Source organism: Aquarana catesbeiana, linkage group LG03 (assembly GCF_042186555.1).
Source record: "Aquarana catesbeiana isolate 2022-GZ linkage group LG03, ASM4218655v1, whole genome shotgun sequence".
In the NCBI taxonomy this organism is placed as follows: domain Eukaryota; kingdom Metazoa; phylum Chordata; class Amphibia; order Anura; family Ranidae; genus Aquarana; species Aquarana catesbeiana.
In genome coordinates this window covers 537991193-538063281 of record NC_133326.1, presented here as the reverse complement: position 1 = coordinate 538063281, position 72089 = coordinate 537991193, and the positions used below count along the sequence as shown (strand labels likewise).

Below are 72089 nucleotides of genomic sequence, written 5' to 3'. Positions count from 1 at the left end.
AAATGCTGCTTGTGACCAATAGCAAAGTCTGGTGAACCCCAAACTGTGTGGAGAGAATGGGAGAGTCGTACTGAACTCAGTAACATGCTTATTTTCCCCAGAATCCACAAGTCAATAACAAAAATAGTCAGGTTTAAATCTGTGCTAGGCATTCATGGAATGCGACACATACAGGCAACCACAGTTCAGCTTCAGACACGTTTAAACCCCCACTAGCAGGGTCTTCAAACAACTGCCAAAGAGATCCTGTTGTAAACAGCACTGTCATAAACAGTCTAAGCAGTTTGAGCAATGCACATCTGTGAGTCTGTTTTTTTACCTGAAACTGAACTTTCACTTTACATTTTCAACTCTAATTCATAACTCTTATGCCCTGTACACACGGTCGGATTTTCTGACGGAAAAAGTGTGATCGGATTGTGTGGGCTCCATCGGACTTTTTCAGTCGGAATTTCCGACACACAAAGTTTGAGAGCTTGCTATAACATTTTCTGACAACAAAATCCGATCAGTTAAATTCCGATTGTGTGTACACAAATCCGACACACAAAGTGCCACGCATGCTCAGAATAAATTAAGAGACGAAAGCTATTGGCTACTGCCCCGTTTATAGTCCCGATGTAAGTGTTTTATGTCACCGCGTTCAGAACGATCGGATTTTCCGTCAACTTTGTGCGACCGTGTGTATGCAAGACAAGTTTGATCCAAAATCCGTCGGAAAAAAATCCATGGACTTTGTTGTCGGAATGTCCGATCAGTTTCCGACTGTGTGTACAGGGCATTACTGTAATTGAATTACCAACATAAAAAGTGGTTACCTTAATGCATAAGACAATACCAATCAGTTAGACCCCAAACACACCTAACTTACAATGTCCAGAAGACCAATAGGATACAGAGAAATATGCATATGATCTATATCATATTTGTTATCTAACAAATCGTAATTTCATTCTGCCAAATAACATACTGATTGCAGTGGTGGCTGATGGGCAAACAACAGCGGCTCTGGTGTCCTCTAGAACAGCAGACCCCATCTAGGTGGCGGGCGGCAGGCTGCGGGCAATGGCTCCAGTGTCCTCTCCTCTAGCATGGCGGTTTCCGCAGTGCATCTCCTCCTAGGCGCTAGGCGTCCAAATAGGATCGCCTGATGTTTTCGCCGATCAGGAAATGGGTCTCATGATTTAGGGGAGGAAATTTAGTGTGAAAATAGCAAATATTAATTCGCTATCATCACACAACTGGGTGGGATCGGGGTGCAGAGCCCACCCTTTTTTGAAGCCTATTAGAGCCTCTGGCTCTAATCACATGCTTCAAAAAAACACACACCCCCATTGGAATCCATAGTCCAGCTTGTGGAAGATTATAGAAGAATGAGCGTGGTGGTGAGCATGAGCTGCCTGAAATATTCAGAGGGCTCTGACCAATCCCTAACAGATGGATTGGCAGAGGGCAGGTGGTGCTGGGATCAGTAGCCCTCTGGTCTGGTATAGATTTTAAGGGGAACCCCAGTCCAAAATAAAAAAAAGGCGTAGGGTCCACCTCAAAATCCATACCAGACCCTTATCCGAGCATAAAGCCCGGCAGGTCAGGAAAAGAGGGGGGCGAGCGAGCGCACCCCCCTTCCTGGACCATACCAGTCCACATGCCCTCAACATGGGGGGGTGGGTGCTTTGGGGTGGGGGGGCTCTGCACCCTCCCCACCCCAAAGCACTTTGTCATGCTGATGGGGACAAGGGCCTCTTCCCCACAACCCTGGGTGGTGGTAGTGGGGGTCTGCGGGCGGGGGGCTTATCGAAATCTGAAAGCCTTTTAACAAAGGGGCCCCAGATTCCGGCCCCCCACCCTATGTGAATGAGTATGGTGTCCATTGTACCCCAACCCATTCACCTCAAAAAAAGTGTCAAAAAGAAATAAAACCAGCACACAGGTTTTTGACAAAGTGCTTTATTAAAGCAGCTCCAGCGTCTCTTCTCCCTCCAATGTTGTCTTCATCCACCAGTTCTTCTTGCTGCGCTGATGTCTTCTTCCTCTTCTGGTTCTTCCTCTGGTCCTTCTTCTTTCTGCTGTCTTCTTCCTCTGCCTGTTCTTCCTCTGGTTCTTCTCCCAATGCTAAATCACGCTGTAAATGTTAGCTCCGGCGTGTGCCATTACATCCGGCGACGTCATCCGGAGACCTCGCCCCATTGTGACGTCACCGCCCCATCATGCCCCAAGCGTTTTAAAAACATCCTTAACAACGGACAACAGATAAGCTGACTGACAGCTAAAATGTAAATAAAACAATTGGCGGCAAAATAATTGAAAAAAATCAGCGTACCCCCCAAAATCCATACCAGATTCTTATCCGAGCATGCAGAAGCACAAGCAAATGCCCCCCCTCCTGAACCATACCAGACTACATGTCCTCAACATGGGGGGTGCTTTGCGCACCAAAGGCCTCTTCCCCACAACCCTGGCCCGGTAGTTGTGGGGGTGCGGGATTACTTAACAGAATCTGGAAGCCCCCTTTAACAAGGGGGTCCCCAGATCCCACCATGTGAATGAGTGTGGGGTCCCCACAGCATTGTTTTTGTTTTTGCTGTAGGGTTCCCCTTAAAATCCATACCTGAAAGGGCCTGGTATGGATTGGAGGTAACCCCCATGTTTTTTTTTCTCAATTTTTATTGCCAGCAATTGTTTTGTTTATATTCAGCTGTCAGTGGGGTCCCCACTGACAGCTGATGAGTCGTCTGTTGCTGAGGACACAGCAGCCGGCTTGCCGGCACGCTCATTAACAACCAGCTATACGTTGGTTTGTTAAGGAAGCCGGCAGCCCGCTGGCTAAAAAAAAAAAAAAAAAAAAAAAGCTGGAAACTGGTGCTTAGCAGGGATTAATAGTATTTAGGAACTTCTAGGAGCTGTCAGCTTTTTTTCTGCTTGCAAATCGCTCCAAAAAAGTAAAAAAAAAAAAAATTTTTTCTGCTGCTACAAGCTGAAGCTTCAAAAATGCTTCTAGCCTACAATACTGTGCATGGACATATAAGAAAACACTAGCTGCAAGGAGCTTAAAAATAAGCTGGTGTGCATGGAGCCTGATTATTGCCCCACAAACGGAAACATCTCTGTGCATGGTGAGGCTAAAGCCTCGTACACACGATCGGATTTTCCGCAGACAAAACCTTTTGTCTGAAGGCGTGTGCCTGGATTTTGTCTTGCATACAAATGATACACAATTGTCAGCCAACAAACAGGAATGTAGTGACAAACTAGACGTACTACGAGCCGAAAAAGAGGAAGTTCAATTTCAGGCACCACCCTTTGTGCTCCTTCTGCTAATTTCGTGTCAGTAGAAGTTTGGTGAGTGTTGATTCACGCTTTTCATTTTGCGCTTTTCAGTTAGTTTCTGAACGGCCGTTCGTCAACCAGTCATGTTGCGGAATCGGAGGAGATAACGTGTAATTTATTATTGGCCTTGGCGTTATTGCTTTGACCCAAGTCCAGTCCAGGAACAGGAGGAGGAGGATTTCTTGGACCAAAAATTGGTTGCTTTATTAATTGTGATCAATTATGTCATATGCCTTTATGCAGGAGCTCCAGGAGAATAACCCAGATGATTTTCGTAATTATCTCCGGATTACGGACCCCTGCTTTCACCAACACTTGGCATTGTTGACCCCCTATATTAAGAAGCAAGACACATGTATGAGGCTTTTATTTTATTTTTTGGTTGAATAAAGATTTGATTTGGTATATTTTCTATATTTGTGGATGCATAGAATGCACTTTTTGGTTAAGTTCTATTGGCAGATAGCATGTCTAATTTTATTTGTTTTCTTTTTTTAATGCACAATAAAAAAAATAGTGGAGAATAATACTTGGCTGTGTGTTTTACTTCAAATGACAGTTTGGGAGTAGGCAGTTACATGTTAAAAAATACAATGTAAAATTGACAAGGGACACCAACATACTTGTATCTTTGATCTTGAAAACTATGGGATAATGGTGTTGTGGTAACTTGCATCAAAAAAAAAAAAAAAATAAATAACAAGCATAATAATATTATTCTTCATATCACTAGAAAAAAAAAGCCTTTGAAAATTTGTTTGCAATAACATAAATAAATAATATCAGTATCACCAGCAAAGCAGCTTCATTATTATCCCATTAAAGAAGAAGAGAATTGTGCGCTGCATTTCTTTTTTTTTAACAATCAGGAGTGCTTTATTGAAAAGTATAAAATGCAGTACAAAAGAAAAAAGAAGTAAACAGACCATGTGTATAGAAGTACATACAATTACGGATCATATATTTGACAAATGGTAAACTCCTGCTCACATAATTGTTATCATACTACTTTCAAGGCATCTACACCAATTCGCATAGTATTCTTTATAAACCATGCTAGACAGTCCTATCAGGCACATCAAAAACATTGTCAGCTAATCCATGGTAACCAAACCTTCTCATACTTCCATGGGCATCCCCGACTCGTATACGTCAGTCTATAGAGAGGCAAAGCGTTGTTAATTCTCTTTTCCCAGGAGGATAGGGTCGGAGGGCGAGCGGAGGTCCACCCGGCAAGAATCTCTTTCTTGGCGTAATAGAAGAGGAGCGAAATTAAAATTTTGCTATGATGCGACCTGTGCTCATCCTCATGTATGCCCAGCAAGGCCATCTCAGGTGTTTTAGGAACTGACAAGTCCATTCTAAGATTTAAGTGATCATACACTCCCATCCAGAACTTTATCAAAGCAGGGCAGTCCCAGAACATGTGAAAATACGTACCAATCTGGGTTTGGCATCTAGGGCAATGTGGATCCCTATCAGGGTAAATTTTGGATAACCTCGCCGGAGTGAAATAGACCCTGTGTAAAAATTTTGTTTGTGTCAGTTTATCTCCGGCAGATATTACCAGTTTGGGACCCTGCTCTAGACAAGTCTCCCAGTCCTCTCTATCCAAAGTGGGGATGTCCGATTTCCAAGTATTCCACAACCTGTCCATCTTGGGTATATTCCTAGGCAGCAGCGTGCTATATATGGCAGACAGGGGTTTCACTAGATCATTACTGGACAACAGATCTTCTAACGGGTCTAATTGTAGTAGAGGAGGGACAGGGAATTGTGCCCGAGTCGCATGACGTAATTGAGCGTATCGGAAGAACATCCATCCCGGAAGCCTATACGTTCTTGACATAAGCGCAAAGGACATCAATTCCCCATTGGGCATAATATCCCTTAGGGTTTTGATTCCGAATCTTGCCCATAATTGGGGATCAGGAATTGTTCGGTAATGGGGCAACTGAGGATTTCCCCAAAGAGGCTGGACAGGCGCCCAACGCCCCTCAAGGGAGAAGCTCTTACTAGCCATCTTCAATACCTGTAGTGTTGCTCTAGTCGGAGCAGGAAGCTCCGCATATGCTTTTACCCCCCTATAGACCAAATTTTGCAGATCTTGTAAAGAGCCAAGCTTCGCAGCCTCTACACATACTGCCGCATTAGAACGCCTCCCCTCAAACCACCAGTACGTCGTCACCAGCATCGCCGCCCAATAATAGAGTCTGAAATTGGGGAGAGCAAGCCCCCCCAACTGTGTGGGGAGTTGTAATGTGGACTTGGCTAGACGCGGAACAGCTGCATTCCAGATAAAGGAAATAATTTGTTTATCTATTTCCCAAAAAAAGGATGCCGGGAGCCAGATCGGGCTGTTTCTAAAAAGGTACGTGAACTTGGGTAAGAGCATCATTTTTAAAATGTTTATACGCCCCAGCAGATTCAGAGGTAGTCCAGACCATGCACGGCACCTTTCTTTAAGGAGGTGGAGTAAAGGAAGTATATTTAGGTTATAGTATTGTGCAGCATCCCTGGATACCCGAACCCCGAGGTACTTGAACTCTGTGACTCACTGGAGAGGCGTACCTCCCGTCGCATCAGGGATCCCACTATCAAGGGGGAAAAGGACTGATTTAGACCAATTTATTCGAATCCCCGACGTAGCACCAAATCTATCAAAAATGTCCAAAGCGGCCATCAGAGATGGGCCAGCATCATTCAAGTAAAGTAATGCGTCGTCCGCATACAATGAAATCTTCTCTTCAAGTCTACCAATCTGCATCCCTCTGACCTCCGAGGATTCTTTAACCAAAATCGCCAATGGCTCCAGGGCCAGAGCAAATAAACTAGGTGACAGCGGGCACCCCTGGCGAGTGCCTCTGTGAAGTGGGAAGGGATCCGAGATCCTGTCATTGGTGCGCACCCTAGCCTTCGGTGCTCTATAAAGCAATTTAATCCATTGGCAAAAGCCAGGGCCGAAGCCAAATCTCTTTAGCACTTCCCCAAGATATTCCCACTCCACAGAGTCAAACGCCTTTTCAGCGTCCAGGGAGGCGATCACTCTATCCCCACAGTTATCATGGGCGATGGACAGGTTGAGGAACAGACGCCTGATATTAATATCTGTCCCCTTGCCCGGCATGAAACCGGTCTGGTCAACATGGATCAATGTGGAAATGATTGAGGACAGGCGGGTGGCAAGGATTTTGGCTAGAATTTTTGTATCCACATTAAGTAATGAAATGGGCCGGTAGGACGCACATTCCTGAGGATCTTTACCCTGTTTGTGGATCAAAACTATGACCGCCTCCTCCATGGATTCCGGCAGAGCACCCCTCTCAGCCAGTACAGCAAAGAGGGACGTGAGTTTAGGTGCAAGCAGCTCCATATTCTGAGAGTAGAACTCCGTAGGGAGTCCGTCCACCCCCGGGGTCTTTCCTTTCTGCAAGCCACTTATTGCAATCTGTACCTCCTCCAGGGAGATATCCTTATCCAACATTGCCCTGTGCTCCTCAGATAATGTAGGAAAGGGGATATTATTCAAATACTCCTGCAATGCCAAAGTATTACTACTGGTTCTGGAAGTGTATAGATCACTAAAAAAACGGGAAAATCTAGCATTGATGTCCTCTGGAGAGGTCAGCAACTCCCCACTATCGTCCCGCACTCCCGCTATGTGTGTGGTTCCCATCTGTCCACGAGCCAGCCAGGCCAATAATCTCCCATTTTTGTTGCCATATTCAAATATCCTTTGTGTTGAGTGTAGCATAGATTTCTTAGTTTGTTCTACATTAAATAAAGAAAGTTCCCTTAGAGCTCTCTGCCATGTATGGTAGTTAGGTTCAGTAGGGGATCTTACATATGTAGCTTCAGTCTCCCCCGCCTCTCCCTCCAGCCGCTCCAGGGACCGACCAGCCTCCCTCTGAAGTGAAGATATACGGGATATGTATTCCCCCCTAACCCAGGCCTTGAAAGTATCCCAGAGGATCAGTGAGTCCACAGATTCAGTATGTCGCAGCCAGAAATTGCATATAGCTTCCGGCAGTACCTCCTGAATCCTCTCGTCCAACGCCCAAAATCTGGAAAGACGCCATAGCCTTGGGCCAGCAGGTCTACCCAAGGAGATGACAAGGCTTAGGGGAGCATGGTCTGAGATACCCCGCGCCAAGTGTTTAACCTCCCTCGTCCAACAGAGTGCACCCCCAGATACATATGCCAAGTCAATACGGGATAGGGCTCTGTATGAAGCTGAGTGGCAGGTATATTCTCGGTCCCTAGGATGAAAATGACGCCATGCATCCGTCATCGCAAAAGTACTCGCCCAGTTCTGCAGCTCTGTCGAGATGCGGGCCCCGGGGTTTAATCTATCCACCTCCTGGGAGGGCACCAAGTTAAAGTCCCCAAAAATAAAGACTTCTTGAGTATGGTACCCCATGACATTTTGCATAATGTCGTAGAGAAGTTGAGCCTTCGCAGGAGGGGGGAGGTATAGACCCACCAATACCATTTGTCTAGAGTGTACAGTCATATGAATAATCACGTATCGTCCCTCAACATCCGTCTTGACATCAAGAATCTAAAATGGGAGGGACCTGCGGATCAAAACACTCACCCCCCTAGCATAGCCGGAGTAGGTAGAGTGGTAATGTGCTCCCACCCAGGCCTTTTTTAACCCAAGAATTTTAGAGCCAATCAGGTGCGTCTCTTGTAGAATGCATATGTGAGGTAAGTATTTTTGTATATATTTAAAAACAAGAGACCTCTTAACGGCTGAATTTAATCCCCTGACATTCCACGAAATAATGGAGATGTCAGCCATCTATCAGAGCACCAAGAAGTACAGTTAGTCAGATCCGCAAGCCCCACCCATCCCTCAGCCCCCCGAAACGACAGCATGTCCCGATATCATATATTCCATACAGAAATAACATTAACCACATATCTGCCAGTAAGTTGTACTGTAATGAAGGGCATAATATCCCTCTTGTGTTATGAGCAACTCCTTTTATAGCAAACCTACGAACACATCTAACTCCCTTGTGTCTGCAACGGCAGAAAACTTCCTCCCCTCCCCCACACCCCCTTGAAACTGGTGATGTGTCAATACCCATAAATCCCAACTGTTATAACCGTAGTAGGGGCGTGGACTTAAATGCAATGAGGTTGTCTAGCCAGACAACAGAGATGCTGACAAGACATAAAATATAAACACATATATTTCTCCTGGACTAATGCAGGGGCACATATCTTAGTTACAGTGTGGAGGCCTTGGTCGCACTCTCACCTAACTCAGCCATTAGCAAAAATCTCATGTGATGTAAAGAATCATGTCTCCTGGACTGTTGCAGGGGTATATATCTTAGTTACAGTACCTAGGTACTAGGCATTCTCTCTCTTAACTCAGTTTTTAACAAAAACAGCGCACGTTACGAATAGCATTTCTCCTGGATTGATTTCAGGGGCACATATCTTAGTCGCAGCACAGCCACACTAGGTGCATTCACTTTTAACTGTAAGGCTGACATAAAAAACATAAATTACAGTGAGCCTGTCTCCTGGGCTATCACAGGGGAGACATATATATTTCCCCTGGACCAATGCAGGAGCACATATCTTGGTTACAGTGTGGAGGCCTTGGACGCACTCTCACATTAACTCAGCCATTAGCAAAAATCTCATGTGCTGTAAAGAATCATGTCTCCTGGGCTGTTGCAGGGGTATATATCTTAGTTACAGTACCTAGGTACTAGGCATTCTCTCCCTTAACTCAGTTATTAACAAAAACAGCGCACGTTACGAATGTCATTTCTCCTGGATTGGTTTCAGGGGCACATATCTTAGTTACAGTGCTACCACACTAGGTGCATTCACTTTTAACTGCAGGGCCAACATAGTAAACATAAATTACAGTAAGCCTTTCTCCTGGACTATCGCAGGGGCACTCATCTTAGTTACTAGACCAAAGATCTCGGCTCTATACACCTTATTTCAGATCCTAGCATAAAAGGCTTATTTAAAATGAAATATAGAACTAAAACCAAAAAAATATAACATAGGACCCCCTCCCCCCTGGAAACCACCTGCAGGTTGGTTATTTCCCCCTGCACCTGCCCTCAGCGTTTGTAGGATACCAGCAGGCATCAGGATCTATAGTTCGATAGTTCACTGCATGCAAATCCCTTGTGGCGTAGCACTGGATACACGTTCCAACGGCATCCTTATCTTACTTAGCCCTCAGAACAACGTCTGGTGAAGTTTGTAAATCCTAGAGGGTCTTTGATATGTTGGTCTTCCTCTATTTCAGGTGCGCAGTAAAAGTTTTGTCAGCCAAAGCATCCAGTGCAGTTAAGTAGCACAGCATCAGTTGTTTGCACCAGAGTCACCATCACTTACTGAGATTAGTAGGTAGCAGCTTAATAAATGGGGGCTATAAACAATAGTGTAGCCTCCAGGGCAGACTGGAGAAAAACGAAAGTAATCCCACCTTTAACGGTGTTGCGGTAGGGCCTCAAGCCAGGTGGCAGCCTCTCGGGGAGATGTAAAGAATTTTACCGTCTCACCGTCCTGTACCCTCAATCTGGCCGGAAAGAGTATGCTATACTTAATGTTCCGTGCCCTGAGCGATGCTTTCACCTGATCAAAAGACCTACGCAGTTTCTGTGTTTCAACAGAATAGTCTGGAAAAAAGAGCAGGTTTGCATTTTGGTACTTTACTTCACCTACCCTGCGCGCCTCTCTCAGCACTGCATCCCGGTCTCTAAAGTTAAGCATACGGAAGATCATGGTGCGGGGGTTGGAACCTGGCGGTCCGGGCATAGGAGGGATCAGATGCGCTCGCTCCACAGTGTAAAAGGGGGAAAACTGCGCCGCTGGGAGCAGGGTTTTCAGTAGTTCCTCTACAAATACCGTGGGATTTTTCCCCTCAGCTCCTTCTGGCATGCCGACGATCCGAAGATTGTTTCTTCGGTTCCGGTTCTCGGAATCATCCACCTTGTATTCTAGAGCCCGGACTTTAGTCTGCAGCGTGCGGATGGATGCAGTATGGTCCGAGACCGCGTCCTCCGCCAGACCCACCCGCTCCTCCACCTCAGACACCCTCGATCGAAGCTTGTCTTGGTCCTGTCGGATCAAACTCACATCTAGTTGCACAGATTCAATCTTGCTCGTCAAGGCAGCCTGGCAGGAGGCTATTGCAGCCATGACCTCCGGAAATCCGAGCTGTGTCGTCTCGGCCGGGTCTGCGGCCTCCGTCTGCGACGTCATATTGAATAGCCGCCGGGGAGATCCCGCCACGCGTGAGTCCACAATCGGGGCTGTATCATCCAGGTTTTGCGGGAAACGTAACTTTTTGGCCCGCCGACGTGTTCGGTATGGCATTCAGGCTATTAGGGGTAGTTTCCCTCACAGTTTAGTAGCCAGGGGTCCGGATATTAGGAAGTCCGTCAGCAGAGCTCCAAGAAACACGTCCTCCTAAGTTGCCATCTTGGCCACGCCCCGTGCACTGCATTTCTAGATTTCATAATTTGCCACGTCATGAATGCTAATTCTGCATTACGAACGCTAGTTTACAGACCGACCGCTTTTGGCTCGTCCTTGCTTCCGAGCATGCGTGTTTGTACTTTGGACTTTTGTCCCACAGACTTGTGTACACACGCTGGGAAAATCCGACAATAGACATTTGTCAGCGGAAAATTTTAAAGCACTACGCAGCTTTAGAGTGTAATTGTCACATTGTAGAATGTAAGTAGCCAGCAAGAGAGTGAAACCTAAAAGCAGATGAGTATTCATCCACCCTGGTGTGTGCATCCATATACTTTAAAGATGAACTCCAAGCAGATGTAAAAGACAAAAATTAATACAGCTTTGTAATCGTTAATACAGTAAAATATATATTTTTTAAATACAAGCAGTGTAGGTACCAGAAGTTGACTTGGTATCAGCCTCTAATAGCCCCTGTACAGCCGAGCTGCAGTGTGAGAGGAAGAAGCAGTGTAAAGAGCCAATCAGTTTATATGCTGAGAACAAGCATACTGATATGAGGAGGAAGGAGAGAAACAGAGAAATTATCTTTTCATTGTGCTGATTTCCATTTCACTGACCTGTCACAGGCTGGGGGGTGGGTCCAAGGCAACCCAAAAGTGGGTTTCATGAAAACTGAATATTGCAGCAAAAAACTGGTTTAATTATTTTTAAGGGCTATTCAATTTTATCTTGTTATTTTTTTGCTGGAGTTCTGCTTTAATGACAATCGAATGTGTTCTGCCCTCACTATACATGGCTGAGGTATAATTAGACAGACAGCTAACTCTCCTCCCTTAATAACTCATTGAGGCAGGCGCAAGGTCCTTTTTTCAACTTTTATTGCAGGGAAGTTAGAGTAAAACTAAGATAAAAGAAATAACATACAATCAGTATACACAATATACAAAATACACAGTCCTAACACACTAGTCTAACTAGGGAAAGGGGTTATAAACATACCGGCGATGTTTCCATTAGGCTGACATTAGAATTGCAGCTCAGTAGGTGTGGAGTCCTCTGGAGCAGATGCATGGAATGAAAAAGGAAGATGGCTACTGGGGGCTGTCTCTCAGACCTCATGGTATAGACCAGTGGAATTATGGGAAGCTACTGTGCTTTTTAAGCAACAATCTCTACCTACCTTCATTCCCTTGGCCTCCGAGATTCTGCTCTATCCTGGTTCTTTGCCTATTTATCATAGCGCTCCTTCGGTGTCACCTACAACTCTGTCTCCTCCTCTCCATTGCCCCTTTCTGTGGGGATCCCCCAAGGCTCTGTTCTTGGACTCCTTCTCTTCTCTATCTACACCTCCTCCCTTGGTCACTTATTAACCGCCCTCAACTTCCAATACCACTTATACACTGATGACACCCAAATCTATCTGTCTGCTCCTCACCTCACTCCTTCAGTCTCCTCTCGCATTACTAACTTACTAACTGACATATCAGCATGGATGTCGCACCACTTCCTTATCTCTCTAAAACTGAGCTATTAATATTCCCCCCCCGCCCGTGCCCCCCTCCATGACTTTTCCATCAAAATCAACAATGCAACCATCAGTCCCTCCCCTCACGCCAGGTTACTAGGTGTAATCCTAGACTCTGACTTGTCATTTCAGCCTCAAATCCAATCGTTGTCAAAAGTTTGTAGAATTCACCTCCGTAACATCTCTAAAATTCGCCCCTTTTTAACAAATGAAACCACCAAGCTCCTCATTTACTCCCTTGTTATCTCTCGCCTTGACTATTGCAACTCACTTCTCATTGGCCTACCTCTCCATAGGCTATCCCCTCTTCAGTCTTTCATGAATGCTGCTACCAGACTTATCCACCTTACCAACCTCTCAGTGTCTGCCAACCCTCTACTCCAATCCCTACACTGGCTCCCAATCCCAGCAAATTAAATTCAAAATACTAACCACAACATACAAAGCCATTCACAACTCTGCCCCAAGCTACATCACCAATCTTATCTCCAAATATCACCCAAATCGACCTCTCCGCTCTTCTCAAGACCTCCTGCTTTCAAGCTCTCTCATCTCCTCCTCCCATGCTCGTCTCCAGGATTTCTCCAGAGCCTCTCCCATCCTCTGGAACTCGCTACCTCCATCTATCCGGCTATCCCCTACTCTTGCTACCTTCAGGCGATCCCTGAAAACTCATATCTTCAGGAAAGCCGATCACGTCTCCAACTAATCTCCTACCACTTCCAACAGCTCATTCCCCACAGTTACAACGTTTTGTACCACCTGCCCCACCTTATTAGATTGTAAGCTCTTCTTCAGGGCCCTCTTAATCCTCTTATATTGTAAAGCGCTGCGTAAACTGTTGGCGCTATATAAATCCTGTATAATAATAATAATAATAATAATAATAATAATAATAATAATACCTTCAGTAAATTTTTACAGATACTAAGTAAGTAAAAGAGCCACTAGATGGCGATATTACAATTTACTTTACATACCATTAGCATATTCAACAATTAAACAAAAGAAGATAAGCACTTGCTGAAGGCATGACACTCCCTGTATGGTAACCCATGGATACCAACTATGGTGGTCCCTCTGGGGAGAGTAGTATAATTAGTTTGGACACAGGTCTGAGGAAAAGTTTAGGCTTGTCTTGCCTAATGACCTTAACCTCAACTTTCCTGACTTTCCCATCTTGGCTTGGAAACACTTGGGTTATCAGGCCCAAGGGCCATTAGTTTCTCCTTGTCTTTCCGGGGAACAATGGTGCCAGGTTCCAAGTTAGGTTTGCTGTCTTCAAAGGGATCGAATGTTGGTACATAAGTCTCTTGTTGAACACAATGGATGATAAAATTTTTTGCCTGTGTGAGCTAATCCACTGTGTATGCCTTGCGACAATAGTGTCAACCTTTGTAATGTCTTGATCCCGTAGGCGTGACTTTAAAAGATCTGGCTATACGAATTAAGCAGGTTATAGCTCTGTGTAAAGACTTCCAAGTGAAGAATCTATGAAAGCGCTTGGATCCCAACAATTTGTTAGCAACTGCTGTGTGTAGTGCAGAAACCTGAGGGTGGATTTCTGCATCAGATTCAGGCTCTATCAGTACATATGTGCTTTTTTTCAGGAGTGAGTGAAGAATGCCAAACACATGTGTCTGCAGTAAGCTCTCTGAGCAGTATTTTACCTTGGACGGTCACTGGTGCTGCAAACCCGAGTGGATCATACAGACTGTTTATTGTAGACAAGACACCTCACCGTGTGAAAGGCTTTGGTTCCTGGTCGAACTGGAAGGTGAGGGTATCAGACTTGAGATCCCAATTGAGTCCCAGGCTGCGCTGCATGGGTAGCGAATCTGTTGCCAAATCTAGGTCTTTCAAAACACTGGCGTGATCTTGAGAGGGGAAGGCCTCCATAACAGCCTTGCTGTTTGAAGCTATCTTATGTAACCTAAGGTTTGAACGGGCAAGTGTAGTTTGGGTCCTCTTAAGTAGACTGATTGCAGCCTCAGGCAATGGAAGTGAATCAGGCCAACATCTACATAAACGTCTCTCTCAATGAACTGTCTAACATCTTGCCCATAGTCTTTTTCACATTCTTGGGCAGATAGTTTAAGTCCCTAGATAGCAAGAGCAGGGAATGGGCTATTGCCAAAAACGTTCACTTTCATGCGGTATTCTATAATGTCTTTAGTGGGGTTGTTATCCCTAAACCAGAAGAAACTCAGAAAATTCCTGTGTTCTTCCTTGACTTGAAAACTGTGAAACATTTGTTGTATGTCAGCAACTATGGCGATGGCTTCTTTGCGGAATCTGATGAGAACGCCAAGAAGTGTGTTGTTGAGATCTGGTCCTTTTAAGAGGACGTCATTGAGAGAGATTCCTTCGTATTTAGAGCTGGAGTCAAATACTACTCGGATTTTCCCTGGCTTCTTGGGGTGGTAAACACCAAAGATAGGAAGATACCAGCACTCTTCTTTCTCTTTCAGTGGTGGGGCCACCTCTGCATGGCTGTCTTCAAACATCTTACTCATGAATGAGAAGAAATGCTCTTTCATTTCTGGTTTCCTTTGAAAATTGCACCTGAGAGAAGAAAAACGTTTTAGAGCTTGTAGTCTGTTGTTAGGAAGACATTGTCTCTGTGTTTTGAAAGGCAGGGGTGCTACCCAGCTGTTTGCATCATTTTTGTAGAATCCCTGTTCCATTATCTTTAAGAAGATATGGTCTTCAATAGATAGGGCAATTTTGTGGTCTTCTTTTGGAAAACTGAGCATCCCAACTGGTCTTTGTCTTCATCGCAGGGAAAATTTCTAGTGTAAAGGTTGGAATGTATGATACTCACAGGTTTATCTTTTATGATGAATCTGTTGGGGCAAGGTTGGAAAAGGGATGGACGCCCTGGCTCTAATGTCCTTGTAAAAAGAGTATTCACACTGGTTGGTTTGTGAGCATTTCCCAGGAAAATATCGCCTATAATGACCCATCCTAGGTCCAGCTTCTGAGCATAAGGAGAGTTGTGGGGGCCATTGATTTGTTTTCTCACCTGGTGAACTCTGATGATATCTCTCCCAAGCAGGAGCGCTATCTGAGCCTGGGAATCAAGCGCAGGGATGAGATGTGCTATGCTCTTTAGATGTCTGTGATGAAATGCCACCTCAGGTGTAGGGATCTCCCCTCTGTCAGATGGGAACTGATTGCATTTGATTAAGGTTGGCAAAGGCAGGGATGTTTGGCCCTCAATGGATTCGATTTGGTAACCAATGGCCCTTCTCCCGGTTTCTTCGCTCACACCCGTACAAGTCTTGAGTGAGTATGAAGAGCTGGCTTCCTTGATTTTAAAGGTGTCGAAGAAGGCTGAGCTAGCAAGTGATCTGTTGCTCTGATCGTCCAAGATCACGTACAGCTTTACTGCTTTTTGTCTGTGACCTATGGGATAAACTGTGACAAGACAAATCTTAGAGCAGGATTTGCCAAAGAGACCTTCTCCACAGATTTGGGTGCACTGGGGTTTCACTACAGGAGGTACTGGGTCTCGTTGCTCCCCGCCATGCTCTTCAGCCTGGTTTGAGGGGGTAAGAGTCCATGGTGCTGTTCCTGGATGTAGAGCCAGCCGTATTGTGCTGTCACACTCTGAAGAGTTTATGCCCGCTTTGCAGTTCTTTGCAAGGTGCAAAGTTCATGCACAGCACCTGAAGAAAATTCTATTTTCTTTGAGAAAGGTTTTGCGATCTTGGAGAGTTTTTTCTCTGAAACATCTGCACTTTAGCAATGGGTGGGGCTTCTTGTGAAGGGGACACTCTCTGATTGGGTTCTCTGTTGGTGATACGCTTGTTTTGTGTACTGCAACAGATATGTCTTTGAAGTTATGAGTTGAAGTAGGCTCACCTGTCCTAGGGTAAGTAGAGTCAGATGATGAGAAGTCAAAACTGGGATCAATTTTAGTCTTTGCTTGTTGGTGAACAAAGTCCACAAAAAAAGAGAATGGTGGGAAAGGGACATCATGCTTTTGCTTGTAGTGGGAGCTTTGTGTAACCCACATTTCTTGAAGGCCGTAAGGCAGTTTTTGCACTATGGGGTTAACACCACGGGCTGTATCTAGAAAAGCAAGGCCTGGCAAATCTCCTTCTGCCTTGGCTAATTGGAGCTCTGTCACCAGGTCACTTAACTCTCTCAGCTTCTGGAAGCCTTTGTTAGGAATCTTAGGGAAGTCCTCTATTCTTTTAAAGAGTGAATTTTCTATGGCTTCTGGGGAACCGTAACACTCCTCAATTCTCTCCCATATCATGCTCAGTCCTCTGCTTGGATAGTTAACATTGATGCCCCTGATTATTCTTGCATGCTCTGCTGACTCAGTCCCCAGCCATTTGACTAAGAGATCAGCCTCCTCACTTGCAGATAGATCTAGATCTTTTATTGCATTTCTGAAGGACGAACGCCATGCTCTATAGCTCTCAGGTCGTCTTAAACCTCGTGAGTCCTTTTGTCAACAGCTCACGCTGTGCAAACTTGAGAAAATCCAACATACCTTGGTCTTTGTGTGAATAGGAGAATAAGAAAACACTGCGCTCTAATAGCAAAAATAAAATATATGTGAGCCAGCAGCTGCATACATTGTGACAAACAATAACTGGTAAATGGGAAAAAAATGCAGCGCTAAGAAGTAATAGGAAGTTAGGGTGTAGTGAAACAATTAAGTAAGAGATGCTGTACTGAACAGTAAAGCATATGTGCAAAAACCATAAGTGAAATGAAATGAACAAACACAGTATAAAGTGTCCACATATGGTAAATGGATGATTCCAAACTCAAATTATTAAGAGGAACTGGTATGGACCAAAAAATGATGTGAAACTAGAAAATAAAGTCAATGGTGCACGGTGTGGATCTGTGACTGAGTCAACAACGGGGTACAGAACTTCCGTAGCTGTAAACCAACATCTCGATATGGGGCATCAGAATGAAAACATCAGGAAGTAAGATAAGATGGGTACTCTTACCAGATGACGTGGACTCCACTGTCATATGACATGGAGTCAATGGTGCATGGAGCCAAACCTAGGCTGGAAAACGATATCCGGAACGGTGGAACCTCTGTCTCCCTTCTTGACTTCTCTGGTGGGGTGAAGAAACATCAGGAAGGGCCGCCAACTGGATATCAGCCAATAGACCTCAAGGATGTGTTCCAAGGAGAAGCCGGGGACAGATTTGATCCAGACCCCGTGATGGAAGTAGGGCTACTGGAAGGCAGTTTCTTGCATCGGGATAATATGCAAATAAAAAATAAAAAGCTTCTGCATAGTGCAGGTAAACCAGGGATTTTTATTTCTAAAAATACCATACAAAAAATGGATAAAAGTGATCACAATTAAAATAAAATCTAAGCAGCGTAAGGAAGGGGAGATCCTGAATAGCCTGGAGGTGCTCTGCTGTGCGGGTAACTTGGTGGGTATTTGTGGTCATCAGAAATGCTGTCACCGTGATTACTGCCTTGCGACCCTTCCTTTCTGAAGTTTGTGACTGACTGTATCATAGGGGTTTGATAGCTTGGATGCAGGTTGCCCTGAAGGCTGACTGAGTATGGGATTATTTTCTTGTTTGATGTAGGGTTTGTGAATGGCAGGAGTTGACTCTGCTCTTGGAGTTGAATGCAGATAGTCATCTGGCTTGGTATGTTGCAGCACATAGTCTGAAGTACGCTGCAAATTGTCATGTTGATCAGGTTTCATTTCAAGTATGTTGCCGAGTCTCTCACTGGTGGGGTTGGCAAGTTCCTCTAAGATGTCTACCTCGGCTACTGCTGCCGCTGCTTCCTTCTCTGCAGCCCATTTCTCTAAGACAGCTTCTATGCGTAACTTCTCTAATTTCATTTGCATCTCTTTTTCAGCAAAGGCAGCCTTTACTTTTGCAGCTTCTGCTTTTGCGCGGGCAATAGCGACCGTGTTGCTGCTTATTGACCTCTTTGAGCTAACCGAGACTTGAGACCTTGTCTCTAATGGCTCTGAATTTTTCTCTGACATGATGTCTTGCAATGTGGAAGCTTGTCAAAGGCTGCTGTTTTACTGGGCTTCTGTGTGCAAGCCTGTTTGTAGCCACCATTTTACTGGCTTTCTACGTGCAAGCCTGTTTGGAGCCGTTGTTTTACTATTCTGCCCTCACTATACGTGGCTGAGGTATAATTAGACAGACAGCTAACTCTCCTCCCTTAACAACTCATTGAGGCAGGCGCAAGGTCCTTTTTTCAACTTTTATTGCAGGGAAATTAGAGTAAAACTGAAATAAAAGAAATAACATACAATCAGTATACACAATATACAAAATATACAGTCCTAACACACTAGTCTAACTAGGGAAAGGGATTATAAACATACCAGCGATGTTTCCGTTAGGCTGACATTAGAATTGTAGCTGAATAGGTGTGGAGTCCTCTGGAGCAGATGCATGGAATGAAAAAGGAAGATGGCTACTGGGGGCTGTCTCTCAGACCTCATGGTATAGACCAGTGGAATTATGGGAAGCTATGGTGGCTTTTAAGCAACAATCTCTACCTACCTTCAGTAAATTATTTACAGATACTAAGTATGTAAAAGATCCACTAGATGGCGATATTACAATTTACTTTACATACCATTAGCATATTCAACAATTAAACAAAAGAACATAAACACTTGCTGAAGGCATGACAAAATGGCTGATTCGGAATTCAATGCACATTCATTTTATTCAGAATAATAATAAAATTTGTCCATTAGATGAGTTCCCAGGGTGGATCATGGTTTTGCCAGATGCACGCAGGTGCCCTGGCTCTTGGTCCAGCATCTTCCGAATGGTCTGCTACAATTGCAGATCCACCCTTCTCCCATTATATATATAGGATTTGGCGGTGTGACTCCTATTGGTAAGCTCCATGGAAGTTGCTTTTCCTACAGGAATAAGAAGAAGATTTTGTGATAATTTCCATCTCTCCTCCTTTTCTTGGAGATTATTATCCCACCACTTCTGAGCGGGATGTCTTTCCGAGGGCCATGAGGATGAACACACAAGGGATGTATGAGACGAATCGCAGCACAGAGGGGATACCAATGTAAAGATATCTGTAGAAACATGGAGGGCATTATACAACAGTAAGATATACCACTTCTTTCTATAATATATAGGAGTATGAGTTCAGAGACATAGAAATGATAAACTGACCATATATAATGCTTGCAGTTGTGGGGGCCATGATGCAGGTCACTGTTACCAGCGTCAAGGAGCATGCTGTGACCTCTGTGAGCAGTTTCCCCTACACTGGAATGCCTATGCACTGCATATGATATAGATTTCCCAGAGGCACCAAGAAGGGATTTGATTGGTGGTAGCTAGATGGGGTCACCAAGCAATCAACCTTTAAAATGTAAAACCCTTGCCTAAGACCAGACACCACACGATGTCTGCTAACCATTAACATCTCTTTAGGCAGAAAATACTTTTTTGTGTGCCCCTCTGAAACTAGTTTCACTTTTTTTTCAAGGGGCCCAACTTTATAGCTACACCTCACAAAGTGCCATCCCACTTGCCAATATGAGTGTCATAATTGGCCATTGAAACACTCTCATTGGACAGGGAGATGACAGCTGGTCAGGCGTAGCCCTGAAATCAGGAATGTCAGGCCCCTGGTCCATCCATTTGTGTATGATTGTATGGCTGGGTGTGACACCGGAAAAATGCAGTCTATGCAACAAATTGCACATTGGGATATTGAAAGTTGCTGTCAGTGAGTGCAAAATGCAGCATTTTGTCACATGGAAGGCGTCACTTGGGCCACCACAGTGGCTTAGTGGTTAGCATTTCTGAAATGCAGCATTATGGTTATTGGTTTAAATTCCAATCACAACACTACATGCATGTTCTTTCTGAGTACACTGATTTCCTTTTACACTCCAAAAACACGTTGGTAGGTTTATTGTCCCCTGTCTAAATTGGCCCTATTCAGTGGTATATCTTCCATGCAATGTGTGCGCTGTACACGGGCCCTAAGGGGGGTGTGCCCCTCTGTCTCTGCTGCAGCTGCACTTGTCACAGGCAGCTGCAGCAGAAACATTGTTTATGCCAGGATGGACAGGTGCTAAAGGCTAGCGCAGGAGTAGGGGCGGGTGAAGGCCTCTGTAGCAGGGCTGTAATTGGTTGTGAAATAATAGCCCCATCTACTAAGCCAAAGAAGAGAAGGAGGAGGAGAGCCAGAGATGAAATACATCCTGAGTACTGTCCAATGAGAAGGAGAACAGAGGTAAGCTGTGTTTGACTGTACTGTGAGACAGAGGATCACTTACTACTGCACTCTGCAACCTGCACCACTAATGACCTCTGAGCTCTGCATCATTTACTGCTGCCCCCTGAACTCTGCATCACTGAATTTCAAACCCAGATTTATACAGTAAGTGATGCAGAGTTCAGTAGTGATGCAGAGGCTAGGAGTTCAGCGGTCAGTGGAAAATGATGCAGAGTTCAGGAGTCAGTAGTAAGTTAAGGAGAGTTTAGAGGTCAGTAGTGGTGCAAAGGTCAGTAGTAAGTGGTGCAGAGTTCAGAGGTCAGTAGTAAGTGATGGAAAGTTTAGAAGTCAGTAGTGGTGCAAAGGTCAGTAGTAAGTAATGCAGAGTTCAGAGATCTGTATTGACTCAGAGGTCATTAGTAAGTGATGCAGAGTTCAGGGGTCAGTAGTAAGTGATGCAACTGTCAGTAGTAAGTGATGCACAGTTCAGGGGTCAGTACTAAATTATGCAGAGTTCAGGGATCAGTAGTAAGTGATGCAGAGGTCAGTAGTAAGTGATGCAGAACTCAGGGGTCAGTAGTAAGTGATGCAGAGTTCAGGGGTCAGTAGTAAGTGATGCAAAGGTCAGTAGTAAGTGACGCAGAGTTTAGGGGTAAGTAGTAAGTAATGCAAAGGTCTGTCAGAACTATTGAGGTTTAAAAGGATAACTTTAGAAGGCCAAAATCATACTATTTTACATATATTTTTGTGGACATGAGAGTAGCCATTTTGTTCCTATATATTGTTTTTTAAGAGGTTAAACTGAGTTCATACTGGTGGACAGAAATTTTTCTTAAGAGACTTGAAGGCCCCATGCACATTTTCCCAGGTCGTAAATTAAGAGCCTCAGACACTTAAAGATAAGGGCCATGTTTGTGTTAAGAAGAATGTGACTCAGATTTCAAGATGAACAGAAAAACATACAGTTTTCTTTTCATGACTGTCTAAAGGATAGAGGCTCATTTAAAACTATATAATGAACCAGAAATTGAGCATTGCAAATAATCATATTAGCAATAATTCCAAATATATTAATAAAGTGTATTGGAGTAATTATATGCGTAATAAATTGAACAATGTTACCTAGTTTTTTTTTGGTTGATATTTTTCTTTTGTATTTTTTTTATACTAAACATGATATATTGTTTGGATATATTCATAAAAATATATTGGTATATCTTTATTTGAACATAAGCAGAGCATGATTGTAACATTATGAATATTTTTAAATGGATGGTAATTCTGGGTGTGAAACTGTGCATATAATGGTTATTGTAGGTCCAGCCGCAAACATCTCATTCTCCAGAGATGTGAAGGGGGAAGTTAATTATGTGGATGGGACATTTTAACTACTTCCCACCCGGCCACTGTACATAAATGGCAGGGTGGGCGCTCTCTCCTTCTGAGTGGACATTCAGGAACGTCCCTCAGAAGGAGCGGGATCACACGCACGTGCCCGCGCAGTGGCGCAATCCCGATGCGCTCGTGTCACCCGGACATGGCGCATCTCAGATCAGCAGGAGGGCTCTGTGATTGGCCCTCCTGATCACATGACGACCATGTCCAATCACAGCCGTCATGTGATGTAAATACAGAGCCGGTTGCTAGGCGATCGGCTCTCCTCTCCTCACACAGAAGTTGTCAGTGAGGAGAGGAGAGCGGATTGCTGCAGCCGGCTGGTGATCAGTCAGTATGAGCTGTTTTTTACAGCTTTTTACTCACTGATCTCCAGTCTAGTGTCCCCACAGTGTAAACACACAAAGTTAACACACCTCCCCAAAACACATGTCCCCACTTAGTAAAAACACCTGTCCCCCACATGTGTAACAGTAAAATCACATGTCCCAATGATTATCTGCACACACATGTCCGTGATCACCTGCGCACATCTGTACATGATCCTTTGCCTACATCTGTCCATGATCACACAAACCAATTATTATACACTTAACAGGACTTTTTTTACCAAAAACATGTAGCAGAATACATTTTGGCTTAAATTTATGACAAAATTTGATTTTTTGGATTTCTTTTAAAATAGAAAGAAGAAAATATTTTTTTTTTCCAAATTTTTTGCTTATATCGCAAAAAATAAAAAACGGAGTCGTGAATAAATACCACCAAAAGAAAGCTCTATTTGTGTGAACAAAATGATAAAAATTTCATTTGGGTACAGCATTGTATGACAGCGCAATTGTCATTGAAAGTGCGAGAGCGCTGAAAGCTGAAAATTGGTCTGGGAAGGAAGGGGGTGAAAGTGCCCAGTATTGATGTGGTTAAAAACCATATATCTGAGTTCCAGACAAAAAGTCTAGCAAAAGTGACATATAAATGACATCTTCTCATAGTTTATGGCTTTCTTTTAAGACTAAGTCAAAAGGTTATTTAGGAATTAAATTTGGTATGTTAAGCCACACAACACTGCCCTCTATTGGCCACTGTGAATAAAGGTTCGATATTGCCCCTATAGGTTATGGGAAGGAAATGACATGTGTTTATGACATCACTTATGGCGTGTAAGGCAAATACGCATCCGCATTCTAGGGGGAAGATAGAGGGTATACACATGACAGTGAGGGAGATTGAAACAACGGAAGGAGAGAGAGCAGGAGGAGAAGGAGGAGAACAGAAGGGAGAAATGTAGGAATGTTAGAGAAGTCCTTTGGGACACCCAGCTGATACCTCTCAAAACAACAGGTTTTCTAAATCTCTGGTAAAGTATTAATTTATTTTTACCTTTTGGTAATTGACGTTGTATGAGCATATGCTTAACTAACCTAATCAATGTTGGTAGTTTCAGTTTTGGCGTGAAATGAATTCTAACTGCAGTGTGGATTTGTTTCCCTTTTAAACAGAGATACATATCTTTTTATATCTATAACAAAACTGACTTCAAAGTCTTATAATTGAATTAGTTATAGTATGTGTTGAACCATAGGTTCATTCTAAATGTATTTTTATTTAAAAATAAGTCTTGGTTAAATTACCAAGTTTGTATATGGTTAACAAAATTGTCCATATACTGTAATAGAGGTTTAAACTTCAACACCTAGTTTGTTTTCATAGTCTGTAAAGCAACTAAGCCATCATGAAGTGTTAAGACATGGTATTTTTGTAACAAGAGCTTGTGGTAAAATTTCTCATCATCTGTATTACCAATATAATTGATATTTGAAATGATATCTTTGTGTATATCACCACTTATATTTGATATTATTTTGCACCAAATTTTTAGTTAATAAATATAAATATTTTAGCACACTGCTGTACTCCTTTTTGTCTTCAAACTAGTATGGATAAACGCATTTGAATTATTTGGCTAATTTGTGGAAAGATGTGAAAATCTCCTTAACCATAGATTTTTACATATTTCCATGAAAATATAATACTGTTTTAGTATTTCAGTATAAACATCTGACAGGTCAGTAGTAAGTGATGCAGAGTTCAGGGGTCAGTAGTAAGTAATGCAGAGTTCAGGGGTCTGTAGTAAGTGATGCAGAGGTCAGAAGTCAGTAGTAAATAGGTCACTTACTACTGACCCTGAACCGGTGTTCCAACATCTAATATTGGGCCCTGGCACCTCCAATGTACCTACACAGATACTGTGCTGTATATTCACTATTTAACAAACACTGCCTCATTCTAGACATGTGCGGTTTGTTTCGTTCTGAATTAAAATTCAGGCGAATTTTTGTTATTCAGAAATTCTCTGTATATGAATTTCCAAATTAGAATAGTACCGAATTTAAATGAATCCGAAATAACGAAATTCGAATTCGAAAACTTTTCAAATAGTTTTCAAACTCGAATAGTTTTCCAATTTCCAAAGAGAAATAAACAGAATAGAAAATATAGGAATAGGATAGAAAAAAAAATATTTCTATTGCTTTGTTTTCTATCCTATTTTATTCTTTTTGGAAATTGGAAAACTTTTCAAATTCAAAAACTATTCGAAAACTATTCAAAAACTTTTCAAATTCGAAAACTATTCGAAATTGATTTGAAAACTATTCTAATCGATTCAAAAACGAATAAACAAAACAAATCCCGAAAATGAATTAAACGAACGAAACTAATGTAACTAAACTAATTTATGTAAATAACAAATGGAAACTAAACAAATGTTTTCGTTCTGCGCATGTCTACCTCATTCTATACTATGCAAGTCAACTCAGACTCTATTTATCCACATGCCCAATATTCAACACGCCCACTGTTTAGCACAGTGTGCTGTGCGCACCACATTTTCCTGTTAGCAGGCTAAGGGGCCCAATTTATATTGCACACAGGCCTACTGCTTTCCGAAAACACCCCTGGCCCTAGTCTGTATGCATATGTGGTAGAGATCTTGGATTGTAAGCTCTTTGAGAGCAGGCACTGATGTGAACGTATATTATACTGTATGTGAAGCACTTAATTTATTGTCAGCACTTCTATAAATACATGCAATAAATAAATACCTGTAGGCATCAGAATCATACATTCGGCATGCCCCTGGCTCACCGCAGTTGTTCGTTCCCCATTTTATACAGGTTGAGTCTATTGCAGCTCCGTAGTATATCGGGGAGGGGATCCCACCTGTAACAGGAGGATAACCACATTTCTTTTCAAGACAGAATTGTTACATTTGTACTACAAAGACAGAGGATCGCCTCCCACAGATGGCTACATTTTATTGTTAGATGGGGTCTGAGCTCCAGGTTGGCAATAAAATTATGTTTCTAGTACAAAGCAATATTTCCCACTTGTGAGGTTTCTTTTGTCTGCCCCCCAATTGCCCACCTAAAAAGGGGCATGCAGTTACTCAGAGTTGTACACATGATAAAATTAAACAGCATATCACATCGGGTGGGCGATATCACCACCGAGGACCCATTTAAGTGTATGAGGGTGTGTTGCAACTATCCTGTGACCATGTGTAATGAACAAGGTTGCAGTGTAGTGTTTTGGCATTTACAGAGTAACAGGGTACCTCACCACCTTTCAGATGCTACTAAAAAGTGTTTTACCATCAAATTTCTATTTTTTCCATTATACCTGTATGCTGTAGTTGTGTGAAGCACCCTCTACCTTAGGTAGGTTCTAGAGTAGTGTTTTTGTTAGTACAGCCAGTAAGGGTAAATGTAGGCAGGCCTCGCTCGCCTGTTAGTTTTTGATCTGGGGGCTGGGGAGTAGTTTAGTGTAGAAGCAGGTGACTGACATGTACTTTATCTATCTGGTGCCTCCTTTGTTTCCAGGGGGTTCTGGAAAAGAGACAGGGCAGAGAGTGAGAGTGACATGGAGTGTATCTGGGAGCCCTGACCAATCCCCAACTAGGATTGGCAGGGGGCAGGCCTCCTATACTCATGGTCAGCCTGCTGGGGGAGGAGTTGTCGGGTGGAAGAACTGAATGATGGAGTGTTAGACTGTTGTGGCCCTTGAGGGAACCCCCTTTCTGGGAGGGTGAACTCAGATCTGGAGCTTGGGAGCTGGGAGGGAGCCTCTCTATATGGTCATTGAGAGGTGTCCTGGAAGAGGAGCAGGAGGAGGACAGTTTTGGAGCACTGCCAGGCAAGTCATTCAGGAGGGATCCATGCCAGGGTCAGTGAGTGAGAGGCACAGTGAGAAGCTCTGGGGGAGACATGCCAGGATTGGATGTGGAGCCAGAGGGAGAGACTGTGGTGTTGTTGGAGTCAAGTTGCTGCATCCACGAGGGTTGGCAGGATTTGCAATGGACTTTCTGGGATCAGTAGTCCACCAAGTTTCAGTTAGCACATTGTCCTTTTTTTGTCTTCAGTAATGGTTGCTACCACAGAGGGGACTGCAGACCCCTGCCAGCAAATGGCTATCAGTAAGATGTTGGGACTTATTCAGAGTGAGTCTTAACCAAGTGCTAACAGTGATAGAATCTAAGATTGTACAGTGGAAAAGCAAAGTGATCTTAAGCAGTGTGCTGGAGTAGTGAGAAGTTTGGGAGACTGTAAATTTAGATTCAACTATCTTTATTCAATCAAATGAAATTCATCATCTGGGCATCCCATGTCCCTTTTCCCCATCCAAGTTTAATCCCCTAAATAAAAACAACAACAAAAACAAGCCAAAGACTGATCATTGACTGACAAGGTGTGTCTGAGATGAATGTCTGGCCAATCAGGGTGCTGTGTGGAGCTGAAACACGCGGCGACCCCACGGGGGCACTGCTATGTGTGTTTACAATGGCGCTGCTGTATACATGAGTAATGGACGCATGAAAAAAAAAAACATTCTGCCCAGTTACAGTATCTCACAAAAGTGAGTACACCCCTCACATTTTTGTAACTATTCTATTATATCTTTTCATATGACAACACTGATGAAATAACACTTTGTTACAATGTAAAGTAGTGAGTGTACAGCTTGTATAACAGTATAAATTTGCTGTCCCCTCAAAATAACTCAACACACAGCCATTAATGTCTAAACCGCTGGCAACAAAAGTGAGTACACCCCTAAGTTAAAATGTCCAAATTGAGCCCAATTAGCCATTTTTCCTCCCCGCTGTCAGGTGACTCGGTAGTGTCAGGTGTGAATGAGGAGCAGGTGTGTTAAATTTGGTGTTATCGTTCTTACTCTCTCATACTGGTCACTGGGAGTTCAACATGGCACCTCATGGCAAAGAACCCTGTGAGGATCTGAAAAAAAGAATTGTTGCTCTACATAAAGATAGCTTAGGCTATAAGAAGATTGCCAAGACCCTGAAACTAAGCTGTAGCACGGTGGCCAAGACCATACAGCGGTTTAGCAGGACAGGTTCCAATCAGACCAGGCCTTGGCATGGTCGACCAAAGAAGTTGAGTGCACATGCTCAGCATCATATCCAGAGGTTGTCTTTGGGTTGTCACATGAAAAGATATCATAAAATATTTACAAAAATGTGAGGGGTGTAATCTCTTTTGTGAGATACTGTATGTGACTATTCAAAAATTATTTAATATATTTTCATGTGAACTAACGCTAGAATAACAACCTGAAATCTGTCTTTATATTTTCTTTTCATGACTCTATGCAAAATATATATATCAGACTTCATTAAACTGCAGAGGGCTGCCATTCTAACATCTTTCAGGCACTGAGAAGAGGAAGAAGACCAAAGGCACTATTTTCCTAGTCTGGTGATTCTCATTATAGCCCAGCGAGCATGCTGAGTAAGGCTGACCCAGGAAACTGTAGAGACGCAGGCTTAGAGTAGTAGTGTAACTGTCTAGCTGTAGAGAATGGCAGCTGTGACTGGATCATATTGCTGGCCAAACAGAATTACAAATCTTTTGGCGGGTCTTATATACTGTATGTATTTGGGGTGTGTTCAGCTACTAACCTGGAGTTCAGCTCATGTATGATAAAACCTGTTAGCACCCTCTTGGTTATCCCTTGACAAACAGGCTGCCTATATAGAAGGTCATTGAGACAAGGTTCCTCCTTGTGTGCTACGCAAAAAACTGTCCACAGATCCCCATATAACATGAGGTATTCATATACACTTTGTGTTTAAAAAGTCAGCACTTTCTGTAGCTGGTATGAGCCCCTGAGGTACTTGACCTTCACAGGAGTTCAGCAGCTTACCAATCGCGCGTGCAGCTAAGAGATGGAGTCCAAGACCGAAAGACTTTTCCTCAGGGGTGAGACTCCTGGGACAGAGCAGAAAATAGCATCAACACAAACAACTGCACAAAACAACCATAATGACACAATAATAAGAAGCTGCCTAACATCAGCTCTTTTTCATCTATATAAAGCTGCTCCACAGTGCTCACAGCTACTGAGGTCACTGAGTGTTTTGCTTTAAAGCTCATTTACTGGATTAGGTTGAATGTATACTGTATATTATATGTTGTATATGTTAGATATACAGTATATATTCATTTTACTGGGCAACCCCAACTTTCTGTTTTGGAGGCTTTGTAATCTTTTATTTTCTGTATTTAAAGGGAAACTCCAGCCTTACCTTCAGTCTTGAAAAGTTTTACAGGCTCCTCTCCTGTCCTGAAATTGCTTACTCTAATTTCACTGCACACTGTGAGCTTCTGTCAGTGTGCATCAGAAGTTGCAGCAGCTCCGACAGAGCCTGCCTCATTGCATGTCAGCATCTTCCAGCTCTCTCCTACCCAGCCTGACTGTCCCAGGCTCCAGTAAACAGTTTAAGGAATGTCTTTTGGTATTTTATTGTTTGAAGAACAGTAGAGGGAAACTTGGGCATAGGGTACTCCAAAACGCTTAGTAGTTAGTAATTAGAGGACAATCTTTTCTAGAAATAGTAGCTAATGTTGGACAGTCCAAGTCCCACAGCTAAAGACCATGGGGCAAGTCTTTTTGACATCTGGTTACCTTGCGCCACCACACAACTGCAGTACCCAGTGCAGCTTCGAGCACACTACTCAGTCAAAGGGATCAATTTAAGGTCACTATTCACAAGTCCCCAGGGCAGCTGCTGCTCACAAGTCCTCAGGACAGCTGCCTCATTGCAGCTTCCTCCGGACACTGTGTGTGAGATGGCACCTCTCAGGACCAGATCCCCTGTGGTGTAGTTCTGCAATCAGCTCTAAGCAAAGTCCTTCCAGCCCCCCAGCTCTGGCACTGCTGAGGCCTCTAGGGCAGCTGTATAGTCCATTGGCTGCCTGAGAGCAGTAGGCCCTCTGTCTCTGTAACCCTCCTGGGGAGAAGGAACCCTGCTGTCTGGTGTCTCCATTCCAACCCATCTCTGGACACTCCTCTCCAGGGATTGGCTTAACACCATAAATATCTAGGCCGGTTGTTTTGAATCTCCTGCCATAATCTCTGGAAGCTTCTTTCAGAGGCAGTGGGAAGCAATCTCCCAACCTATGAGACCCTGAGCATGCCAGAAAAAACAATTACTGCTCCCTCGATTACAAAAGGCGCCAAAGCTAAATTGTGGAAATGGAAACATTCAACTTAACTCTTTTATTAACATGTCGATGACAGTGGAGGGAGGTACCAGGGAAGGCAAAAAAAAAAATAAGCAGATCAAACTTTAGCTTTAAGAATAGTATACTTGGATACTTGAACATCTCAAGGCTGCCCACAGATTTACTGTAATGCCGCATACACACAATTGAAATTTTGGCCTGCAAAAGACCGATGAGACTTTTTCATCGGAAAATGCGACCGTGTGTATGCTCCATTGGACTTTTGCAGGCCAAATTCCAGCCAGCAAAAGATTGAGAGCATGTTCTTAATTTTAGGGTCGGGAAAAGTTGCAATTCGAAAATGCGATTGTCTGTGGCAATTCCAACGCGCAAAATTCCTACGCATGCTCAGAAACAATTTGATGCATGCTCGGAAGCATTGAACTTCATTTTCTCGGCTCATCGTAGTGTTGTACGTCACCGTGTTCTTGATGGTCGTAAGTTCAGCGAACTTTTGCGTAACCGTGTGTATGCAAAGCAAACTTGAGCGGAATCCCGTCGGAAAAGCCGTTATATCCTTTTCCGACGAGAAGTCCGATCGTGTGTATGCAGCATAAGATTTAAATGGCCTGGGGTAACAATATTTATTATGTATTTTTTTCAGAACTCCAGAATCTGGGAGAGTCACTGACAGCTCAGAGTATGTGGAGGACACATTTTGGTTAGAGCTGCTGGAGTGTCATCCCCAATTAGGTCACTTGGCGGTCATTTCAGCAATTTGTCTCCCGGCTTTCTAAATCCCCTAAAGAAGATCCCAGCTTTATTACTTGCCTGTCTGTAACTCCTAGCCTGGATGCCCCAGAAAATTAAATTTTTACCCCTTAGTGACAACAAATAATAGCAGAATGGTCACTATGTAATACATAATCCAGAGTAGGAAGGAGGCTGGGGTTTGGAGAAATGAAATTAAAGGCCTGCACACCGGATGTGCCCACTATGAGCAGTTCCCACCATCAATGGCTTGAGTTCCCAGGTCTCTACACCTGCTGTGCCCATTATGATGGGTTCACACTATCCCTGCAAGACAGTTCCTGGGTCTGTTCACCTGCTGTGCCCATTATGAAGGGTTCCTAGGCGAGCAGGAACAGAACTTGGTGTATGGTGGGAAGATCTTACTTCTGGATTCTTATAAGAAGACTGCAGGTAATTCAGCCTACCAGCTTCAACTTATAACTGAAGTACTAATTTTGCATAGGCTAACCCACTGAACAAATAGAAAGGTTATTGGCTCAGCACACATTACCTGATGAGCACCATGTATCCCGGCATGGCCCCCAGTGAGTAGATGAAGCAGCAGACCAGGTTGAGGATCATAAAGTATAGGAGCATTGTATCACATTTCTCCTCCCGAGGACACTGTCCCAGTATGGCAGTGCTGTTCGGGGACAGGACACAGCTGCAGTTGTGAAAAACCTGCAGAAAGATGACCAGAGCCACGTTGTAAGCCAAGAGGAACACCATTTTATATCAAAGATATGAAGATAAAGCTGTAGTAAACATAATCACCACAGACAAAATACTTAGCAAATTAGAGGGCTAGTCCACTCAAAAGTTATATTTTAGTGATAGGTGGAACTTGGGGGGGGGGGTGCAGATTTAGCCTTACATTCTAAGTGATGGTTGTCACAAAGAACAAGAAGAGAAAAAAAATCGCAAAGGGAACATAGCCTGCAGTGAAAACATGACAAAACATGATACCTTTCCAACTCCATGAATAAGGTAGCCCTTGTGGTATGATTATGTCAGACTTAAAGCTGTACAATTATTTTGCATAGAAATTTGGCATTTTATATTGTAGGCCTGTAATTCTTAGTATTAACACACTTAAATCTGTCCAAACAAGAGTCTAGTGGACATGATAGTGGTATGATAAAGTTTGAAACACAAAATTATAATATAATAAATAACTATAAATAATTATAAAAAATAATATTATAATAATAATAAAATTAATTTCCCCACGATTCACTATCGCTCAATTCTGCAAGTGTTCTAATTTACTATCGCTGTTTTCTAGCTGGTCTAAAACTGCTTTTGATGGGACACTTTTTGGTTGCCATGGACAATCTCAAGTTTCCAGGCAGAAAGAACAGAATATATAATATAAAATTACAGGCAGGGCACTGGACAAAGCTCTAGGGACGAAAGGGAATCTGTAAGATTACAGTGTGTCATGAATTTTGTACTTTTTGAATTTGCCGCCGGCCTCAACAGGGAACGGAGCCACAGGGAACAGAGCCTGGAACACAGAGGCATCGGGCGGAGGACACAGCCCGCAGATACAGCGGGGGGGATATAGCAGGATCCTGGGGACAAAATAAGTAACCTGCACCAGGATCCTGCAATGCAATCCCGAGTGTGGCTCGGGGTTACCGCTAATGGCACTGAAATTTAACCCCAAACCACACTCGGGATTACTGCCAGGGAGGTTAAAAAAGGCTTTAAATCTGAACTCTGGTCTTCCTTTCAGTCTTTCACAGATGTACAGGCTCCTCTCTTGTACTGAAATTGCTTATTCTGATTTCACTGCACACTGTGAGCTTCTCACAGTGTGCATTTGAAGCTGTTGCAGATCAGATAGAACGTGTATCATTTCCTGACTTGAAGGCATCATCTAATCTTTTCCTCCCCAGTCCCTGTCCCACCCCTTTAGTTTCATTCAGATTAAATTTCAGTTCTTTCAGTTATGTAGGCTCAGCATTACATGTGGGCATTTCCTAGGGTGGTCTGCATGCAAATATAGCCTGCCTAACAGCCATTCCTCAAGACCGACATTCACCCATTTTTATATTTGCATAACTCCTCCCTAGAGCCAACCCACTGCTTTTATCAGTTCCGGGTTGCTCTAAGGCTCGATTCACATCTATGCATGCTGCTTTTGAGCGTTTCTGCAGTGCTTTTTGCGATGCTTGCCGTTTTTTTGGACACACGGTTCTACCGCAATTTTGACGCGATTTGCGCTTTTTTTAACACTGTATATAGCTGGTTGCTAAGTAGGGGACCAGGAAGCCAGCCGTGCATTCTTAACAACCAATGAGTCATCAGCTGTCAGCAGGCTTCCCCGCATGTAAAAAAAAAAAAAAATGGCAGTTAAAAAAATTGTGAAAAAAACAGCGTGGGGTTCCCCCCCCAAGTCCATACCAGGCCCTTGGGTCTAGTATGGATTTGGAGCGGACCGCCCCACGCCAAATTTTTTTTTAAAAATGGCTTGGGGTCCCTTCAAAAATCCATACCAGATCCTTATCTGAGCATGCAGCCTGGCAGGTCAGGAAAGGGAGGGGACGAGCGAGTGCCCCCCTCCTGAACCATACCAGCCCTCAACATGGGGGGGTTATCAGCCTATTAGCCATGATCTACCTATGTTACATCACAGAGAAGTACAGAGACCCAGTGGTTATGCCACTGGGTCTAAAATTAGGTATGTACAGTAATAATAGCAGAAATGTTTTATTTCAAAATTGAATTGGCATGTTGATGAGGGGGGAAGGAAGAACCAGGGAAAATAAAAAAAAAGTTTGTTTTAAATAATTTAAATAAAAATGTAATAAAAAATACTATAGTTTAAAACAGTTTACAAAATAACCTGAACTTCAATATAAGCTTTTACATATGTAGATGGAATTTAACCGCTCTTGAATTATAATTATAGTTCTGATGGTAATAATGAATGTTGGAGAGGTCGCTCAAACAAAAAAATTGCAAGATACTCTTTAACATATGTGGCTAAAGTACCCCAGGGTTAACGTTTATTGGGATACTATATTACAATTTATATTATCAGCACACACACACACACACACAAATATAAAAATGAAAAACATATTTTTTCATACCCAGAATCAGAATTGTTACTAAAATGTACACTGCCAATTCTACATTGAAAGTGGCAAAATCATTGATAACAAAATATTGGAAGTCTGAAATCAATCCCAAAAGGAAAGAATTGTATGATACCTCCTCAAACGTAATTCCTTTATTTGAATTTCATTACCTTATTTCATTAAAGTTTTTTCATTTTCGGTTGATTTTTTTTAATCTGGGTACATTTGTTTTCTTTTTCAGTTTTTTAACTTTGTATTTCATGTTTTACTATTTATTTTGTTTTTTTTATTGTTAATATATTTTTTTTAATAAATTTTTATCATTTTTTGGATTAATTTTGTTTATTAACTATTTTATTCAAATTTAATTACTTTAGAAAAACCATATTACATCTACAAAAAAATCCTAACAAATTTATGACACATTGGAAATATTGTAAACTTGGAGAAAATAGGGGATTGGCGCTGTTCACCAGTGAATAAATAAACTATTAACAGACTCTCACCACAAGGAAAACATTGCACCACAAATCTGAGTGAATGAAAAACGGTGAAACACAATATAATTTAGTATGTATAGATGAATATACACACTAAAAATGCCAGAAAGTGTGCAAACTGCTCAAGGTGAAGAAATATATAAAAAATAATAAATAAAAGTATCTCCAAACAATAATATAAGTGGATAATCGATCAAGTGTACAAAAATAACACAAAATCCAAGAATAATAATTAATAAAACATGTAGGTGAATTGTGCCCTGAAAAAACACAGTGTTATCCACTCCAGAGTGGTGTTATACCAATTATGTGAGGCTGAATAGTGATCAAATAGAAATGAAAACAAACGAAAAAAATCAATATACATTTGGTGTGCATTAAAAATGTTGTGATCAAAAATTACTCAATAAAAATGAATGAATAAAAAAATGTTTTTGAAAATTTTTTTTTTAAAAACTGGCATAATAGTCTATGGTTTCAAGAAAAAATGTCCGTGCATGCAACAAATCCAAAAAAGTGCCAAAAAAATGCTATATATATATTAAAAAATGTCCAGTGTGTATAAAAAGTTCTTGTGCAGCAATCTAGTGTATCTTCAAATGGTTCCAGGTATGTCCGTCCCAATAAATATATACCGTCCTGTGTGGAGCCCCCTCTAGTGTCCCCACTCACCGGAACGCCCAACCCCTGCAGGGGTAATAGACATGTAGACGTGAGTCCTATGATCCAAGAGGTCGGTGTCCCCTTCACCACCTTCTCTCCACTTGTGTCACCAGACCGCTCTCAAATGGCATCCGCCAGGACAAAATACCATATACGGGGAGAAGAGAAGAGCCTCATAGTGTGAATCCAAAGATAACTTTATTTAGCTTAAGCTTACATTAAAACTGAAAATAAGAAAATGAAAACTAAGATCTGACAGCTCTCTGCCGGCTGGCTCCACGCCAGAAGCCGCAGACTGTGCAGTGTTCGCGGCGTGCGTTCCACGGCCGTCTACAGAAACCGGAAGTCAATGACATAGACAAAAGGTAAAAGGACGTATGCGTACCAAGAGGCCACGCCTTACGCGTTTCGTCATCAAGACGTCATCTGAGGCTTAAGCTAAATAAAGTTATCTTTGGATTCACACTATGAGGCTCTTCTCTTCTCCCTGTATATGGTATTTTGTCCTGGCGGATGCCATTTGAGAGCGGTCTGGTGACACAAGTGGAGAGAAGGTGGTGAAGGGGACACCGACCTCTTGGATCATCGGACTCATGTCTACATGCCTATTACCCCTGCAGGGGTTGGGCGTTCCGGTGAGTGGGGACACTAGAGGGGGCTCCACACAGGACGGTATATATTTATCGGGACGGACATACCTGGAACCATTTGAAGATACACTAGATTGCTGCACAAGAACTTTTTATACACACTGGACATTTTTTAATATATATAGCATTTTTTTGGCACTTTTTTGGATTTGTTGCATGCACGGACATTTTTTCTTGAAACCATAGACTATTATGCCAGTTTTTAAAAAAAATTTTTTCAAAAACATTTTTTTATTTATTCATTTTTATTGAGTAATTTTTGATCACAACATTTTTAATGCACACTAAATGTATATTGATTTTTTTCGTTTGTTTTCATTTCTATTTGATCACTATTCAGCCTCACATAATTGGTATAACACCACTCTGGAGTAGATAACACTGTGTTTTTTCAGGGCACAATTCACCTACACGTTTTATTAATTATTATTCTTGGATTTTGTGTTATTTTTGTACACTTGATCGATTATCCACTTATATTATTGTTTGGAGATACTTTTATTTATTATTTTTTAGATATTTCTTCACCTTGAGCAGTTTGCACACTTTCTGGCATTTTTAGTGTGTATATTCATCTATACATACTAAATTATATTGTGTTTCACCGTTTTTCATTCACTCAGATTTGTGGTGCAATGTTTTCCTTGTGGTGAGAGTCTGTTAATAGTTTATTTATTCACTAGTGAACAGTGCCAATCCCCTATTTTCTCAGAGTTTACAACATTTGGATTGCACCTAGGTGCTTTCTTTATCTGGGGCTGCAGTTCGGTTACGAGCCTGTCCTGAGCGCGGAAGACCAATACATACATTGGAAATATTGGTATGACCATATTTACAAAAACACTAATAAATACCACGTTCTCTCCTAAATCTTTTTCTGTAATAATTTACACATTCCCTAGATTAAGGCTTACCTGTAGGTGCTGTAAATATCTCCTAAACCTACATGGTTTAGGAGATATTTACAGTTCCCCGTACAAGGATTTCTTCTGCGCATGCACCGACCTATTCGGCGCATGCGCACTTTAGAAATCTCACGCTGTGCCGTTCCAATGGATGGTCATGCCGTGACTGGCGGCTCCCGCACGCATGTGCGGGAGTGACATCACGCGATTCCGGCCAGTCACAGAGTCGGAGTCTGAGACCCCGGAAGGAAGATGGACGCTTCCAGCCGGCGAGGAAATCAGGGACATCGCAGGCTCCTGTGTCAGGTAAGTGACACATAATGGGCTACTATGCGATGCATAGTAGCCCATTATGCTTTACCTTTGCAGGGAAACAAAGAGGAAGTAAACCCATGAGGGTTTACTTCCTCTTTAAATGTAATAGTAACATATAGCATATAACATATAGTATACAGTATGTCACTCTTGTTACTGTTTACTGGAGATTACAGAGCACAGGGAAATTGGTGGAGCAGCTCTGACACCTACTGGTCATATTGGCTGTAGCAGCTTTTTATGACAAATAGTGTTGCCTCTATATGGCTCCATTCACACTGCAATGTGTGCATTGAGCGCATAAAAACACATTTGCTTTAACGTGAATTTGCTAGCGGTGTTGCGTTGCATTATAAAATGTGCTGAAATAATATATTTTTTTTAAACTTCACTAAGCTTTATTTGTAAATGAAACTGCCACTTACTTTGTTGACTTTTGCGATTATGCTTGTTGCAATGCGCTCACATGCAATTACATTGCGTCGCATTGTGAAAAAAAAAGTTCTACTTTTTTCAGCGCAGGACAGGGCACATCAGCGCAATGCACTGGTGTGAACTATTCCTACAATACATTGATTTTACAATGTGTATGCACTGGCATAAGATAATCAATGAATGTGAGCGCATCTGGTTTGAATGGACCCTAACAATATTTACACAGCAGCGCACAACATGTTACATGTCAAAGGCAAGAATACACCGGGGTGAGCTGTGACTTTCTTCAGAGGTGGAACGCCATCTAATATGAGAGATAAAATGATGAAGGGAAATTAAAACAAATTGATAGTGAAAGTTTGAAAAGAGTTTTAGGTAACTTTACCAAATTTTGCCTTTTCTGTTAAATTCATTAGAGCCAAGGGGAAAGGAGAAAATTAAAGTGTTTTTGTGCAATGTAATGGCGAAACATTTTTTTGTTAGTTTTAGTAAGAATCCCTTAAATGGATACAATTGAAATAACTAAAGGCAAAAATTTTTTTTTAGTTTTGGATAAAGTAGAGAGGAAATAGAACCCCTGTCAGGTTTTTATTGCAGTCTGTGCCCCCACAAGCGAGATCCATCCTCTCTATTTGTCTTGTTTACCGTTATCATTGAAAGTGAAAGCGAGTGAAAGAAAATCCCATATTTTGGGTTGTCCCCAGAAAAGTAATAAAGGGGAAATCTTCCAATGGGGATAGTAGCTCTGGTGACCTGGGGGTCCCTGAGGAATTCCCTTAATTTGCAGGGATTTCCTCTCACTTCCTGTTTGGCTATGGGACCGGAAATGAAGGGAAATCTCCACAATGGGACGCAGATGGCCAAAAAGAAATCTGACAGGGGTTATAACCCTCCCTTGCTCCATCCAAAATGAAAAAAAAGTTTTGCCTGTAATTCCACTAGAAATCTATACTAACACTATCCAATCCTAAACCTGCTGCCACCCCCCCCCCCCCCCCCCCAAATACTAAGTCCTATACTAACTAGCCTGTAGACAAAAGATGTCTATACTTACCAATTCTTAGGGTGCTCCGGTATGGTCATGTGATCTCCCCAGCGGTCAACTTCAGTGTAGAGGAGAGGTCGCTGACAATGGCTGCAATGCCTGGGTGGTGACGTCATCCATATACTTACTATGGGGCATCCATTGTCAGCTGTCCCTCCTCTCCCCTGAAGCTGGTGCTTGAAGCTGATCACGTGACCGGACTGCACCCATAGAATAGGTTAGTAAACATCCTTCCTCTACACTACAGGCTAGTTAGAATAGGGGTGGGAGCAGATTTAAGATAAGATAGAGTTAGTCCGGACTTCCACTTTAAATTATAACTAAAGTCCAAACTTTTTTATAGTGTGGGATAGCATGGAGAGGGATTAGAACCCCTGTCAGTTTTTATTGCTGTTTGTGTCCCCCCCCCGTTAAGGAGATTCACCCTCTTACCATTATTGAAAGTAAAGAAAATCACACATTTTGGGTTGTCCCCAGAAAAGTCATAGAAGGGAAATCTTCCAATGGGGACACTAGTTCTGGTGACCTGAGGGTCCCCAAAATTCCCTTAAATTGCAGGAATTTCCTCTCACTTCCTGTTTGGCTATGGGGCATGAAGTGAAGGTAAATCTCCCCAATGGGACACGGATGGCGAAAAAAAAAATCTAACAGGTGTTATAACCCTCAATTGCTCTGGCCAAGAAAAAAAAATGCCTATAGTTCTGCTATAATGTGGGTGTAATGTGCTTTAAAAGAGATGTATGGGATTTTTTTTTTTCCAGAATCAAACTTACCTAGGTGGATGCAGTGTTGGTCCGATGCTGCGGTTCCCCACTGGCTCTAACACTGAGAACCGAGCGATGGAACTCCACATGGTTCTCAGAGCTCCGTGAGCAGAGAGCTGCTGTTAGTCACCGCTCTCTGCTCTGCCCCCCCCTCCTTGCTCACTGGGGCGCTGAGCTGTCGAGGGGGTGGGAGCGGCTGGCTCAGGCTTCGCTTAGAAGCTGAGCCAGGCATGTGGGCAGATCCTGACTCCATTGTCACGATCTTGCCCGAGCCAGCTCTGTGACGTCAGCAAACAGTGGACTTCAGCCCCCTGTCTGCCGAAAGCGGATCACAGGAGTACAGAACGAACTGCACTCGTGATCCATAGGATGAGTACAGCCAAACAAGCTTTGGCTGTACTTCTCCTTTAAATGACTCCCCATTAGCTGAGAACATGACTTTAGACACAAAGAAAAAGAGAACCCTCAAGGTTTATAAACATAATCATGTGATCTCCATGTGAGCACTCACAGGCCAATTATATGCCTTTGCTGATAAAGACAGGATTGGGTCTATTGGTAGGGTTAGCATAAAGGCTGGTCTTATTAGTAAAGTCATTGACCACCGGAACATAAAGATCACTTCTTTCCAAAAAAACAAAGCCAGGTGTTTGACCAAATTTTGCTTAGGCAGCCCAAAAGCACTGCAAAATCTGAGGATAAAAAACACACAAAAAGTCAGTGCTATACACCTGAAGACTAGCTGCTAGCAAATAAAAGGCAATATACTCAACCTTCAATGATAGACCAAAACCATATAAATGCAGTGCTGGAAATACAAACCCCATAAATACGCGTTTCACACAGTGGCCCCTGAGGACGCACTGTCCTGTGAAACGCATTGGGTGGAGCTTGCTGCAGGACGTCACGCCGCCACAATGGAGGTCTAAGTGCCAGTGATCGTTGTAAGTGTCAGCGGCTTGTTTTTAACTTTTTATCCTGTGTATTTGGATTCCATGTGTATATTCTTGCTGCTGCTCATAATAAAGTACTACACTATATGGTTGTCACTGTCAGGGCTGGGCTCAGCTCTCCCTTCTCAGTGCTCAGGTTGCTCAGCTGTCGGTAATTGCCAGTATTCATTGTTCCACAGTGGCTCACCTGGTGATCATTTCCTGCTTGTCAGCCAGCCCCTTCTGGCTAATCAAACTGCCTGGTTCATTCATTCCGTGCCTTCACCTTGGTCAAACATATCTGGAGACTCTACTGTGTTCCTGTTGAAGACTTGTCTGGCTGACGGTCAAGTCACCTGAGGCCAGGTGACGGATGCACACCACTGGGGTTGTGGACCCTTCGGCTGGTTGCTGTGGATGGAGCTCTGGATGGTTCAGGAAAGCAGCTTCACCTGAACACTGACACAGACCAAGCAGGAAGCTAGAGCGTAAGATTCCCCAGGGCGCAGAGTCTAAGAGCCAGCAGGTATTCACCAGAGCCTTTAGTGGTGAGGATCAGCTGACTCCAGGTCATGGCCCCCAAGGTCTCATGCTCACGGACTGGCTCTGGTGGACAGAGCGGAAGCAGTAGTTCAGTGTTAAGCATAGGATAGTCAGGAGGACACGCCAAGGTCGGGGCAACTAGCAGACAGGGATGGTCAGGAAGGCACGTCAAGGTCGGGGTTACTAGCAGACAGGAATGGTCAGAAGGACACGCCACGGTCAGTAAACGGAAGTCAGAGATAACATACAGCAGGATGCCAGACCACAAGCCTAAACACAACTGTTGCTCGTGCAAGGCTGGCTTGCAGTGCACGGATTTAAATAGTGTTTCCTGTTAGAGGCTGGGTTGGAGCCATGCTGAGAGAAGATTATTTAAACATGCAGGTGTGAAAGCGCAGTCCCTAAGCTGATGCACAGAGCAGAGAGGTAAGCAAACAGACAGGGCATGAAACATTACTGCAGATTCATGGCACCGATGTCCCTTCTGGTTCCTGATCCTGTCTGCTGCCTCCGACTACGCTGATCTCTGGCTTCCTGATTTACTGGCTTGTTCTGACTACCCGCTTTGGCTACCGTACCCTGGCTATGTTTTGACTATGTTTACTGATTTGTACCATTTCTTCCATTAAATTAAAAGGTGTGATTTTGACTGTATTTTCTATCTCCGTCTGATTCATAGTTTCTGACAATGGTGCTTTCTTTGTTTCATTGCCCAACGAGTTGAGCATTGCCCTCTGGAAGATATAGAAAGGAAAGCCAAGGATGTTTCAGATTGATGTCTGCATTTGTTATCATCATTAAGCTCTTTTTGCTGCACACTCACCTGGCAGCATCATTGGTGGTGAGTGTGCATTGCATGTGGGTGAAGGCTGGTGGTCTGTTGGACAATTTCTCTTTGCGCAGTATGGCACTTCATTTACGGCTGTAATTTTGTAGATGACAGTTTTTTTTAGCAGCGTTACACTATATAGTTTCTTTCCTGAGTTCCACTTTGTAAGAGGACGCTTTGATGGTCAGATTGGCTGGAAGAAGTAGAAGTGGTTCCCTGTGTTTGTGACCTTTATGCATTTATGCTGCACTTAACTGAGCAGCCTGTATCTCTGGTGAGACAGTAATCCAGCTGACCTGAACACAGAAAGGATCATTCCTTTGAGCACTAACTTTATGAACTTTATCACATATTTTTATATATCTATGTAGTAAGGTAATTTGGGGTCATAAACATGTAGTCAAGACCCACCCATATCAGATCAAAAAGATATGTCCTGGAGTGCCAACCCTAATTATATAGTAAAAAAGAGGAAAAGTGTAAAGTGGGCGTTAAACGGTCAACTCCAGACCTAAGTATTACACCACAGATATATATAATAATAGCCTTATTACCTGGAGGTATTCTCCACGAAGTGCGGACTCTGAACATGGCATGTATTGTACGTTTTGGTCTCCCCTTAGTCCGGACTCCTCAGATGGCCACTACGTAGATAACTTTTTGCTGTTTTGTTTTTTATCTTTCCTTCCCCTGCCCCCCCTCTCCCCCCCCCTTTTTTTTGTATGGATTGTAACGTATATATGTATGCACTTTGTATATTTTGTGTATTTTTTTGTTTTAGATGTTGACTAAACTATGCAGTAACCAAGCCTTGATGAAGCGGCTTTAGATTACAACCGCGAAACATGTCGGCCATAATTTGCTCTTATGCAATATATACTGTGTGTCTATCACTGTCTTGTATTCTTGGGGATTAGCTCTCCCCTTTTTATGTATATGTATGATATATATTTTCTTTTGTACGCCTGCTGTGGTTTATAATACATTTTCTCATTTTTATATATATCTGTGTTGTAATACATATGTCTGGAGTTGACCGTTTAATGCCCACTTGACACTTTTCCTCTTTTTTATTTTCATATATCTATTTATGTATTTTGTCACGATAATATTTAATGGTGTTTGTATTTTAAAATATGAGGATGCTTTTTACAACATTTTGATGAAAAAAATAGTAATATTTCTGTGTAACTTTTTTCAGTAGAATAACGCTGTCCATCACTACTTACCACACCCTGCCCACTTCCACTAGAGGAGGAGCAGCCAGCTAAACAGGCAGAGACGAAGGCCATGCCATTATCACCACACACAGGGTCCCAGACATCGGTAGGGCAGTTGCAGTTCAGGTTACAGTCCGCCGTTAAGTTATCTGAATAGGAAGTGCTCTCAATTCTGAAACACATGAAGATTTTTTTGTGTGGATCAAACCTGCGGTGCAATAAATACACAGTAACATGTCTATGTTTAATGTAATGGAAAAAGTTCTATTTTTTGGGGGGGATTTTCTTTGTTTACGATAAAATTATTTTACATTTTTTCTCTTTTTACCACCATTTGTATGAAAACTTTTACAAATTTACACAGAGTTGAGTGTTCTAGTTGTACAGCTCAGTGCTGCCTGCATGTTTATTGGAAGCCTCTGAGATGGTCAATGAGAACAGGTCTCCCTCTGCTGGGAGAGCGGTATGGGGTATCCCTCCTCTGACTTCTATAGCAGTGTGTATAGCTTGATCTCCCCTGCTATCAAATCTTTTTCTTTGAGCCGGTATACTATAGATCACATGTGTCAAACACAAGGCCCATGGGCCGAATCTGGCCCGCCAGGCCATTTCATGTGTCCCTTGCACCCAGGGATTTTTTCAGCCAGAACGTGGTAGAACTCCATTCTGCCACCTCTGGCTCTCACCCTCTGCTCACCACTGTCACTTGTAAACACAGAAGCCTTCTGTGTTTACAAGGACAGCACTCATGGTGGGGCACGGTAGGAACGGATGCTGACTAATGATCTCCCTGCAAGTGAGAGATAGAGGCAGAGCCACCAACGCTGCCAGGAGGTACTAGACAAGGGCTGTGACATGCACAGAAGCTTTTGGGGGGGGGGGAGATGAGGGCTGTGGAGGGAGATGTGTACAGAGGTAGGGGATGGGGGGATGTGGTGCAGAGGTCAGAGTTGGGGGTTGAGGGGTGGAAGTGAGATGTGGACAGCCTGTAAAAGAGAGCTGAACCATGTATTTTGTGCATAGCACACCCCAAACCTTGCACTCTGTATGTAGCACACCCCTAAACTCCTGAACTCTGCACTCTGTACATAATGCACTCTTGAACCCTGCACACTGTACGTAGCAAACCCCTAAACCCTGTACTTTGTATGTAGCTAACCCGTCAACCCCGCACTCCTGAACTCTGAACTCTGAAAGCCTCATACTCCCGAGTACCCCTATGTGTAGATACATAGTCTTACAGATACAACCTGCCCTTTGAGGGCAGCCATAATGCTGATGAAGTCCACAACCAAGTTCAGTTTGAAACCCCTGCTATAGATCAGAAAAAGAAATGAAGAAAAAAAAACTAAAACCACTGTACCTTCACTTCAACACTGAAACTTCCAGAATATTCTAATCGCTATCAAAATAATTAAATTAACCCTGACAGTTCCAGATTAACCTAGTTGGATCATAAGTGCTCAAGCCTTGCTTGAGAGTGGTTACAGGGTTTCCTCAGAACACAGAACCCCACAAAAGAATATATTGGGGTTCCCACCATTTCCCCATTTCCTACCCATCATATGTCACAGTGAGTCCTGCCACTGTCGCATTCTTGCACAACATAGCAAAGGCCAGAAAATAGAGAAGATATTCTATTATGGAGGTGAAAAAACCAATCTTGGCAGCCAGAAAGGTGGAGACCTTGTATTTCTTCATTAAAAATCCACCCAGGAAGTAGCCCACAGCAATGACAGGCAGGCTGTACACCCCTGCAGAGACAGGACATATTAGTTGACAGGGCCTCAGGGGAGGACATAGACAGATATTCATCAAGTAATGTTCTTAGAGAGCTCCTGGTACCTCTGGATGCCCGTGGGTTCCCCCTAGTTCCCAGCTTCCAGAGGTACATAAGCTCTTCATTCTCTGAACGCACCTATCAAAAAAATGGCCTCTGATGCAGACTTCCCATACTGCTGCTCCAGGTATTTGGGGAAGAATGAAAATAAACCAACATAAGCGCTGAACTGAATAACTGTGACCAGAATGAACAGCATATAGACCTTATTCTTCAACAGATTCTTTAAAAAGAATAGAAATCCTGCAAGAACAAAGAAGGCTGAAATTAACAGCAGTCGATGGATTGTATATGTTCTGTACATGTGGAATGATAATTTATTGGTTCCAAGTGATCCTATGACACCATCACATTGCTAGCTTTCACTATGCTGGATCTCTAACTGATTGCATAAAATTATTTCCACTGCCAGCTTTAACGACACTGGCTCTGAGTGATCACATGACATCATGAAATGGCCAGCTTTATGAATATTGGCTCTGGCTGATCAGATGACATCGCACTGCCAGTTTTTACTACATTGGCTTCAAATGATCACATGATATCATCAGAATACCAGCTTTTACTACATTGGCTCTCAGTAATCATATGACATCATAAGACTGTTAGCATTCACTACATTGAGCCTGAGTGGCCTCATGAGATCACTATATGAAATTATGACTGATCTCACCTTGCACTGTGAGCTCCTTGCTCTTGGCAGTCTCTGTATTGCTGTCAGGTACTGGTGGCTGCAGTGTCTCCCTCAACTCAGTCAGACCCTCTTCCCCCTCTTTGGGCAGAGTCTTTGGAAGAAAGCAGAATGGTACAGCAGCGAAGAGGTTGAGGACTCCACTGACCAGGAAACCCATCCACCAAGCTCCAACCCAACGCGTGTCTGTCATAGTTATAAATACCTCATCTGTAAGGAGAGAGGGGGTGAAATTATGTACACTCCTTAGACCTTGATGATGTCACTATTTCCTCATAATATCATTGGCTGTAATGAATAGCATTTAACCCCAGAAATATCTGCCCTTAAAGTGTGTAAATTCCAGTGAAATAAAAATGACCCACATGACTTTACCCAGATTTATGAAACCAACATCAACGAAGATTTGTGCCAAGTAAGACGCCAACAAGGAACCCAGCAGCGGCCCGAGGATGGACAGAGTTTGTATTATTCCTGCAGGACAGAGGAAGACATCAGATGCAGCATCAATTTTTTCTCTCGTAAGATTATGGGATGTCTACATGATAATCCCCATCTTAAGAAGCAAACATGCATAGGTACATACTGTATTTATGACAGCATGCTATATGATGTAATAAACCCCAGTAGTGTGGGAAGGACACTTTTGTGGTGGGGTTTCCATTTATCTGATCAATTACTGTACCAGATTTCAAAAGAAGGAAAATGAAAAATTGAAAATATAATAAATATTCATGCCTCTCTCAGTAAATACGACTTACCAATATAAAATGGTGAGTTTTCCACTTTTGCAAAATCATCCACATAGGAGAGTCCCAGAGGCTCTACTGGGGTCTCACCAATTCCTTGTAGAATATTTCCAAGCAGAACAAAAATCCACATGAAGGATTCGGAGGAGCCGACTGCACACTCTGCCAGAGAAAGAGACCGCAGCATGATGAAAGGTAGAGGTACGAAGGAAAGACAAAATCACAGAAATTCCCAGCTCAACTCACCAAGCACTTTGCTTACCAACTGAAGTAACCTGTCTAACAGTATGCGTTAAAAACAGGGGTTTAGTTAGCGCACATTTGCAAACGCATGCTTAAGCTGCAGAGCCACTTCATACTTCATAATACTGGCACTCCAGTATTATCTGCAGTCCTAACTCCTGTATATTTATGAGAGTCCCCACAGTGGAAACACATGCATTCTAATGGATAGATAGAGGGCAGGTGAGCCTGGAGGGAGCCCACCCCTCCTTAATGGCACAGGGGTGCACTGGACACCCAGCACATAGCACAATGGCAGCAAAGGTGTCCAGTGTGTCCTTTGCCAGTATACAATCAGTAACAAACAAATGGCCCCTGCCCCCATCTATAACTGGCCTTCACAGCAAGGAGCACATGGAAGGGCAACACATGAAAGACTAAACCAGAGAAATTCCCAGCTCAACTCACCAATCAGTCTGCTTACCAACCCATTACACATATGCAAACGCATGATTAAGTTTGGACTGCAAGTAATACACGGTGCCGTGAAGAGGCCTTGCAGCTCACACATGCGTTTGCAATTGTGTGCTAACTAAACTAAACCCCTGTTTTTAACGCATACTGTTAGACAGGTTAATTCGGGTGGTCAGCAGACTGGTTAGTGAGTTAAACTGGGAATTTCCTCTGGTTTTGTCTTTCATGCGTTGCCCTTCTATGTGCTCCTTGCTGTGAAGGCCAGTTATAGAAGGGGGCAGGGGCCATTTTGTTTGTTATAGAGGTATGAAGGAGCCTTGTCAGATTTGATAAACTACTAAGAACCTGATTCTAGAAGTTACCCTCCGGGAAGTCCAACTCAGCGTAGGGACGGCTGTGATTGGCGAGACACAAGTGTGCATGAGATGTCATATTGTCTGATGTGTAGTCGGCAGCTCTGTCAAACTGATATCTGCATAGGACAGAAAATCAGTTAGGGATAATATAATGATTTACATTTCATTTAAAGCCCAACTCCGGGAACATTTTAAAAGATCCCTTGCAGTGGGGATGCACCTTCTCTCTCTTCGGAGACTTTTGATTGATGTTACAGCGTACAACAGGCAGAGGAAGCCCAGGGAGACGCCGCTACTTTTTATACCAATGCGCTATTATCAGCCATTTCTTGTAAGTGCAATCCTCTTGTTCACAATAAATCTTTTTATACATACTGCACTATGGGCACAATTTCTTGCTTTTGTTTCTGAGTGACAAGGACCCTATCAGACCGGGACATCCATACAGGTTTTTGGGAGACCGAATTCCCTGAGCTTGGTGAGATCGCCATTGCGGTCATCCCTGCGGGTAAGGAGACTACATACTCACCCTGGGTGTTTTCCTGTTTGGAGGAATGGGACCTCATCACTCTTTTTCTTCACTGCATCATGGATAATATGTGGTTCTGCACTTGAATGGACACGCTTTCTTTATTGTCACACAGATTTGGACTTTCATCTGGATATTTTTACCTTTAGATTTCTCATATGAGTGTTAGTTCACATAACCTTTTGAGACTTTTTGATGCAATCTTATTTTATAGTTTATGCTACTTTATTCACCATTGTTATTTCACTTATACTGTATGATTTATTTATTCACATGATTTGATTAATTGGATGCTATTTGTCAGTTTCCCTGGTTTCAACTATAGGGACTTATATTTTCACCATTACTGAATATCTGCAATTTTATTGTATCTGATTTTTTTTTGGTAATTTTCTGTTAGTTTCCCTGTTTAAGCTATAGGAACTCTGCCTTAGTTTTCCATCCGAATACATTTTTTTCACCATCATTGCATATTTGTAATTTATTTTATTTCTTTTTGTTTCTATATCCAGCACTGCACCCACCCCATGTTTTTCAAATAGTTTTACTTACCTGATCCTCTGCTCCCTTGTAGATGGCGCTCCCCCATGCTCTGGCTGTTGACTGTCCCTCATCATTAGGGTTGCCACTTTTTCTTCAAGCCAAACCCGAACACTTTAGAGGCGCACAGTACGTTTTTTTGTTTTGTTTGTTTTAGTATACATTATAGGATTGTAACAGACCTGGGACACCTTTGGGCACTCCAAAAAGAATAGTAATGTGGCGCACATAGTGCCCCCTCACTCTCCTCTCAAGCCCTGTTCCGAGCCACATTCCTGTCTGAATAATGTGTCCGGGTTTCAGGTGTACTGAAACCAGGACACATGATTCAAAACCCGGACTGTCCGGGTGAATACTGGACAGGTGGCAACCCTACTCAGCATCCTTACGTCCAGTGCAGGGCTATGGACCCTGCTTTAGTCTTCATGAAGTCAGGATCCTACAGAACTGGAGTGTGGGGGGAAGAAGCTGGGGGGACCAGTCTAGCTGCGGAAGCAGTGGAGGATCAGGTAAGTAAATAATCCTATTTTGTTCCCCTAGGCCAAAACATGTAATTGACCCTTGTAGTGCAGGCACAGCCCCTGCAAGGGTTATTTTTTTAGTTGCCTAAAGTTGGGCTTTAAGGGTTCCATAACATCCTTAAGAGTGTTCAGCCCTGACCTCTCTTAAATATTTATCTCTATTGCACCTATAAATTTAAATTATTTTTACTGAATATTACTAATAATATTTAACACTAAACTTCAGGCAAACAGCATCCTACATACAGTATACACAGATAGTAAGGAATATGGAATTATGTTCAGCCAGTCTTGTGATCCAGACACTTCTGAGAAACCGCATAGCCACAGTTGAGTTTCTTCAACATAGTAAAGGAATACAGCTTGGTCACCTACTCACCCTCAGCCTGTCATTTAACGATGAAGGAGAAGCAGAACATCCTTAAGAGTGTTCAGCCCTGACCTCTCTTAAATATTTATCTCTATTGCACCTATAAATTTAAATTATTTTTACTGAATATTACTAATAATATTTAACACTAAACTTCAGGCAAACAGCATCCTACATACAGTATACACAGATAGTAAGGAATATGGAATTATGTTCAGCCAGTCTTGTGATCCAGACACTTCTGAGAAACCGCATAGCCACAGTTGAGTTTCTTCAACATAGTAAAGGAATACAGCTTGGTCACCTACTCACCCTCAGCCTGTCATTTGACGATGAAGGAGAAGCAGAACCCTGGTGAGGTCATCACTCTCCTCATTTATATTCAGTGTCGGTTCACACTTGTGCGATGCGAGAACCTTGCGAATCCAGTGAGGGTTCCGGCATCACACCAGAATCGCACACTGGTTCCCACTGAAATCTGCAAACCGCTGCGGGTGTCAATGTAAAGTTAACAACACCCCCAGATCGGTTCGCAGATCGCAGTGCAAACTGTAAAATGGTGTAGCAATCGGATCGCATAAGTGTGAACACCCATGCGATCCCATTCCGTGCGGACCACAAAAAGGGTCCTGCACCATTTTGGTGAGAATGCGATGCGATTTCAGCCATACAGTTTGTATGGCTGAAATCGCATCGCACAGACATCGCATGTGATCTGTACAGCAGTGCAGTGCGAATCACATGCGATGTCTGTCATCGCACTAGTGTGAACCGGGCCTCAAACTGTTGTCTGACAGCCCAGAGCCCTCTTTGGCTCCCAAAACTGCCCTGCCCTCTTCCTGTCTGATTGAAGCTGTGTAGGGGGTCACAAGTTGCTTAAATCAAGATGAATTCAGTTAGTTTGTATAACTGAGTTTAATGATACAACCCCCCCCAACAAGGTTTTTTTTTTTTTTTTTTTATGTATAACTGAATTTCAATATCTTAACTGAATTACACTATAGCAGGAATCGATTAATGCAGAGAATACATTTACAGAACACAGGGAGTTTTATATATTTATTATACTGTTATTATCTGACATCACAGACCTTTCCAGTTAATTATTATTTTTCATCCTCACCTCTTCATAATAAAATGGGGTAGCGCCGTCACACAGCTGCCCACAAACATGATCAAACATCCGATGGCGATCATTCTCGGCCGATGTAATTTTGCTCCAAAGTAGCTGACCAAAGTGATAACCAATAAATTGCCTAGCAATAAATAGAAGGAAAATAATCAGATCCACCTCAGCGCTGATCATACGAACCAAATCTCTTTATAAAGCGATGCAAGCTGTTTTTTAGACCCCATACACACTATTAGATTTTCTGCCGATTTTTGTCTTCAGATTTACCAAAACCATATGAGATCCAACCTTTATGCCGCGTACACACGATCAGACTTCTCATCGGAAAAAGATATGATTGCTTTTCCGACGGGATTCCGCTCAAGTTTGCCTTGCATACACACGGTCACGCAGGTTCGCTGAACTTACAACCGTCAAGAACGCGGTGACGTACAACACTTCGACGAGCCGAAAAAATGAAGTTCAATGCTTCCGAGTATGCGTGAATTGTTTCCGAGCATGCGTAGGAATTTTGCGTGTCGGAATTGCCACAGACGATCGCATTTTCGGATAGGAACTTTTTCCGACTGAAAAATTGAGAGCATGCTCTCAATCTTTTGCTGGCTAGAATTCGGCCAGCAAAAGTCCGATGGAGCAACACATGGTGCATTTTCCGACGAAAAACTCATCTGCCTTTGCGGGCCGAAATTCCAATTGTGTGTAAGCGGCATAAAGAGTTTCAATTTGTATGCAATCAGGCAGGCCCTTGCACTACATGGTTTTGGTAAATCTGAAGACAAAAATCTGCAGAAAATCTAATAGTGTGTATGGGGCCTTATTCTCTGCTATGTACTGGAATTAAGCGATACATTTTCCTCAGTTTGTGAAAACTGAAAAACCACATTAGATAGCAGATGAAGTGAAGAGTAAAAGTGGTAAAAAGTAAGGCAGGCCATACATGGTTGAATTTCGAAAGAATTTTCTTTTGAAAGTCAGAAAATTTATGCGCTTTGTGATCCGATGATGCCACCATTGATTTTCGAAATTCGGTCAACCAAGCCTTCAATTTCACCTCATGTTGCTGCAGAAAAGATTTTTTGTGGCTGGGAATCTTCTTTTCTTTCCGGGAATTTTCTTTTCTTGCATATGCGAATTTCTTTTTCGATTACATTTCTCGTACGATTCTCCCATCATTGATTAGAAAGTCGTTTTTTTTTTTTTAATTTTCAACATGTCTGATTACTCAAATTTGATTGCCGCACGAAAATCGGCTGTTGCTGCAGCCCACTAATGGTGCGAAACACGAACGAAAATTCTTTCGAAATTCGACCCATGTATGGCCTGCCTAAGACGCCAAACAATGTAACCAAAATTGATTATAATAATAATAATCATACATAAGTATATAATATTTAAGCCGGATTTGCGTTTTGCCAGTGGAGGACTGGATTATAAGAGAGCTTTCACACTGCTTAGGACTTTTGCCACACTTCTTGCCCTCTGGTAGCACTTCAAATAAACAGAATAGCCCTGAACATTACACTGACAGATGCTCGGTCAAAGCTATGTGCAGCACAGAGCTGTCACTTTGGTAGCAATTCTGCAGTGAGAGACGAACAGGATGGTAAGCAGGAGAAGATCAGTGAACTGCTTTTCATCAATCTCCTCTGTGACCAGAATACCTGCAAGGTTCCCACCTTCAAGCTGTCAGTGCGCTGAGCCAGCTCAGATACGGATCGTTGACTCTCTGTCTCTGATTTGTTTTAAATTGTCACACGGGAGACATCAGGGGTCTAATAGACCTCTGATATCTTAGTAAAGAATATCTGCCAGCTAAAAAAGAAAAACTATATATATATATATATATATATATATATATATATATATATATACACACAGTATCTCACAAAAATGAGTACACCCCTCACATTTTTGTAAATATTTTATTATATCTTTTGATGTGACAACACTGAGGAAATTACACTTTGTTGCAATGTAAAGTAGTGAGTGTAAAGCTTGTATAACAGTGTAAATTTGCTGTTTCCTCAAAATAAGTCAACACACAGCCATTAATGTCTAAACCGCTGGCAACAAAAGCAAGTACACCCCTAAGTGAAAATGTCCAAATTGGGCCCAAAGTGTCAATATTTTGTGTGGCCACCATTATTTTCTAGCACTCCCTTAATCCTCTTGGTTCACCAGAGCTTCACAGGTTGCCACTGGAGTCCTCTTCCACTCTTCCATGGCGACATCATGGAGCTGGTGGATGTTAGAGACCTTGCGCTCCTCCACCTTCCGTTTGAGGATTCCCCGCGGATGCTCAATAGGGTTTAGGGAGGGGATCATGCTCTGCTTCAGTATGTCACAGTACATGTTGGCATTCATGGTTCCCTCAATGAACTTGTAGTTCCCCAGTGCTGGCAGCACTCATGCACCCCCCGACAAGTACACTCCCACCACCGTGCTTGACTGTAGTCAAGACACACTTGTCTTTGTACTCCTCACCTGGTTGCCGCCACACACACTTGACACCATCTGAACCAAATAAGTTTATCTTGGTTTCATCAGACCACAGGATATGGTTCCAGTAATCCATGTCCTTAGTCTGCTTGTCTTTAGCAGACTGTTTGTGGGCTTTCTTGTGTATCATCTTTAGAAGAATCTGCCTTCTGGGACAACAGCCATGCAGACCAATTTGATGCAGTGTGTGGCGTATGCTCTGAGCACTGACAGGCTGACCCCCCACCCCTTAAACCTCTGCAGCAATGCTGGCAGCACTCATACGTCTATTTCCCAAAGGTAACCTCTGGATATGACGCTGAGCACGTGCACTCAGCTTCTTTGGTCGACTATGGCGAGGCCTGTTCTGAGTGGAACCTGTCCTGTTGTACCGCTGTATGGTCTTGGCCGCTGTGCAACAGCTTAGTTTCAGGTTCTTGGCAATCTTCTTATAGCCTAGGCCATCTTTATGTAGAGCAACAATTCTTTTCTTTTTAGATCCTCAGAGAGTTGTTTGCCATGAGGTGCGATATTGAACTTCCAGTGACCAGTATGAGAGAGTGAGAGCGATAATAGCAAATGTAACATACCTGCTCCCCATTCACACCTGAGACCTTGTAACACTAACGAGTCACATGACACCGGGAAGGGAAAATGGCTAATTGGGCCCAATTTTGACATTTTCACTTAGGGGTGTACTCACTTTTGTTGCCAGCAGTTTAGACATTAATGGCTGTGTGTTGAGTTATTTTGAGGGGACAGCAAATTTACACTGTTTTACAAGCTGTACACTCACTACTTTACATTGTAGCAAAGTGTCATTTCTTCAGTGTTGTCACATGAAAAGATATAATAAAATATTTACAAAAATGTGAGGGGTGTACTCACTTTTGTGAGATACTGTATATAATTATATATATATATATATATATATATATAAAATTAATCTTCCCTTGTACATTTTGGCCACCCTTAGACCCTATACACTCCTCTCCTGTATATACCACCCCATGTCATACCTTCAGCATTCCTTTCCTGTACATGTCGCCCACCCTCAGACCCTACACAATCATCTCCTGTATATACTATCACATGTAAGATGCTATACTCACTGCTCCAACATATACTTCCCACAATATCACAGTACGTAGTTAGTCTGGTTGAAATAAGACATAAGTCCATCCAGTCCAACCCACAGAAAAAAAAAATCCCCCTCCATACTCCTCTACTGGGCATACTGTGCACTGGCACATCCTCCGCACTCTTCTACTATGCCTATTTTGCCTCATGACAGACCCCTTGCACTCCTCTCCTGCTCATACTGACCTATGCCAGACCCTGAATAAAATCCCATTATGTACATACTGCCCACTGTCATACCCTCCGCACGCTCCTTCTTACTTCCAGCTCACTGTAATGCTCTGCCCTATTCTCTCTTGCATGTGCTGCACGCTCTCCAACCCTCAGCATGCCACTCCTGCAACCCACTGTAATGTCCCCCTTCATTCCCTCCTGCACATGCTACATGCTTTTAAACCCTCCACAAGCCCATATTGCATGCCACTCCTGCACATAATGTTGCTCATCAGACCCTTTACTCTCCTCTCCTGCACATATTGCCCACTGTAATACAATTTGCACTCCTCTCCTATACCCTCTGGGGTTGATTTATTAAAGGCAAATACACTGTGCACTATACACTCAGCAAGTGCAATTACTCCGAGCTTGGTAAATGAGGTAAGGCTTCACTTTGCAATGAATACACAATCACATGCAAGGCAAATTTTAAAAAAAATGCATTTTTGCTTGGACATGATTGGATGGTGGAAGTCAGCACAGCTTCTGCTAACTTACTAAGTTGTGGAGCAACTGCACTTGCAGAGTACAAATGCATTACTTTGCAAAGTGCACAGTCTATTTGCCTTTAGTAAACCCCCCCCCCCATAGTGTGAACACAGCCTCAAGGAGAATTAACCAAAAAAAAAAAAAGATTAGTTAAACCCACAAGTGTTTATTTTTTTACCACTACTATCCCTTTATACTGGCTTGTGAAATTTACAAATGCAGCAGTTTAGAAATTGGATGAAAGGTTTAGCACTGGAAAATGCTTTTTGAAAGCAAAATAGTGCATTTTATATATAACTATATAGAATAGACCAAAATGAGGGACACATGAGGAAGAAAGAGGAAGGAAGACATACTGCAACGTGCTTTAAGATGCTTTATAATATCCTAAACTCTGCCTGTTCTGATACTGCTACATTTTTCTACTAATAATTAGTAATGATAATAACAACAACAACACAACAAAACAGGTGAACATAAATGTGAAGGATATGTGTGTTTGCTTTAAGATGCTAGGAGTATGCACATAGCTAGGAGCTCTGGAGTTTGGCTAAAGACTATAGAATAATAAATTAGATTGCCAAGTCACTGGCCTGTTTTTTTTTACAGCTCAGCTTCTGATTGGCTGCCAGGAGTAGTGACATCAGTGTCACAACCCCAGTCACTCAGCAGCCTAAGCTGGCCATACACATGGCAATTTCATTCAGTTTTTAACTAAGGCTGGGTTCAAATATATGCAAATTGGATGCATTTTTAACTGCATCCAATTCACATAACATGTAAATCGGACCGGATGGAGCCGATTCACACATGTCTGGGGCGGCTGCGATCAAAGTTTCATGTTGGCTCAAGATTATTTGTATACTGTAATATATGAGTTTGGATATATTAAGAACTTAATAAGAACTTCATTAAAAAAGGAGATTAGTAAGAAAATAAATATAAATGGTAAAATCAAATGAGAGGAAAATAAAAATAGAAATTAAAAAAATCAAAGCGAAATAAAATGTGTAAAATATTAAGAGCAGCTAATATAGCTAAGAGTAAGGGAAATATAGAATTAAATCTACCGATGTAATCTATGCATCTAAAGAAGTTTTATAGACGAACCATGGGTTCCATTTTTTATCGAAAGTTTTCTCAGTATTGTTTATTGCGTGATAGATTTTAACATATTGTATATTATATCTATAACACATGTATGAAAGTCTATCCTTTTCAATGATTTATACATATATGTATATCATATGTAATTGACATCCTTTCATATGATTCATGTTTGTTAACAATATCTTTTCAATAAAAAGTTTGTAATCAAAAAAATTTAAAAAATTGCACCTGAATCACACCTGAACCATTGAACAAAACTGCACAGACATGTCTGAACCTACCATCTAAATCCAAATACACATTTCACGCTCGTGGACATCTTTTTCACAAATCTCTGGACCCTATCAGTGACCCAGGCCCATAGTTTTGTAACATATTATAACATTTACCAATATCAAAGCTGCCATCGATGACCCCGACCAGCTTGGAGGGGATATTGAAACGTCTCTCTATCTGGGTGATCATGCTGCGGGAATAGACAAGTGCCAAAGATTTGGTGATGTAGGCAAAGGACAAGGAGATGAGAAAAACCTGGAAGCACAGAGGAAGACACCATGATAAATCTCATGAGAGCAAGTAGTAATGAGGGGTAATAAAGGAGAACTAGTCTCTGAGGTCTGACACTCATCTCTTTATGTAGCCGAAATGCTGGCACTTGTAGTTCTGCAGCACCAGGAAAAGCCGAACCTTAGATAAATGACTTCCTAATCGCTGACACAGAATGAAATGTGCTGAGAAAACAACAATTTGGCTGTCACTGTGTCATTTGTGCAGCCATACTTCAGGTCACAGAACGGCGCTGCAATTATACTGCAATTGGATCTTATTGCCCTAATTATATAATTACAACATGTATATGGCACATAATCAGTAATCATGACTCAAGAATTCTTTCCACGTGACCTCATTCACTGCCTCTGGATCTACAGTATATCACTTAGACCCCTTTCACACTGAGGTGCTTTTCAGGTGCTTTCACGCTAAAAAAAAGCGCCTGAAAAGCTCACGAAAACCTATTTCCATTAAATTCAATGAATGCTTTCACATTGGGGCAGTGGGCTGGAAGGGCAATGAAAAAAAATGCCCCTCTCCATTGAAATGAATGGAAAGCTCTTCAAAAGCACCTGAAAAGCTCTTCAAAAGTGCTCAGTGTTTTACTGGCAGTTTAGAAGCCCCTCGGTGTGAAGGGGGCCTTATACTCAGTGGGAAGAAAAATGGAAACCCCCTCCATTTAACAGGAATTGTCTTACATTTTCCACTGAAGTGACATAAACAGAACCAACGGCAGCAGCAGAAAACGGGCTTAAAGCTATAGTAAACCCACAGATTTTAAATTTTTTTTTTAAACCTGTAAGGCAAAAGGCATAATGAGCTAGTATGCACCGCATACTAGCTCATTATGAAATACTTACCTTAGAATGAGGCGTCGGCAGGTGATCTCGGTCCACGCCAAGGGAGCGGACATTTTGCCTCGGCGTGGTCTTCTGGGTATCACGGCTCCGGCGCTGTGAGCGGGAGGCTTCTTTCCGGCAAGGTGTAGCGTCTCCCGGACCTTTCAGCCGGGAAACTCAGAGCGCATGTGCCGCTGAAGTCAGCGGCTGCATGCAAGGGGAATATCTCCTAAAACCGTACAGGTTCTGCAGATATTCTTTTTACCTACAGGTAAGCCTTATTATAGGCTTACCTGTAGGTCAAAGTGAAAAAAAAGGGTATACAACCGCTTGTTCTTTAAAGAACAGGCTGAGAACGGGTTTAAAGTGTCTTTTAATAGACTTAAAATAGGGTTGTCATCAGATACTGTATATGATTTCAGGTTAGCTTCATTCATGATAAAGCCATCGATACACTGTTTGAAATTAGGCCTTTTTGGCAGGGAACAAACAAATTTTGATCAGTATGTGGCTGTCCCTGCTCAACTGAAGTTGATAATTTAATTGAATGAACAAGTTGGAAAACTCTTCCCGATCAGCGGCTGCAGCTAATGATCAGTGTATTCAAACAGAAGTGGGAGCCATGGTCAGAATACAATGTCCCAGCGGGGGGGGGGGGGGGGAATTCCTTCAGTCCATTGACTCAACTAAATTAAACTAATAGTATATTGCCAGCTTAAAGGAGAATGGTCAGCAGGCTTTAATACATCCCCAGTATAGGGTTTAAGGCTCATCCTCTGGGTTAATAACTTATTAACTTATTAGGTACATCCTATTTGCTTATAAAGTGCATTTCATGTATTGTCTCTCTAGTGCCCAGCATCACTAACTGACCTCATTTGTGAGTCGACCCAAAGGGATTGTGAGATTAGTAGTCTCTCATAATGGCAATTGCTCTGTATGATTATGCACCTGGACTTCATATCCCAGGGACCTCTGCTATCATCAGGAGAATGCTGGGAAGAGCACAAAAGAGATCAGAGACGCGCGCAACGCTCTCTTCCTCCTGGGCTTGGCGTGTGACGGACCCCTCTGTTCCAAGAGGGTGAGGGCACGGCCTACCACATGGTGCTGATCATCAGACATCATTCCAGTATCACCCTGATAATCTGACAACCCGTGCTTGTGCTGTTCATCGGATGATCATCGCGAGCGGAACCTACACAGTGGCCCTGTGTAGTGTTGTTGGTGCGGACAGAGAGATAGCTTGATTTACATTAAGCAGGCAGGTTATTCAGTTTGTGGCAGTGTATTTGATATATACAGTATCTCACAAAAATGAGTACAACCCTCACATTTTTGTAAATATTTTATTATATCTTTTCATGTGAAAACACTGAAGAAATAACACTTTGCTACAATGTAAAGTAGTGAGTGTACAGCTTGTATAACAGTGTAAATTTTCTGTCTCCTCAAAATAACTCAACACACAGCCATTAATGTCTAAACCTCTGGCAACAAAAGTGAGTACACCCCTAAGTGAAAATGTCCAAATTAGGCACAAAGTGTCAATATTTTATGTGGCCACCATTATTTTCCAGCACTGCTTTAACCTTCTTGGGCATGAAGTTCACCAGAGCTTCACAGGTTGCCACTGGGGTCCTCTTCCACTCCTCCATGACAACATCACAGAGATAGTGGATGTTAGAGACCTTGCGCTCCTCCACCTTTCCGTTTGAGAATACCCCACAGATGCTCAATAGAGTTTAGGTCTGGAGACATGCTTGGCCAGTCCATCACCTTTACCCTCAGCTTCTTTAGCAAGGCAGTGGTCGTCTTTGTGTGTTTGAGGTTGTTATGTTGGAATACTGCCCTGCAGCCCTGTCCCTGAAGGGAGGGGATCATGCTCGGCATCAGTATATCACAGTACATGTTGGCATTCATGGTTCCCTCAATGAACTGTAGCTCCCCAGTGCCGGCTGCACTCATGCAGCCCCAGACCATGACACTCCCACCACCATGCCTGACTGTAAGCAATACACATTTGTCTTTGTACGTCTCACCTGGTTGTTGCCACACACACTTGACACCATCTGAACCAAATAGGTTTATCTTGGTCTCATCAGACCACAGGACATGGTTCCAGTAATCCATGTCCTTAGTCTGCTTGTCTTTAGCAAACTGTTGCGGGCTTTCTTGTGCATCATCTTTAGAAGAGGCTTCCTTCTAGAACAACAGCCATGCAGACCAATTTGATGCAGTGTGCGGTATATGGTCTGTGCACTGACAGGTTGACCCCCACCCCTTAAACCTCTGCAGCAATGCTGGCACCTCTCATACTTCTATTTCTCAAAGACAACCTCTGGATATGACGCTGAGCACGTGCACTCAACTTCTTTGGTCGACCATGGCGAGGCCTGTTCTGAGTGGAACCTGTCCTGTTAAACCGCTGAATGGTCTTGGCCACCATGCTGCAGCTCAGTTTCAGGGTCTTGGCAATCTTCTTATAGCCTAGGTCATCTTTATGTAGAGCAACAATTGTTTTTTTCAGGTCCTCAGAGTTCTTTGCCATGAGGTGCCATGTTGAACTTCCAGTGACCAGTATGAGAGAGTGAGAGCGATAACACCAAATTTAACACATCTGCTCCCCATTCACACCTGAGACCTTGTAACACTAACGAGTCACATGACACTGGGAAGGGAAATTGGCTAATTGGGCCCAATTTTGACATTTTCAATTAGGGGTGTACTCACTTTTGTTGCCAGCTGTTTAGACATTAATGGCTGTGTGTTGAGTTATTTTGAGGGGACAGCAAATTTACACTGTTATACAAGCTGTACATTCACTACTTTACATTGTAGCAAAGTGTAATTTCCTCAGTGTTGTCACATGAAAAGATATAATAAAATATTTACAAAGCTGTGAGGGGGTGTGCTCACGTTTGTGAGATACTGTATATACAGTCAGTCTAGTATATATATATATATATATATATATATATATATATATATATATATATATATATATATATGTATATATATAAATATATATATACGCTCTGCATTTAGCATAGACTATAAATTCAGTGTTTACTCTTTATTCAGTCAGTACAGACAGTGTGTTAATGTATGTATATGTATATATATATATATATATATATATATATATATATATATATATATATATATATATATATATATATATATATATGTATGTATATATATATGTATATATATATATATATATATATATATATATATATATATATATATATATATATATATATATATATATATATATATGTGTATATATATATATATATATATATATATATATATATATATGTATATATATATATATATATATATATGTATATATATATATGTATATATATATATATATATATATATATATATGTATATATATACACAAGACTGTATTCAGACACCCTTACATTTTTCACTCTTTGTTATAATGCAGTCATTTGCTAAAATCATTTAAGTTCATTTTTTTTCCTCATTACCACCCCATATTGACAGAAAAACACAGAATTGTTGACAATTTTGCAGATTTGTTAATAAAGAAAAACCAAAATATCACATGGTCCTAAGTATTCAGACCCTTTGTTGTGACACTTATATATTTAACTCAGGTGCTGTCCATTTCTTCTGATCATCCTTGAGATGGTTCTACACCTTCCAACTGTGTTTAATTATACTGATTGGACTTGATTAGGAAAGCCACACACCTGTCTATATAAGACCTTACAGCTCACAGTGCATGTCAGAGCAAATGAGAATCATGAGGTCAAAGGAACTGCCTGAAAAGCTCAGAGACAGAATTGTGGCAAGGCACAGATCTGGCCAAGGTTACAAAAACATTTCTGCTGCACTTAAGGTTCCTAAGAACACAGTGGCCTCCATAATCCTTAAATGGAAGACGTTTGGGACGACCAGAACCCTTCCTAGAGCTGGCCGTCCGGCCAAACTGAGCTATCGGGGGAGAATAGCCATGGTGAGAGAGGTAAAGAAGAACCCAAAGATCACTGTGGCTGAGCTCCAGAGATGCAGTCGGAAGATGGGAGAAAGTTGTAGAAAGTCAACCATCACTGCAGCCCTCCACCAGTTGGGGCTTTATGGCAGAGTGGCCCGACGGAAGCCTCTCCTCAGTGCAAGACACATGAAAGCTCGCATGGAGTTTGCTAAAAAACACCTGAAGGACTTCAAGATGGTGAGAAATAAGATTCTTTTCTGATGAGACCAAGATAGAACTTTTTGGCCTTAATTCTAAGCGGTAGGTATGGAGAAAACCAGGCACTGCTCATCGCCTGTCCAATACAGTGAAGCATGGTGGTAGCAGCATGATGCTGTGGGGGTGTTTTTCAGCTGCAGGGACAGGACGACTGGTTGCAATCGAGGGAAAGATGAATGCGGCCAAGTACAGGGATATCCTGGATGAAAACCTTCTCCAGACCTCAGACTGGGCCGAAGGTTTACCTTCCAACAAGACAATGACCCTAAGCACACAGCTAAAATAACAAAGGAGTGGCTTCACAACAACTCAGTGACTGTTCTTGTATGGCCCAGCCAGAGCCCTGACTTAAACCCAATTGAGCATCTCTGGAGAGACCTAAAAATGGCTGTCCACCAACGTTTACCATCCAACCTGACAGAACTGGAGAGGATCTGCAAGGAGGAATGGCAGAGGATCCCTAAATCCAGGTGTGAAAAACTTGTTGCATCTTTCCCAAAAAGACTCATGGCTGTATTAGATCAAAAGGGTGCTTCTACTAAATACTGAGCAAAGGGCCTGAATACTTAGGACCATGTGATATTTCAGTTTTTCTTTTTTAATAAATCTGCAAAAATGTCAACAATTCTGTGTTTTTCTGTCAATATGGGGTGCTGTGTGTACATTATTGAGGAAAAAAAATGATCTTAAATGATTTTAGCAAATGGCTGCAATAAAACAAAGAGTGAAAAATGTAAGGGGGTCTAAATACTTTCTGTCCCCACTATATATATATATATATATATATATATATATATATATATATATATAAAAAATATATACTCTGCATCCAGTGTAGCCTATATCTACAGTGCATTCCATGGTGTACTGTTTCTAATACACTTCAGGCAGTGTACACAATATCTAATACAGTATGTACAGTGTCTACTACACTTCTGGTGGTTTAAACAGTACACAATACAGTGCAGCCGTAGTACAGTTTTTACTACTTTTCTGGTGGTGTACACAATATCTAATACAGTGTGTACAGTTTCTACTACACTTCTGGTGGTGTACACAGTATAAAATACAGTACAGCCATAGTACAGTTGCTAATACAGTGCAGGCGGTGTACATAGTATCTAATACAGTGTGTACAGTTTCTACTACACTTCTGGTGGTGTACACAGTATCTAATACAGTGTAGTATGGTGTTGCAAAACAAAATATACATCATGTCTGGAAGGCCACCAAGGAGAGGCGGACGCTCACAGGCCACTAAAAGAGGGCAAGCAGCCTCTGTGTCTACAATCAACAGTGGTGGTCGTGGACATGGTGCATCCTCTGCAGGTGGCCGTGGGGCACGCTTGTCCTTTTTTTCTGCTGCTGGCGGTGTTATTGAGCCAGAACATGCAGAAGAGTTGGTGGAGTGGATAACAAAGCCGACCTTATCCTCCTCATCCTTTGTCACCCAAGCTCAGAGTAGTTTGCCTTACAATGCAGCTGCCAAAGTGGCCTATTCCACCTGCTCCTTGTCCACAGTCACTCCTTCTGTAGCCCCACCATCATGCACGGAGGAGTCCCCAGAACTATTCGACTACAGTGTCGGGTACATGCTGCTGGAGGATGCGCAGCAATTTGAAGGCTCAGATGTTGGTTCCTAGGTTGAGGAAAGGAGTAACGTGAGCCTAGAGAGAGGGGGTGCCCAAGAAGGACAAGAAACTGGCAGTGATGTTCCCCCAGCTGCAGCATACTGCCAAGTTTGCTCCAGTGACGAGGAGGTAGGGGATGATGAGGTCACTGACTCTACTTGGGTGCCTGAGAGAAGAGAGGGAGAGGAGGAGGAGGCTCAACTCCAACGAGGCAGGATGTCCTCTAGGGGGCAGCTTAAGGGCAGCCACCCTATTGCATCACACCGCAGAGCTCCGCAGGTGCAGGGCGCTGCTGACTCCCTGCTGACTTTTAAAAGTTCCTTGGTGTGGGCCTTTCTTGACACGTGTGCAGCAGATCGCACCGTTGCTGTTTGAAACCTATCCTTGCAACCTGTCTGAAACGGATCAAGCGTGGCCAGAATAGCAGCCACTTGGGCACAACATGCTTGACCAGACATATGACGACCTGCCATGCAGTCCATTGGCAACAGCACTTGAAAGACCTACATCAAAGAAAAAAGCAGACTTCTCCTTGCTCCTCATCTGGGATCTCCAATCCCACTATACCTCCAGTCCTCTCAAAAACCTGCACTGAGAGGAATGAAGATATAGCAATAGGTGTCCCAAGTACTTGCAGCCAGTCTGCTAGCAGTACACCACCATCTATATGGTGGTGTATATATATATATATATATATATATATATATATATATATATATATATATATATATATATATATATATATATATATATATATATAAATATATATATACTGTACATTACTGTACATATTTGTTTACCAACTGTATACTCTATTTGCTTCTGTTTTAAATATTTGTTTGAGGGGCTGTTGCCATTTCCATTTTTCTGGTTGCTGCACATACAGTATATACTGTACAGTATATTGTCACAATAAATATCCTCTCTTCAGCCCGGTTGTGTCAGAGAGCTTGGTACTACTTACAGGGCCATGGGCTCTGGGAACAGGGAACCCGAGAAAATAGCGACTCCTTCAAGGGTAAGAATGTACAGTGTTTAGCCAATACTTATAGGTGGCACCTCTCCTGTCTATACTAAACAAATCCATTCCACTGGAATAACTAAAATAACATCATCCAAATCCATCTACCTTGCCATGCTGGTAGACTTGAGGTGTGTTGCAGTGTTTTTGGGATGATCTCTAAAGCAGCAGCCATAGACCAGAGAATCAGCCGCAACATGCTCATATTTTGCATTCGGCTTTTTGAAGTTGGAACCCTGACAGAATCCTGACCTTGTTGTTTGCTGGCTGTTAGTAGGTCCAGTGTGACCCAGCCTGAAGGGGGATTCGGGGTTACACCTAAGATTGCCAATTTTTCTGCAAGCCAAACCCGAACACTTAACGGCGCACAGTTTTTTTTTTAGCATACACTATAGGATTGTAACAGACCTGGGACACCAGTGGACACTCCAAAGAGAATAGTAATATGGCTTGTATAGTGCCCCCTCACACTCCTGTCAGGCCCTGATCCGAGCCACATTCCTGTATGAATAGTGTGTACGGGTTTCAGGCGGGCTGAAACCCGGACACATGATTTAAAACCCAGACTGTCCAGGAGAATCCTGGACAGTTGGCAACCCTAGTTACACCCCAATTTGATTGTTCTGTCGGCACTCCTTATATTTTCTATTGATGGGAATGTCAGGGCATGTCAACACATGACAAAACTCATGTTCAAATTTAAAAAATGCACACATAAAGATGAATATTCAGCCAAAGCAATTACAGTATATTTTCTGCTATTATCATCTCATATGTATATCTGGGGAGTTTTGTAAATGAATGAGCCTGAGAATAGGGGTGGGATGGGTGGTGGAGGACCTGTCTATACTCATGTCATATGTCACCTGCCCAGCAGGCACCCACACTGAGAAGGAGGCCTGTGTTCAGCAGACACCCCCTCCCTCTTCTAGGCTGCCACTGGAGGGAGGAGAGGGAAGAATCCTCCATCTAGCAGCTATAAAGGCCCTCGCTTTTTCTGACAGGAGTGATGCTGCTGTCACTTCTGTCAATCAGAGGGCAGGTGGAGAATGAAGCCTGGAGATCCTGTAGCCTAAGGAAAATCCAATATCTCTGGGAAAAGCAGGCAAGTTCCTAGACATGCTTATATGCCCCATAAATGTGACAGTGCTAAGCAATAGTCAGTATTTACTATTTGATAGTACTGGATTTGGGATTTACATATCTGATCAGAGATTCCATGATGACAAAAAGGACCAGGTGGCAGAGATCAGGAAGACTTCAGACTCTGTAGGTGCAGCAATAGAAAATGAACATTCAATAATGAGTAAGGATACAGATTGCTATGTAGCAGTGTCATAATTCTCAGTTCTGTTTGTGGTAACCTACCTTCAGTTTGGACAGGTGACATTTTCGCTGTGTCGGGGGAGTTGAAGATTGTGTCATGTTAAATTTTTAGTTTGTTTCAAAAACGTATTTTCTGCAAGAAAACAAATGACAGCAGGAGGTGACAAAAAAACAATCAACTGTAATGGGAGCCTGCCTGTCAAAGTATAGCACACACCCTTTCAGGGCCAGTGCAAGGATTTTTGTCGGCATTTTGCCGCCCCATCCTTCTCCTGCCACTCCACCCCCCCCCCCCCCCCCCCGGTCTTCCCACCACCCCCTCCACAACAGCAGTCCTGGAGTCTTTTTTTACATTTTTTTTATGTGTCTCCTTATATACTTAAAACATTTTTGGTTTAATTTTTGTTTATTTTTACATAACTTTTATTGCTATTACATAGGGGACCAATAGCCCCCTATGTGATAGCATATTGGTGACAGGTTCTCTTTATAAAGACACCTAGGGTCTATTAGACCCTGGATGTCTCCTTTCTGATCCACTGCAGCTGATGGAACACAGACTGTGTTCCATCAGCTGCTTCCCCCAGCACTGATCCTGGAGAATGACAGCTCCGGTCCAGGCTCCGGTTCACGTCACACTTCCTGGTCTGTGTACAGGAAGGAGGCTGAGCAAACAGAAATCTGCTGAGCTCCCGCCTTCCCAGTGACAACCGACCATGACAGCACCAAGCCTGCAAGTGGCGTAGTGGAGCCCGGTGAACATGGCAGGGGGTCGCACGGGTGGGCAGCACATTGTACCATTGGAAGAAGTGATAGGGGTCTCAACTTTACACTTGTATCACTTCCACATGAACGCCAACAGTCAGCTTTACTAAAGTACACACACTCACATGGGAGTGTGCAAAAATACATGTCTACAGCACTCTAAAAACCTGAATCCTCAGCAAGCGGCTGGGAATTTAGATTTTAACCCCCCACTCTCAATCCTGGTGCCCTAAGGCAGCTGCTTAAGCCGCCTTATGGTAGTGCCAGCCCTGCACCCTTCTGTCAGTTTCAAAATGGCAAAAGATCCTGCTGCCTTTCAAGGGTTAGAATAGGTGTCCCAGAGGCGACATATTGCCTTTGATCCACCTGTCATATGCCCCTGAAATGTAAACCACCAGTGGATCACCCTATCCCCTTACAATCTTTTTCAGAAAAAAATGATTAGTGCCAAAATATAAAGCATTATTATTAGTGCAAGTTGGAAGTACATGTTTATGCAGAGTTTAAATTTCTGTCTTACACAAAAGGTTAACAGCCGCAAGAATCAGTGTGTACACGGTGTAGGGACAGCAGGATATGCTAGTACTTCACCACTGAACAGTCATTACAACAAGACACTTGTAGCAATAGGGTTGATTTACTAAAAATGCATGGTAGCCAATCAGCTTCTAACTTCAGCTTATTCAATTAAGCTTTGACAAAATAAACTAGAAGCTGATTGGTTTCTATGCAGAGCTGCACCAGATTTTGTACTGTCCAGTTTTAGTAAATCAACCCCACGGACTCTAGTCCTTATTGTTTAAAGAGTAAATTCACCTTTCACAAATATGAAAAGGTGAGCTAACTCCAAATATGCTGGCCGACCCTCCAGATCCTGCTGCACCGAGTGACTCTAATGCTCATGCTGCTGGTGTAGTGGTCCATACACCACACACCACAAAACACACCCTTGGATTGAGTACCCATCATAATGCTTGCAATTAGACATGTGCACTGCAGAAAAAAATTTCCTTTCATTCGTTTTTCTTTTTTTATTGAGTCATTCATTATGATCGCAATTCGTAATTTCAAAAATTTGTAAATTCGTAAATTCATAAATTCGAAAATCCCAAAATAAGAAAGAAAATCCAAAAATTCGAAAGAATAACTAACTAACTAATAATAACTAACTATTATATTATAGGTATTGGAATTTCCTTTCAAATTTGGCTGTTAGTGAATGTAACAAATACAAATTTATCCAAAGTTATGAATTATCCGAAATAACGAATGCCGCATCTAAACAAATGGAACTGAACAAATTAATAATAAATAATAATAATAATAATAAGTTTTTGTTATTATTATTGTTATTTATTATTATTAATGCGTGCCGTTTCATTTGTTTAGATACGGCACTTGTTATTTCGAACAATACGCAACTTCGGATAAATATGTACTTGTTACGTTCACTAACAGCCAGTGTTAATTTCGTCAACGAAAAAGTTTTCATCATAATTTTCATCAGTGCCTTTTTTACAGTGACGAAAACAAAAACTAAAAGTACAGCACATTATAGTCGACTGACGAAAACAATGGTGAAAATCAAATCCGTTTTAGTTAAGGAACGAAAACGTGACGTTAATGGCAAGGAGGGACGTTTACCCTCATGAACTACTTACAGTACGTTATATGCCGATATCTGTTTTTTACCAACAGGGGACGGGGATCGGGTGGTCTGCCCCGGGGTGCCACACTTTGGGGGGTGGTCAAGTCGGCCGCCTTGCCATTCCTGGCCCTTGGACAGCACTGCCAGCAAAGTCTAAATTTAGGAAAAAATCACTGCCAGCCCCTTCTCCTACACCACTCCTCCTCCTGTGTCACACTCATTGTAAGCTGAAGCTTCTAAATACCTCAATAGCTTCATTCTCGTTGGCCACTCTCCTCCTCCTGCTCCTCCTTCTTCTCCGAGTGTTGCTTTAGATTGGAGGAGGAGAGTGGTTACATGACTATCCATGAAATGTCAGAGGAGAGCAGTCATGTGACCGGGTCCATTCAAGAACAAAGCTTTTGAGGTATATTTAGAGACTTTGATTTACAATGAGAGTGACACAGGGGTAGCTGTGTATGAGAAAGGGCTGGCAGTGATTTATTCTTAATTTTAGAGTATGCTGGCAGTGCTGTCCCAGGAGACTAGGGGTCTTCTGGGAATGCAGGGGGCTGTGTATTGTGCAGATAGTGGGGGGCTGTGTGCTGTGTACTGTGGGGGGCTATGTATTGTGCAGAGGGTGGGGGGCTGTGTATTGTGCAGAGGGTGGGGGGTTGTATATTGTGCAGAAGGTGGGGGGGCTGTGTATTGTGCAGAGGGTAGAGGGCTGTGTACTGTGCACATTCGATTTTAGTTGATTAAAATTATTTTAGTCGGCTAAAATGTACTGGAGTCCTAAGACTATTGCCCCGTACACACGGTTGGATTTTCTGATGGAAAATGTCCGATCGGAGCGTGTTGTCGGAAATTCCGACCGTGTGTGGGCTCCATCGGACATTTTCCATTGGATTTTCCCGACACACAAAGTTTGAGAGCAGGCTATAAAATTTTCCGACAACAAAATCCGTTGTCGGAAATTCCGATCGTGTGTACACAAATCCGACGCACAAAGTGCCACGCATGCTCAGAATAAATAAAGAGATGAAAGCTATTGGCTACTGCCCCGTTTATAGTCCCGACGTACGTGTTTTACGTCACCGCGTTCAGAATGATTGGATTTTCCGACAACTTTGTGTGACCGTGTGTATGCAAGACAAGTTTGAGCCAACATCCGTCGGAAAAAATCCTAGGATTTTGTTGTCGGAATGTCCGATCAATGTCCGACCGTGTGTACGGGGCATAAGACTAAAACTAAATCGAAATTTGCTGCCAAAATTAACACTGCTAACAGCCATTTTGAAAGGGAATTCCAATACCTATAATTTAATAGTTAGTAATAGTTAAGTTATTATTAGTTAGTTATTATTTCAGATTTTCTAATTTTTCGGGTTTTCAGATTTTTTGAATTTCGAATTTCCGGATCTTTGAATTTAGGGATTTTCGAATATTCGAATTTACAAATATTCTGAAAAATTCGTTAAAGCGGTTTTCGTTAATTCTGATTTTTTAGAATTAACCAAATTAGTCAAAATTCATTAAAAAGCTAATTCGGAACGAAACTAATTGCACATGTCTACATGCAATGGCAAGCAGTCATTGGTGAGTGCAGCCATGTGACTGTGCTTACCAATGAGAAGCACATCTGAGGCTTCTTCTTCTGGTAAAGTGTCCCAGAGGAAAGAAGTGCTTCTCGATGGTCAGTGCATTCACATAGTCACACTGACCAATGAGAGCGTCCGATGGATACTCACTCCAGTGCTGTGATTTACAGTGTACGGGCAGCATTGTTGTCAGGAAAGGGCACCACGGCTCCTATGTGCAGAGGGATGGCTAGGATTTTTGGAGTCAGGATATTCAGAGTAATTTTTCTTGAAAAAACTAACTTACCCTTAAATCCTTGTTAGTTTTTTTGTCATTTGCTATCTAGCTATGCACCTTGAGATAACCAAGGTTAGGTTCACACTTGAGCTTCTTCAAGCAATGCTGCGCTATGATAGATTTCTTCTTGTTTGTGCTTCAAGAACACAAATGACTCTTTAAAAATAAAAAAGGAAAACACTATTTATTTTTAACATAATACAAATAATCAAAATTCAATTTTTAGTCCATAATAACAGGGATGGAAACACTGCAACATAACAAAGAAGTTACACAGTGACATGAAAACCTGAAAACAGCCGAAAAATGGAGGAAGAAAAGTGAACGTATAGAGTCTGCCAAGAGTTAGAACAGCATATTAACTATTTTGCACCAGTAAAGTAGATGTAAACCCAATCACTAAAATCTCATAGACACTTTAACATGTTAATGAAATTCTAAAATAATTTTCAATCTTTTTGAATCTGCATCTTTCATTAAAATAATGCTAGGTGATCCTGTAATGAAGGTCCTTGTCCAGGCACTTCTTGTTAGGGTAACAACACGCTGGTCCTGTCTCCTGATTGTGCTTCTATATTGTCCCCCTGTAAACCCTGGCTTTCAAATGAGATTGCAAGTGGCTGTTTTAACGCTCATTACACAGGCATGGTCCACTGTTGAACAATATTAACATAGCAGTATGAAAAGAACAATAATTTACGAACAATTGTTGATTTATAAAGGCTATAACAAAACATGTTTTGGAAATAAGTTATGTAACTTTTTTTAAAAGGAATCAGTCAAAAAATGAAATAATTGTCTGAGAAGCATCAGCTGGAAGCTGCAATCCTCCCAGGACTTGGGGGATAACAGCTTCCAGCTGAGTCTTCTCACATAGGTTGCACTGGCCTTAGGTGGGGGCATCTGAGGACAATCCTTGATGGCTGTGAAGAAGTCAGCTCTCATTACATTCAGCAGGTGACACAATAGTTATCCTTTGTGGTCCTGTTCACAGCTCAATGTGCATCACTTGGTGACACAACAGGTATACACGACATTGCTATAGAATGAATATCTTAACATTAAAAATCCGCAACTTTTTCCAATTTATAAAACACAAAAATAAAAACAGATAAGCTGAATGCAGCAGCTACTTACAACCTTGGATCTGCCGGACACGTGAGATTGGCAGTAGAGATCTGCAATGGACTTTGACTCAGCTTTTGATAATTAACTTGGAAAAGCTGCTGGAAATTAAGCTTCGTAGGTTATATTTTCTGTGGCAACCTAAAACTGCACAAGAGTCTGATTGTATTACATAACAGTGAGATTTTCCTGATAGGCGGCTGTGCCTGGCAACCTCGGGATTAAAATTCCAATTTACTGGACGTGTAATGGCAGAAAGCTCACCTGTTATGTCACACTTTGGTCTGGAAGTTCTGGACCTTTTTTCTGTTTAGAGGCACTTTTCTTCTTTGTACACCAAAGCATTGCATAGATGATATTTCCAAGACTTGAAGTTATTTATCATTTTAATGATCGCATAATACCCTGAAATCTGTACTGTGACTATAACTTATTCCTCCTGTATTGAATTGTATTGTAACTGTACTGCCCACCCTCATGTAAAGCGCTGCGCAAACTGTTGGCACTATATAAATCCTGTATAATAATAATAATAACTATCGGACAACTGCTCAAATCGAAATAGCTTGAATATATACAGCTTATATCACATATGGTGCTTAAGGGGCGTGATCACCCCTTGGATTCTTGGTTTGCACATATTGCAATACATGTTCAAGTTGACTAGTAAGGGCAAAATGATCCTTCTCTGGCCACTTCCTAGTCTACTGTGCAAATGCCAAATACTTGCTTATAGCATACCTTAATGGACATAAAGTGCCCATATGGAGAAGAGGGGAGTCACAGACTCAGGTTTGGTCAATGACCTGCACTATGCATTAGAAATGAAGGGATGTCTGTGGTCTCCTATCTGTGTATGTCTGCCCCTTATTGGCCTAGACCTAGGGTTGCCATCTGTCCAGGATTCACCGGGACAGTCTGGGTTTTGAATCACATGTCCGGGTTTCAGTCTGCCTGAAACCCAGACACATTATTCAGACCGGGCTGTGGCTCCCTAATTAACTGAGATAGTCACAAACAAATCTGTTGCCATCCAGGGGCAGTGGGCGGCTGTCTGGGGGCAGATTCGGCATCACTGGGGGGCAGGGTGATGATGTCAGCAAGAACAGTTTTGTTCACACCCACTGTTCACTGCAGTGCGCATAGTTACTACTCTCCTTGTGGCACCTAAAGGTCTCCCAGGTCTTTTATAATCCTATAATGTATACTACGAATAAAAAAATTAAAAATTGGCTAGCCTGTTCAGGTTTATTTTGAAGAAAAGGTAGAAACCCTACCTAGGCCTCAGACTTTGGCCTTGTGTCTCAAGCACATGGGTGTCCTTTCTAGGCAGTAGTCGCAGGAAGATGAACCATTGAGCACACACTTTCTCCTAGGCAGGAGGAGCAAGATTCATCAGGGAGGGGAGGGGAGAGGCTTCACCAGGTTACAGCCAAATGTTTATTGCCTTTCCCAGCCTGCACCACTGGCAATAAACCTATTGGTGGTTGGCTAGGGGGACGCAAATATTCATAACCCAGCATTATTGGATCCTCTTGCACTATTGCAAGGGACACACCCCAGTAGCAGGCAGAAGCAAGCGATAATACTGGGCTTAAGTATGACCAAGTGAATACAGAACTATCAAATCAGCTTAGGCTGATTACAACCAAACAAAGCTAGGTTTAAGGAGTCTGTTTATGGCAGGGTGGCCACATACAACATTAAATGGAGATCTCATGTGATGATAGGGAGGTGAGAAGAACCCCAGACTGTGGGGAGAATGAGGAAATCATGCTTAACATCCTAATTTTCCCCAAAATTCAAAAAGTTGTAACCAGAAGGTAGGACTAAAATGTCCTGTTTGTGCTTAAGCAGTCATAGATCCAGCACATTTAACAAGTTTAGAAGAAATGCAACGTTAACCCCAAAGCAGGCCATAGTTGGATTGAAGATTGGCCAGTTCAGCAGGGACCGGCCTAGGTTTTGATCCATCTATGTACGTTCCTGCTTAAGAGAAGTCAGTCTACTGTTCAGCTTTGGGAATGTTGTAAAACACTCATTTGATTAACGCCTGCAGCCAAACAGCTGCAGCGCTGATCGAGTGTA

The 72089-nt window shown here is 42.4% G+C and overlaps 1 protein-coding gene across 7 annotated transcripts; it reads right to left on the bottom strand.

Annotated features, from left to right (window-relative positions):
- Positions 1 to 17722: 17722 nt before the first annotated feature.
- On the bottom strand, positions 17723 to 70156 carry LOC141132689 (solute carrier organic anion transporter family member 1A2-like). Of its 7 annotated transcripts, XR_012242954.1 has the most exons (17): positions 70014 to 70152; positions 68886 to 69032; positions 64649 to 64739; positions 55396 to 55537; positions 49565 to 49697; positions 46488 to 46597; positions 45442 to 45591; positions 45056 to 45154; positions 44663 to 44890; positions 44068 to 44232; positions 43708 to 43903; positions 42159 to 42321; positions 30771 to 30940; positions 28167 to 28231; positions 25049 to 25166; positions 18670 to 19392; positions 17726 to 18571 (listed from the first exon to the last, which is right to left on the bottom strand). XR_012242954.1 is itself a non-coding variant. In XM_073621412.1 (16 exons), the coding sequence occupies exons 3-16, from the start codon at positions 64703 to 64705 to the stop codon at positions 19284 to 19286; spliced, it is 1905 nt and encodes a 634-aa protein (XP_073477513.1). In that variant the 5' UTR covers positions 64706 to 64739; positions 68934 to 69032; positions 70017 to 70156; the 3' UTR covers positions 17725 to 19283. The 7 variants fall into 7 exon arrangements, 6 of the variants coding, with proteins under 6 accessions (XP_073477516.1, XP_073477513.1, XP_073477511.1 ...); XM_073621412.1 differs by having other exon boundaries at positions 17725 to 19392; positions 68934 to 69032; positions 70017 to 70156; XM_073621410.1 differs by having other exon boundaries at positions 17725 to 19392; positions 70017 to 70155.
- Between the last annotated feature and the right edge of the window lie 1933 nt (positions 70157 to 72089).

Coding starts and splice junctions, on each gene's coding strand:
- LOC141132689 (XM_073621412.1), bottom strand. CDS start 64,705: ATGACACAATCTTCAACTCCCCCGACACAGCGAAAATGTCACCTGTCC. Junction 44,891..45,055: donor TGTTGGTTTCATAAATCTGG/GTAAAGTCATGT, acceptor CTCTCCTTACAG/ATGAGGTATTTATAACTATG. Junction 19,393..25,048: donor TATGATTCTGATGCCTACAG/GTATTTATTTAT, acceptor ATGTTTCTACAG/ATATCTTTACATTGGTATCC.